The sequence below is a fragment of the Eucalyptus grandis genome, chromosome 5 (assembly GCF_016545825.1).
Source record: "Eucalyptus grandis isolate ANBG69807.140 chromosome 5, ASM1654582v1, whole genome shotgun sequence".
In the NCBI taxonomy this organism is placed as follows: domain Eukaryota; kingdom Viridiplantae; phylum Streptophyta; class Magnoliopsida; order Myrtales; family Myrtaceae; genus Eucalyptus; species Eucalyptus grandis.
Genome location: NC_052616.1, coordinates 28,549,529 through 28,621,617, shown reverse-complemented (window position 1 = coordinate 28,621,617; position 72,089 = coordinate 28,549,529). Strand labels below are relative to the sequence as shown.

General features: G+C 38.7%; 2 protein-coding genes, 3 long non-coding RNA genes and 2 pseudogenes across 5 annotated transcripts; 6 read left to right on the top strand and 1 right to left on the bottom strand.

The window, feature by feature from the left end:
• Positions 1–15,764: 15,764 nt before the first annotated feature.
• On the top strand, positions 15,765–29,881 carry LOC104441581 (twinkle homolog protein, chloroplastic/mitochondrial). The gene is made up of 21 exons (XM_010054731.3): positions 15,765–16,288; positions 16,571–16,701; positions 16,831–16,886; positions 16,967–17,024; positions 17,107–17,217; positions 18,194–18,277; positions 18,658–18,738; positions 19,329–19,394; positions 19,474–19,590; positions 20,978–21,025; positions 21,113–21,198; positions 21,281–21,341; positions 22,780–22,962; positions 24,291–24,422; positions 24,542–24,603; positions 26,496–26,579; positions 28,037–28,168; positions 28,523–28,619; positions 28,687–28,821; positions 28,908–28,975; positions 29,560–29,881. The coding sequence occupies exons 1-21, from the start codon at positions 16,222–16,224 to the stop codon at positions 29,606–29,608; spliced, it is 1,908 nt and encodes a 635-aa protein (XP_010053033.2). The 5' UTR covers positions 15,765–16,221; the 3' UTR covers positions 29,609–29,881.
• Positions 29,882–34,362: 4,481 nt separating this feature from the next.
• Positions 34,363–35,877, top strand: LOC120293808 (annotated as a pseudogene).
• An 851-nt stretch (positions 35,878–36,728) lies between these two features.
• On the top strand, positions 36,729–47,763 carry LOC120293807 (annotated as a pseudogene).
• A 3,547-nt stretch (positions 47,764–51,310) lies between these two features.
• On the top strand, positions 51,311–51,802 carry LOC120293263. Its single transcript, XR_005551011.1, has 3 exons — positions 51,311–51,450; positions 51,557–51,644; positions 51,717–51,802. It is a non-coding gene; the product is annotated as an uncharacterized LOC120293263 (long non-coding RNA).
• A 4,769-nt stretch (positions 51,803–56,571) lies between these two features.
• On the top strand, positions 56,572–58,266 carry LOC120293806 (serine-aspartate repeat-containing protein I-like). Its single transcript, XM_039313563.1, has 2 exons — positions 56,572–56,930; positions 58,182–58,266. Exons 1-2 carry the CDS (start codon positions 56,572–56,574, stop codon positions 58,264–58,266), a joined length of 444 nt encoding a protein of 147 aa, XP_039169497.1.
• A 1,154-nt stretch (positions 58,267–59,420) lies between these two features.
• Positions 59,421–62,708, top strand: LOC108954121. The gene is made up of 4 exons (XR_005551164.1): positions 59,421–59,551; positions 60,275–60,750; positions 61,862–62,418; positions 62,657–62,708. It is a non-coding gene; the product is annotated as an uncharacterized LOC108954121 (long non-coding RNA).
• A 3,839-nt stretch (positions 62,709–66,547) lies between these two features.
• Positions 66,548–67,481, bottom strand: LOC120293142. The gene is made up of 3 exons (XR_005550834.1): positions 67,378–67,481; positions 67,085–67,177; positions 66,548–66,614 (listed from the first exon to the last, which is right to left on the bottom strand). It is a non-coding gene; the product is annotated as an uncharacterized LOC120293142 (long non-coding RNA).
• Between the last annotated feature and the right edge of the window lie 4,608 nt (positions 67,482–72,089).

The following is a 72,089-nucleotide window of genomic DNA, read 5'->3' as shown; positions in this document are numbered from 1 at the left end:
TTGAATTTCAGTTTTTCTCATGTGCTTCAATTGCTATTCCTAATAGTGGACAAATCGTATAAGGAATTATGTCTTCTTCGAAATATGCTGTAAAACATTATTAGTGCTCTTACTCCTTTGACTTGACCTTATATCACATGATAAATATCACGATCAAAAGTTGAACTCCATTTATGTTTAAGGCCATATAATCTCTTAAACCAATTATTGTTCTTAGTACCCCACTCCTCTTCCATTTCCATCCAAGTATATTCAAATTTATCATCTAATTTACATCTATACATAAGTTTTAAAAATACTTCTCTCTAAAATTCGGCTTATGGTAAAACTATTGAATGTTTTTATTGGCATTTTTTATTATGTGCAAAATGTATAAATGATGCTATGTATTTGGAAATATCATTTTAATAGCTTTTGCCATGACTCGATCTTGATTAATGAATATGATTTTAAGAGTTTTATTTCCCATAGACTCAAAAAACAAATTAAATAACCAAATGAACAACTCGTCTCGTCCAACAAAAATACACAACCAAATAGAGTATTTTTCCAATTGTGATTAACAAACAAATTATATTTATTAACAAAAGTGCTTGTGACAAATTTACCCCGACCGACTATAAAAACCCTAAACAAATCAAATAATTTGATATATCTATCAGTATACCAATTTGGAGTAAATTTGTCAAAGGTATACTAGTTTGGGGTTTTTTGTGGTCAAAAAAATAGTTTTGGGTAAATCAAACAGCTTGGAGTTTTTTTAGAGTATTAACCAACACATCACCAAAATAATTGTAATAGAATTTAAACAAACTATTTCTCTAAAATAAACTTTTTAATTTACCATCTTAATCTATTTGTATAGCATAGAAAAACTTTGGGTTTTGTATTTGCATGCAATGGAAATAATTCAAAAGATTTTGACAATCTCCCACATCTATACTCATATTACCTTATTTTTATAAATTTTTTTGACAATCACGTAAAATAAAACCCAAGTTTTTACTTCACCTGCTTCATTTGCTATTTCGTAATCTCACTAATGTCTGTTTTAATTATGTCACCTAAAACACATTTGCAAGTATCGGATATCATCATTCCATATATAATCAAATGCTTTTGATCTTCCGGTACAAATGCATGATAATGCTCACAAACATACTCTATAACCTTATAGACATTATTATCAACACATGTAATACATGGTGACACAACCACTCTTTTGATTTATATAATTTACATTTATAATAAATTGATAACTCTACATGGTTAAATCTGAGAAAGTGTTCACGTCGATTTCCCATACACCTTATGGTATATAAATAAACCAATCCATCAAATATAGTATCTAAAATATGTTCGGAGAGACATTCCAAAAATTCTTCATTAAACTTCTGAAAAATAGTATGGGAATAGACTGAAGCAACATGTGTTGAAATACGATTATATGAAACCTGCAATTTAAGCTTCCCACGAGCACTGTAATCATTTGAATTTCAGTTTCTTACATGTGCTTCAATTGCTTTTCATAATAGTTGACAAATCGTACAATGGAGGATTTCTTCGAAATATGCTGGAAGACATTATTAGTGCTCTCACTCTTTTGACTTGACCTTATATCACATGAAAAATATCACGACCAAATACTGAACTCCATTTATGTCTAAGGCCGTATAATCTATGAAACCAGTTATTGTTTTGAGTACCCCACTTCTCTTCCATTTCCATCTAAGTAAATTCAAATTCGTCCTTCAATTTGCATTTATACATAAATCTTAAAAAATACTTCTCTTTAAAATTTGGCTTATGGTAAAGTTGTGAATATTTTTATTGGCATTTTTTATGATATGCTAAGTGCATAAATGATGCTATGTATTCGAAAACACCATTCTAATGACTTTTGCAATGACTTGATCTTAATTAATAAATAAAATTTTAGGAGCTTTACTCAAAGACTCCAAAAAGACTAAAAACAGATTAAATATATCCAACTGAATTATTCCGCCCTCTCATTCAACAAAAATGCACAACCAAACATAGTATTTTTCCAATAGTGATTAACCCCAACAAAAGGTGCACAAATCAAATTATATATATTAGTTCGATACGTGAAATCAAATACCAACATATCACAAAAATAATTGTAACAGAATTTGGACAAACTATCTCTCCAAAATAAATTTGTTAATCTACCATCTTGATCTACTTATACAGCATAAAAAAAACATTATGTTTTACATTTGCATACAATGGAAATAATTTAAAAGATTTTGACAATCTCCTCAATCTATACTCTTATTGCTTAATGTCTGTAAAAAATTTTTGACAATCACGTAGAATGAAACCCAAGTTTTTACTTCCACCTACTTCATTTGCTAAGAACTTATATGCCGTAGTCCGACAAATGTCTGCTTTAATTATATCACCTAAAACACATTTGCAAATATCGGATATCATCCTTCCACATCTAATCAAATGCTTTTGATCTTCTGATACAAATGCATGATAATACTCACAAATATACTCTATAACCATATAGACATTATTATCAACACGTGCAATGCATTGCAACACAACCGTCCTTTTTAATTCAAATAATTTGCTTTCACAAGAAATTGATAACTCTAGAGGGTTAAATTTGGTAAGGTGTTCACGTCAATTTCCCACACACCTTGTGGTATATAAATAAACCGATCCATCAAATATAGCACCTGAAATATGTTCGGAGAGATATTTCAAAAATTCTTCATTAAACTTATGAAAAATAGTATTGAAATATACTGAATTAACATGTATCGAAATCTCATTATATGAAACCTGCAATTTAAGCTTTCCATGAGAACTGTAATTATATTGAATTTTAGTTTATCTCATGTACTTCAATTATTCTTCATAATAGTGGATAAATCGTATATTAAATGATATCCTCTTCAAAATATACTGTAATACATTATTAGTGCTATCACTCTTTGACTTGACATTATATCACATGAAAAATATCACAACAAAAAACTGAACTACATTTATGTTTATGGCCGTATAATCTCTTAAACCAATTGTTATTCTGAGTACCTCATTCATCTTCTATTTCCATCCAAATAGATTCAATCTGATTTGCATTTATACATAAGTCTTAAAAAAATACTTTTCTTTAAAATTCGACTTATGGTAAAGCTGTGGAATGCTTTTTATTGGCATTTTTTATTATGTGCCTAAGTGTATAAACGATGCTATATATTCAGAAACACCATTCTAATTGCTTTTGCCATGACTTGATCTTGATTAATGAATATGATTTTAGGAGCTTTATTTTCCATGGACTCCAAAAACACATTAAATAGCCATATGAATGATTCCGTCGTCACGTCCAATAAAAATGTACAACCAAATATAGTATTTTTCAATTGTGATTAACCCCAACAAAAGGCGCACAAATCAAATTATATCTACTAGTTCGATACATGGAATCAAACACCAACACATCACCAAAATAATTGTAATAGAATTTGGACAAACTATCTCTGAAAAATAAATTTTTTAATCTACCATCTTGATCTACTTGTATAACATAGAAAAATATTGGGTTTTGCATTTACATGCAATAGAAATAATTCAAAAGATTTTGAAAATCTCCTCTATTTATACTCTTATTATTTTATGCTTGTAAAAAGTTTTGACAATCATATAAAATAAAACCCAAGTTTTTACTTCCACCTGCTTTATTTATTTTTTATTTTTGGTAAAATCCACCTGCTTTATTTGTTAAGAACTTATATGCCGTAATTCCACCAATGTCTACTTTAATTATGTCACCTAAAATACATTTACAAGTATCGGATATCATCCTTCCACATCTAATCAAATGATTTTGATTTTCCGGTACAAATGCATGATAATGCTCACAAAACATACTCTATAACCTTATAGATACTATTATTAACACGTGCAATGCATGGTGACACAACCACCATTTTGATTCAAATAATTTACATTTACAAGAATTTGATAACTCTATAAGGTTAAATTTAACAAGGTGTTCACGTCGATTTCCCATACAACTTATGGTATATAAATAAACCGATTCATCAAATGTAGTACCTAAAATATGTTTTGAGAAACATTCCAAAAATTCTTCATTAAATTTCTAAAAAATAGTCAATATGTGTCGAAATCCCATTATATAAAACCTGCAAAGGGCTTCCCACGAGAACTATAATCATCTTGAATTTCAATTTCTCTTATGTGTTTTAATTGCTTTTCATAATAGTAAACAAATCGTACAAGGGAAGATGTTTTCTTCGAAATATGCTGGAAGACATTATTAGTGCTCTCACTCCTGAAGCCAATTGTTAGTCCGAATACCCCACTCATCTTCTATTTCCATCTAAGTAGATTCAAATTCGTCATCCGATTTGCATTTACTAAAGTCTGACTTATTATGAAGCTGTAGAATGTTTTTATTGGCATTTTTTTTATGACCTGAGGAAGCCCCGTACACCGACAAAGTAAACCCTGAAGGCACGTGAGTCATTACCAGTCTTAAAAAATACCTTACTCTGAGAATTGAACTCCTCCCCTTGTATTCGGGGGAGAAGCTCACCGCCAACAATGCCACCCAGGTGGGTGGTGGCATTTTTTATGATATGCCAAGTGCATAAATGATGCTATATATTCGGAAACATCATTCTAATGACTTTTGTCATGACTTGATCTTGAGTAGTGAATATGGTTTTAAGAGCTTTATTTCTCATAAACTCCAAAAAAAATACATTAAATAACCAAATTAATGATTTCGTCATCTCGTTCAATAAAAATGCACAATCAAATAGAGCATTTTTTCAATGGTGATTAATCCCAACAAAAGGTGCACAAATCAAATTATATTTATTAGTTTGATACGTAGAATCAAACACCAACACATCACCAAAATAATTGTAATCGAATTTGGACAAACTATCTCTTGTAAATAAATTTGTCTTCTACCATTTTGATCTACTTGTATAGCACAGAAAAATATTGGGTTTTATATTTGCATACAATGGAAATAATTCAAAAGATTATGACAATCTCCCCCAACTATACTCTTATTGCTTTATGTCTATAAATAATTTTAACAATCACGTAAAATGAAACTTAAATTTTACTTCCACCTGCTTCATTTGCTAAAAACTTATATGACGTAGTCTCACCAATGCCTATTTTAATTATGTCACCTAAAACACTTTTACAAGTATCGGATATTATCATTCCACATCTAATCAAATGCTTTTGATCTTCCGGTACAAATACATGATAATACTCACAAACATACTCTATAACCTTATAAACACCATTATCAACTTTAAATTTGATGAGTAAGACACCCACATCTAATTCCAAGCCTCTCAAATTTCTTTTTTTGATCAAATGGGGTGACAGAATGGCCCTCACAATTGCACAAAAAAGTTCGATGGGTTATTTCCCATTTTTATCTTTAACAGTATGACACTTCCTTACTTCATATCATTTGCCAATTGCATAAGCCACATACTTATGATATGCTTCAAATTCATTAAAAAAAACAAACCATCCCGATGGCAAACTCAAAATCATTTTCCAAATCACGCATTACATGTGCAAGATGAGAAGTTTCATACTACAATCAAATGAACAATAAATAATCAATAAGAAAAATAACATCAAAGAAAACAAAATATATTTCACATTGTATGAGTAAAGAATTACCTCTGATTCAGCCATTCGATAACTTTACACATGCAAATTAATTATGGTGATGTTTTCAAAATAGAAATAATTCTTTAAGAGTTCCCTTCTAATAAAATACAAACCAAACATTTTTAGAACATAATCACTTACACTTGTACATATCAACCAATTAATTATAAATTATGTTTAAACCTCAAATGCAAATGTCATATCAACCAATTTTAGAATATGTGATCAAAGATTTTTTTTTTTTTAGACATTCACTTATGCAATTCTTCCTATTGTTTTAAAGCATGACAAAAAAATATATTTATTTATAAGCATTCAAAAGAACTCATATAGTTTTGCATGACCTAAATGTGTATCAATGTGTAACTCTCATAAGAATACACATTTGCAATTTATAAGAAATTTTTAATTTGTATAAGTTGATAATTATGGTAAAGTTAAACTTGCTTTCATCTATAACAACTTGCAAAATCATGAAAAATCGATTAATCTTCATCTCAAATGCTCCTTTCTCTATCCTCACTAATAAAAAAAAGCCAAATATACGTAGTCTATTGCATACATGCTACAAGATTATACCTACCGGCAATACCAAATGGTTGTCTATGAATGCAGTATATTGAAGCTTAGGTATAGATACAGCATCACTGGGTTATAGTAGAAATTCGGAAAATGTAGGTAGGTGGTCTTTGTCATTGATCATTGGCATATAAATGATAAAAAAAAAAAAGATAATCAAATACCACCGCATAATATGAGCAATAATCATCCAACAATTTTAATGTTCTCTCTAATGCTTGGTAATTGATCATTTGATGCTCCAAACAATGCTCATAATAGTAACATAAACATGGTAAATATGGATATATTACCTGCCAAAGCATGTTAAGAGAAGGATCCACACAAATGCACTAAGTCAACTCGATTTCTTATAAGCAACCCAAACCTAAAAGACCATGAGATCAAAATAGAAATGAGTTACACAGGGTAAAACAAGACAAATGTCTCATCCGCAAGCTGTAGCCATCAAACAAGAACTCCTAATTATGGGCATCTAAAACCAAATGTGTTGCTCTCAAATCTAATAAGCATGATTGTAGGCAATGGTTCCATAAGCTTATGAAGGATAAACTTTGAAGTTGATGAAACCATATGATATCGCTTCACAATCGTCCTATCCATTCCTAACATATATAAAGAGTCATTTTTATGCGTGTCCTTTGTTCTATCAGATGAGTCAAAAAAATTGCATGCACCAAAGTTAGCCAACAGAAGCATTAAAGACATACAAAAGAGCAACGACGTTGATGTATAAGTCAATTAGAATCGCTATCATCCACTTGCAAATTGATATCACCATTCAGTACATTCATAGGATAGAGAATAATATGCTTACATGTTAAAAAATTGACTTGAATGCAAATGAGTCTTCATATACCTCTAGCACCTTTGTAAACATACAGATTAAACCCATCCAACTTATATTAACTTCCAATTTTTGAGAAATTGATCTTATATTAAAATGCAGCATGACACATCATTCGAGGAAAATTGAGTTATTGTATCTAGAAAATCATCACCAACTGCCTAGTCTTATGCATATTCTAATCACAAAAATAGCATGCATCTACAACAGCATGAACATTTTCTTTTATACAATTATTGCGATTGGACAAAGTCTGTTCGTTAGTTCAACATGGGTATCTACCATGGCCTATTTTGGATTGAAAATTTTTCCGATTGGTTAATCCAAGAAGAATGGACATGAATGTTGATTGTATAGAACATGCTTTGGAAAAACTGGGTCATCTAAAAGATTGATGTTACTTATTGATGGGGCTTGGGGAGGCAACGATAGGGGGTGACGGCGTCGATGGCATCACGTTCAAGAGGAGGACGTTTCGTGGAGGAAAGAGAAAGAGCGAGCAGAGCAACCTTCGCTCATAGAGAGGGAGGCCAAAACACAAGTAGGGGGTCATCGGCGTCGAGGATGGCCAGTAAGGGCGCTCTACATAGAGGAAAGAGATAGTTGATCAAGAGCCTTTATGATCATATCTAGAGCAGAAATGCCATTAACATTCACATCGTGTAGGCAAACAACAATTATTCCCAATGCAGTGGGAACGGTAAAAGCGATGAGGGTTTTTACCCACACTGGGTATTCAATAGCTAGGGATAACAGCTTCTTCCCCCAAAAACAAGAGCATGAGTACTCAAGCAGCGGCAACATTCATAGCAGATGAAACAGCTTCATATTATTTCACAAGAACCATGGAGCGGAGGTCGTGACAGGGAGGCGAAGGGGCATCGGCATTGGCATATGGGCGAAGGTGGAGGCAGAAGCGTCAAGGGCAAAGGCGTCGGCATCAGCGTTAGAGTCGGGGGCAACGGAGGCAACCAATAGAGGGGCATCGGCATCGCAGTTCATTGGAAGAGAGGTGCAACTTCAAGAGAGAGAGAGAGAGAGAGAGAGAGAGAGTGTGTGTGTGTGTGTGTGTGTGTGGATTGGAGGTCACGAGAGGGAGGTAGGAGCGTCAGCGTCAGCGTCGGGTTCGGGAGCATAGGAGGAGGCGAAGGCGGAGGTGGAGGCGTTGACATTGGCGTCGGAGTTGGGGGCAACGAAGGCAACCTGTGGAGGCGGAGGGGAGTCGGGATGGCATTACGGAGGAGCGTTGGCAAAGCATCGGCGTCAAGGTGTGGGGAGATGGAAGCAACTAGTAGAGGAGAGAGAGCATAGGAGGGGGAAAAGCATATGGAAGCAGATTTGCGATTTTTGTTCTCACCGCAACGGAATGGAGAACGGGGAGAGAGAGAGAGAGAGAGAGAGAGAGAGTGTGTGTGTGTGTGTGTGTGTCAGGGTGTGCAGAGAGATGGGCTAAGTCTACAGGAGAGAGAGTAAAGGAGGGGGAAGAGCAAATTTTGAATCGCTGACCCCATTTACACGTGGCTCCACGTGTTGACTTCTGAATGATGATACATTTCACCTATGTAGAGTGTAAAATCCACCAAATATTTTCTCATTACCCAACACCTCGAGATCATGATTGAGCCTTCGAAATGGATTTTTGACCGTTGGATCGAGATTTCAACCATTAGGTTGAACCGATGGCCAAAATCGCTTAATGTGGGAGTATATGAATGAAATCTCTTCTATTTTTAGGGGGTTCATTTTGCACGAAAATTTTCTCTCTCCTCAACCTCTCTCTCTCTCTCTCTCTCTCTTTTATCCCTCTAAATTTCCATCCAAACATATCGCACGCTTTCTCTCTCTAGGTTCGGTTCATTTTTGGACCGGTCTCATTCTAGGCTCAAATCGGCGGTCACTAGAGCTCCCAAGCCTTCAAGTTGCTAATGATCTACAATAGCAAAGGTCTTTGACCTTGATGTGGACAAATAAGGTTAGATTGGTGGCCGGATTTTCACTAGCGGTCCGATCTTCACCGGCGAGTCAAGGTCGGTCCATTTTGGACCGGTTCTTCCTTTTTTTCCTTGAGCCGATGGTTCGATTGATCCCGATTTGAGCCGTGGTGGCTGATCTACATTCTTGGAATCCTTATCGTGATCTGGCGGCTTTATTCAATTGATCGCAATAAAAATTGACAAAAATCGCGACAAAAAGTAATAATTCGAAACTCGAATCCGATGAAGTGAGACCGAGTTAGTCGATCAAGGCTATGATTCAAAATTGTGAGCTTTTATATGCTTAAGATTGATGAGTATGAATGCCACAATGATTTGTTGATGATTATGATTTTGAGTCTAATCTGTGATTTTCATAGGCCTGTACATAGGTCACTGTTTTAGCCAATATGAGGTCCGAAACAATCTCGTTTCAGCTCGCGCCTTTAGGATTAGATAATAGACATCCCAAGCTTCGAAACAATAGGTTGACGCTCTAATCGAGCATCGTTTGATTCTCTAAAAAATCTCCGAAGATTAATGATTATGCAATAGTTTAGGTCTTTTTTGGTTATGATTTTGTTCCGCCTTCTGACTTTGTTATTTTTGTGCCTACTTTCATGATTGTTTTTTGATAAAATTGTCTTCATGAGTTTTGTTCTAAATTGTCTTATACATCTCATGATTTTTGGATATGTTCAACTCGGTCGGATCTACTTAGATTTAGGCTTAGGTTTAATCTATTCCATATCGATATCTGATTTTGTTATTTTTGTGCTGATTTTTGTGTTAAGTTTTGGAACAACTTTCCTTCAAAGTTACTTCTACAGGTGTTGTGCATGTTTTGTATGTTTTTCAAAAATTTTAGATATGTTTAGTTAGGCCAAAATCTCTTAGATATGAAGATAGGTCAATCTGTTCTACATTAGTCCAAGATTTGTTTTGATGAAATTGAGTCCATAAATGCACCTATTTGGCATCAAACCATTCATGAGAGTTGAAATACATGATATATATGTTCAATTGATGCATGCTTTGCAAGGTTTTAAATTAGAAAAGTGAGTCAATTGCATGCATTAGAGTAAAAGCAATTGTAGCAATATGTGCTGAACATATAGATTGGTTTGTTTTGCCATTTTTGTCATGACTCTTGTGATCTTAATTGAGTTTTGATCTCTTATTGAGAAATCTTCATCATTGTATGCTCTGTTTGTGAGATTTTTGTAGCATTTTTTTTGAATAGCATTTATGCATGTCTGAAATGAGATTTCCATATTTGTTTAAGTCATCTAAAGATCAAATCTTACGATCATGCATTCTTGATGATTGAACCACATGTTGCAAGGTTTGCATACGTGTTTAGGTCATGTCATTTGAGTTTCATCTTACACATTAAATTGTCTCCCAAAAAGTGTTCATCACATTTAGAATTCCCAAGCATATTATTAGGAATCATGAATCATCTCATAATGTCATTTAAATTGTATGATATTTTGCATGCCGACTTAGGATTAGATGACTATCCAAACTTTTCATCCCATCCAATCCTAAGTTCCGTGTGATTTCTTTATACAATTTGGGTATTCTTTAAGTGTTTTTAAGGTTTTCTAATGAATGCTTATGTTATGTTTTCTTAATTACTAATGCGCACACTTTTAAAGATCTCGATCTTAAGATACCAAATTGATCTAGTTTGAACTCAAGCTCTTTTAGGAAGACGTAAGGCATGCTTAAAAGTTTCTAATGCCATTGATTTCATGTCAAACTCATTGTTTGAACCAATTTTCCATTTTTTCAAAGTCAAACTACAATCTAGACAAATGATCAAATTCGGACCCCTGTTCTAACCCCCGTTTTGACAAACCTTTGATATTTTTGTTTTATTTTTTCTATTTAGAATCTAAACTTGGCCTTTGAATTAAACTTGTTTTTCATCATGTTGGTTATGTTGTGTGTAAATTTGATGATTTTTAGACATGTTTTGATGGGAAAAATCCTTGTGACATTAGTTGAATGTCTAGTTGTTTTGGCAAATTTCTAATGTGTTGTTACTTGTTATTTGATTTTTTAAAAATCATGTGTACATTATTTGAGAAAACTTTCTTCACGAAATTTGTTCATCATTATGTCATGCATGTTAAGAAATTTTTTCATTGCCAAATTGTCATTAGATATTGTCCAATTTTGATGTCCTTACACGTTTGTTCTGAAATTTCCCAATATAAACATGATTGTGATTGTTTAGTTATACATTTTAGATTAGTTTGTGCATAAAATTAGGCCATGCCATCTCCATGAAAATCGTTTAAATGCTTTGATCTTTGTTGTTAAACAATCGACATTTTCAAATTGTATCTTTCAAAAAAAAAAATATTTTGGTACATGTGATGTTTTCCCAAAAAATAACAATTTCTAAAAAAGTTTTTCTCTAAAACTCGATTTGGCTTAAGGAAAAATTGTGACTTGGAAGATATTCAAAATGCCTACAATGCTTGTGAGTGCATTCATGTGAATGTGTTATATAGTCTAGATATTCCTTAACCTTAAACATTTTCAAACATTTTTAAAATCATGTTTTGATATCGTGAAAGTCATAGTTTGAATTGTATTCAAAATGCCTGCGATACTTATGAGTGCATTTATGTGAGCCTCGGGCTAGCATTGGCACTTGAATGCATTCTCAAAACTTTTCATGAATAATTTCGAGATATGTTTTTGAAATATCACATGTGTAATTCATACATATAATTTCATCATGCATTAGAAATTACCTGTGTTTGTGATTGACACATGCCCTTGGTAATAAGTGATCTATTGACGGTTCACTTTCTTACTTGATTGGTTGAGAAATAAGGTTCAAAAATCTGCATGCATGTTTAAATTTTTGCAATGCATGTCACTTTTAGATGAATGGTAAGGTTAATGCATAATATCGAGGGGATTATATAGATCACTTGATTATGAGACTTATAAGCGTTATTGGCCATGTGAGAATATAATTGGTCAACAATTGCTATAAGTCATAAAAAAAAAAATGGATTGGATAGGTGTCTTAGTGGGACCATCATATGAAAGACAAAGGCCAACCCCGAGGCCCCAAAATTTGACTTTCGTATTACACTACCTTTAAATGATTGATCTTGACATGATGTCTTGTTTGTTATTGTTTTGATGTATATGATTGTTTCTTTCCATTGTATACACCTAGTTATAAGTTTCTTAGATTAAGTTTAGATTAGGACCCCGAAGATGGAGAAAGTATGAAGACAGTGAAGGTCGATGTCCATTCCGATCATTATTATATACTATTCATTTTCCCAACATATATCTCGGGTTCCATTTGTTGTATAAAACCCGATGAGTTGCGGGTTTTCCCTCTTTTTCTCATCTTTTTCAATTGTGTTTATCTTTTATATTTTCTAGAATTGTGTGGTAGATTTATTGCTATCCTTAATTGTTTACTTATTGTCTTGTAATTTCAATTCCATTGATTTTTTTTTTTTTTTTTTTTTAGAAATAGAATTGAATGAAAATAACTAACCACGCATGATCGCTTAGTTTAAGACTAATGATCCCGAAAAAAAAAGAAAAAAAAGAATAGACATGTTAGGAAAACACAACATACTGTTTAGATACCGAAATGACGCTAATAGAAATATTAGCGTAACCTAAGTCCTCGAACCTAGATATTTGGTTGCGTAGGAATCAATGGAACATTCCCGATCCTCGATTGGGTTTTCTAGCTGACCCCCAAAATGAGACTATTGGTGACTCTTGTCTTATTTTTAGGTTATCATAAACAACTAAACTGTATAAATAAACCCGTCGCGTGGGATATGAGTTTCGATGAAACTCACAACGGTTTAGCATACTCAATATGTGAGTACCCCAAAGGATGAAGTGATGTCATCCCTATGGCGATGCGTACCAAGATGGCTACCATGGTAAAGGTACCCTTAAATCCAATATCCACACTCAACCACTTCTTCTAAGTTGTGTCACTCGTGTGGGTATTGATTGTGACACTCTGTTGTCACGCAAAGGACTAGCTTAGGAGAGCTCGCGATCTCGTGGAGGAAACTTATGAGAGGCTTGACCCAAAGGCGAGATGATAACATCTTTTGGAACGTGAGCCATGAGGGGTGATCAGTATCCCTAAACCCAACCTTTCCCCCTTTTCTCTCCTCGTGATGATGAGGGATTCGAGGGTGGCGAGATCGGGTTGTGACAAGCTCGAATGATGATAACCAAACTATAGGTATGACATATGAAGCAGTCTAAAGCATCTCTAGGGAAAGAAGACTAAAGCACCAAAGAAAAAAGAAGTCTAAACGTGAAGAGAAAGAAAATTTAGCCTAAAAACACTATTTGGTACTATTTGGAACCATTTGACACTATTTAGCATTGCTCATATACTATTGGTTACTAGTTGACACTATTTGGTACTATTTGGCACTATAGCAGAATAAAAAAATGTAAGATAAGAATATGCCAGAAGCAAGATCTTTCGATATGAGGGTCAAATAATTGACCATTGTTGGTCAAAAGAGCATAAAATTGTCTTTAGTGCTTGCTTATATAAGGTAAGGCCTCTAAATGCTAAGAGGTAGAGCACACTCTCCTTATAAATAATATTGTGTAGTTTGCTATGAATCCTTAAAAATTCTCTCATCTCTTCCTTTCTACCTGATATTATTATTTTAAAATTAGGGATGTTCATATTAACGCTGGTAATATACCAACACCTAAGCAGTACCAACACTAACATGCGATCAGTGATATGACACGGCATGACAAGCCGATACGTTGTTTCTTAAAAAATAGATAATTTCGACACGTTGGAACATGTTACATATTAAATGTATAATTTTATATATACATAATAAATTATCAATTTTGTGATAATTAATCAAATTAATTTGATTTAAATTCACAAATAAATTCATAATGAAAAAGAGTCTAGAATGAATTTTCATAAAAATATTAATCCACTATTTGTTAATATCATTTAATTTTTTTATTTGACAAATTCAACTCTACTCCAATAATCCATAAAACTTGGAGAAAACAATAAGCAATCCACATTCTGGACTCAAGTGTTAGAGCGTGTTGGAAGAGAATAGAGAAAAACCAACTCGAGTGTGATTTGTTGTCATGGAAAGTAAAAATTGGAAGAGGAGAAGATTAAGTTTTTTTTTTTTTCTCCTTTTGTTATTTTTATTATTTTTATTTTCTTACATATTTATATTATGACTCCTTATTTATTAAAAAATTTTAAATTGACCTTGTGCTTATCAGAATCACGTGTCAGAATTCCCAACTTACATGTCGGAATTCTTGACTCTCATGTCAAAGAGTGTCGGACACATATCGAGGTGTTCAACAAGATACAAAAACTCCCGGAGAGTGTTGATGCTTCTTAACTTGCCACAAATTCTATTTTCGTTTTCTCTAGAATGTATCATAGGCAAATTTTTTGGTATCTAGGTCACATTATGAACTTGATTGAGCCATTTTGTCAAGAGTACTACTAGAGCTACTAAAAGCATCACTAAAGAGTTCTTGTAAAATGGAATTCACAATTTCCACAGCCTTAAATAAAGATGAAAATGAAAGACTTGATGAAGAGTAAGACAAGAAATTTAATAGTAAAATTTGATAGAAATTAACATAGCGTAAATGCATCACGCGTGTAATAATTTGGGGTTCTGGGTAATCCAAATATTAGTTTGAAGTAAAATTATTATAAGGGTATTGGTTTGGGGTAAATTTGTTACATGTATATAAGTTTTGAATTTTTCGTGATATTAACCTATTAATTGATCCACATTAAGTGCACATGAAGTTCAAGTTAGCAATTCAATAGTAATATTTGATGAAAGTTATGTCACACATATATCAGTTTGGGGTTTTTGATGGTTAAAAATTAAATTTGGGTAAATTTGTCATTAGTGTGCTAGCTTTAGGTTAACTTAAACTTCTATAGTAAGCATTCAACTAATTTAAAAAAGGAAAACATGAAATATAAAATCGGATTAATACCACATAAAACCCTAAAATATGCCTATTATAACACAAATATGCCAAACTTCTTTTTTGGACCACTCAAAACCCTAAATTTACCCATAATGACCCAAATACCGCAAATATTTGTCGTGTCATAAAAAATCATGAACCTATGAAATTGAAATAGAGGGAATATATATCACACATATGTATGTTTGGATTTTTTTATGACACATAAAAAAGTGGGGCATTTTTGTTCACATTAGCTAAGTTTAGGTTTTTTGTGACACAAAAAAAATTTGTGATATAATTTATATCACAATGGATACAATTTGAGGTTTTCTTAGTACATTCTTTGTTAAAGAGATTCAATGATACTTTTCATCCAAGGGAAAATTTTAAATGAAAATCCAATCCAAAAGTGTGGTTATCTTTTTAAAGAGGGCCATGGTAAACATCGTCTCAATAAGAATTTGAAGTGGCAAGTCCATTTCAAATAATGGCCGGAGCTCGTCGGCCGGCGGGCATATCATATTTCCGATGGGCGGAACGGGGACATTATCGGGTCCCCAAAATCCGGGCCGGGTCAAACCCAGACCCTGAAAACCCCGAAAGTCGGGTCTCCTCCCTTCCTCTTAAACCCCTAAAACTCCGCTGCTCAGCACCCACCGTCGCCAGCCGCTCTTCCTTCAGCGTCCGCCATGGCCCGACCTCGTCGCGACTGCGCGAGGAACGAAACGAGCAACATCACCACCGCCACCGCCACCGCCACCGCCGACGCCTTCCCGGAGAAGAAGAAGAAGAGCAAGGACGCCCGCCGCCCGTAGAACCCTCCGACGCCGGCACCGACATGCCCCTCCTCCCGCCGCGCTCTCCCCTCAGGCCGGCCCACGTAGCCTCCCTCCTGTCCTCCGACGCCGCCGCCGCTCTCATGGGCTGCAAGCACTTGCTGCTGAGAGCCAGGACTCTTGCTCCGCCGCCGTCCCTTCACCGTCGTCATCATCATCTTCTTCTTATTCTTCTGCATCCTCGTCTCGGGTTCGCTTTCGCGGGGCGTATGGGCTCCACTTCTCTTGCGCCCGTTCGAGGGCCGGTTCCCGGATGAACCCTTCTTGCCTCAAAGCCAATGGGGTCCCGCACAGGCCTCACTCGAGCATTCCCAGACCAGGTACTGTTGATTTTCGGTGGATGCAGTCATTTTGTAGTTTGTCTGCTGGGAAATGGTTTATGGTACAGCTGGTGGGAGATTGTTGGAGTGTTTTGAGTGAATGGCATTGGGTTTGGTGTTTTTTGTTTTCGTTGCTGGGGTGAGTTCATCTGGGACGTAGTTTTTTTTTTTTTTTTTTTTTTTTGAATTCTGCATTTGACTGTGGCTGAGTTTAGGTGGAGTGAAGACAGATTGTACTTGAATTTGTGTATGATGTTATGTGATTTTTTTTTGCTCTCTCAGTTCAACTGGAGGGGCCAGTAGGGAGAGGGATAGAGACTCCATTGAAGGTTTTGAAAATGAGACTGGAGGAACTTGGTATCGATATGCAAACATGTCTCCCGGGCCAGTACCATAGCCTGCTTTGTCCCATGGTAAGTACTTTCTGCTTCAGAGACTTCTTTTACTTCCTGTCTTTGTCTCTGTATTCCATGCCATTCCACTTAATTGATGCTTTCTACTAACTTCTGTATACTTTTTGACAATTTTCTCTTTTGTACTAGTGCAAAGGGGGTCGTTCAATGGAAAGAAGCTTATCTATTTTCGTCAGCCCTGATGGGTACGTTGATGATGCTTTGGTTTAGGTGTATCTGTTTTATTCAGTTGAGCTAACTTAGTTGTGTTCTTTTGATTCTATAGGGGTTCTGCAGTGTGGACATGTTTCAGGGGATCATGTGGATGGAAAGGCAGTACACGAGTAAGATACATGCTTGTTTTAGGGGGTTGTTCCAAGTTGTGTCTACCCAGAGCTCTTAGCCTACTGTACCCCTTGGTTGCAGGCAGCTGCGAAACCTAGGTCTTCATATGCAACCTCTAACCAAACAAGCAAAGTCAAGACAATCAAGGAAATCTCGGAGGAGAGTTTGGGGTTGGAGCCACTCTGCAATGAGGTTGTTATGTTCTCTAAGTCCCCTATATTTGAAGTTTCAATTTCAAGTCCACTTGGTCTTCCCTTATTAGCCCTTTGTGCCGACTGATTCTGTGCATAAATGTTGATACTGTGTGTGAGGGAAAATTTCTTCCTTTATTCTGCACTCTAGACTTCCAAAATCTTAGGAATGAGAATCATGCCAGGTTTTCTTTTAGATTCCCTCCCCATTCACGTTATTGCAATTTGGACCCCAAAACTGTTGCTTTCTTCCACTTAACTTATGGAGGTACATGCCAATAGGGTATCCTGCCACAAAATTCTGATAGTTTAGATAGTAAATTGCTGTATCTAAGATTTTTTGCTTATATAACAGACAGGCGAAAGCGAGGTTGATTGCCATTTTTCTATACCCTTTTTTCCCTCCAATTTGACTAGTTTCTTTGATTTTCTTTGCACTTGAGTTTTGTAGTTTCCTTGGTTGAGCACAATCCATTCAGGGCTTTTGCTCCTTGTGCTCCTCCATTACAATTTCTTGGGTGTTGCAATGGCTAACAATTTGGTGCATTTCTTGGCACTAGATGCTTCTTGAAGAGGAGATTAATACCATAATGTTGCTTTGTGCGTAAATAGTTGTGTCACCAGAAAGTGTGAAAAAGATGTGGACATTAGTGGGAGTTTTTCCATTTAGCATCTCACTGGTCCCAAATGGTCTCTTGCAAGCATAAGTGTCTATGATGTTTCATTTCAAAGAATGATTTTCATCTTCTTCCTTTGAATCACAAATTCAATATTATAAACTTGATGCAGGATGCTTTTCACTTCTGATTGGTGCTATTAGGCAATTTCCAATTTAAAGAGTAACTACACTTGTTTACACTTGTTTAAGTCAAATCTATCCTTTTGATATCAACTCTTGTCTGGGAGTACATTGTGGAATATTGCTTCTTAGTAGCCTTATGCTGCATGATTGATTCCATTGATGCTACCTTTCGCAGTTGGTTGCCTACTTTGCAGAGCGTCTAATCTCTGCTGAGACGTTGAGGAGAAATGCAGTCATGCAGAAAAAGTGCGAGAATCAGGTGTTTTTCTTTATTTGGAAAATGTCAAATTTTAATGCTTCTAGTATGATGATTACTTGAATTATTACTGCTCGGGGGTCTGGTCTCTGAAATTCAGATTCTTGTAATGCATGACTCTATTAATAATGATCCTGCATTTGACATTTACACTAATTTTCAGAAGGCTGAACTTAATAGTGTAGATTTGTTATGAAATGATTCACCGTTATCTAGACAAGGATAGGAGTATGCATGAAGCTTTAACTGATGACATCCAGTGAATGATATGACCAACAACTTTGTTTACAGTTTTGCTTTGCTTTGAGTTTTGATAATAGACAATGGTCATTCTTTTTTTTCCTTTTTCTCTTCTCGTGATTGTGTTTGAATCTTGTTGGCAGATTGTTATTGCATTTACTTATCGGCGTGAAGGAAAGCTTGTCAGTTGCAAGTATCGGGACGTGAAGAAAAAATTTTGGCAGGTTGAGTTTTGTAATTTATTAGATGGTCTGAAAGGAACTTTTATGATTTATATGATCTTATCCTTCCAGGACCTTGTTAATTGCGTGTGCATAGCTGACCCAGTTCTGTCTACATAAAAATATTTTCTGTGCCTCACTTTAGATTCTGAATAGAGAGATTTCTTCTTCTTTTTTTTCCTCTTTATTTTTTTTGAATTTCCATGCAAAAACTTTACTTTAGGACGCCAATTTATTGCAAAGCTATGTAGGAAAGGAGCAATAAGCGTTAATATAGATATAAAGCATCTCCTATGTGTATCAATGCATTTAAATGTGTATCAAAGCATATCGACCTGTAGTTTTCCTCCATAGCAAAAAACATAAGATTTTAAACCTATTTCACTATTTACAATATAGAAGACTCCTCTTCTCCAAAGGCTCTTTAAGGCTTTTGCCAATCAATGAAAAATACAAAAGACAGAAGAGTAATTGTTAACCATCATTTGTTGCTGAGTAGAAAATCTTTGATTCTGCAGTTTGTTTAAATTCAGATATTGTTCTAAGAATTTCATATTAATTAATTGTTCTGTTCTCTTTATATTTTGTTTTAGGAAGCTCATACAGAGAAAATCTTTTACGGGCTGGATGATATCAAAGGAAAAAGCGAGATCATCATTGTATGTACACTTTTTTGTAAGATAAGATTTGTCCTGCATTAAATAGTATGATAAATTGGCACCGACATTTATTTTATAGGTGGAAGGCGAGATGGACAAGCTTGCAATGGAAGAAGCTGGCTTCCGCAACTGTGTGTCCGTTCCTGATGGTGCGCCTCCATCAACTTCTGATAAAGATTTGCCACCTGAAGGGCAGGTCTGTATTTACTTTTGAAGATTTTTGATTTAGAAGGGGCTTACACTTTGCTTGATCGTAGAACTGATTAACTTTGTTTATAATATTTTTGCCCCTTAATTTCTTGAACTATAATCAAAGTCCCTTTCTTTATCTGCTCTGAATGAGTTCTGTAGGGTTCTTAAAAGAAATGAAAAGAGCCTCTCTCTACTATCCAGGGTCTTTAAATTCTCTTTTTCTGCTTGAAAGGGTATCTTGATTCCATCTTTATGTAGGAATTATCTTATGTCTAGGAGTACTGATTATGATTTTAATTGCTCAAACTACTCTTTGACTGGCTATTTGAATTGTGAGAAAAGATATCCATTTACCCTCTGAAACTCTGGAGGAAAAAAATATAATTTCTTGCCCAATTTTAAGTGAGTTCTTGTACTTGTTGAAGCCAGTTAAGAACATGTGGCCAAACTAAGTCATAATACCAAGTGATTGCAATTACTAAAGAATAATGTGATGGGAAGTGAAAGCATATTTTGCCTTCTGACCAACAACCCTTGTATGAAGTCATTCATGCCGATTTTGGGCAGACTTAGGTTGGTCTCTGCAAAATTTTTATGCCATTCGATGTGGTTGGACAAGCCTGATTATGGTTGTCTCTCGCACAGTCATGTCATTATACCTAATTATGGTTGTCAATCAAATTATTTGGCTTGGCTCTCAGATAGTCAATCAAGTCATTTTGCCAACATCCAATAGCCAGGCCTAAGAATTTCGGCAAGCCTGACTAAGCCTGCCCAAGCTCTCCATGTGGGTATTTGACTTAGTAAATCAATTCATCTTGCTACTTGATTGACTGTTTGATGCTTTTAGTTGAGCAGTTCCAACATTTAAATTTGGCTTCATGATTATCAGTATTTTTGCCACCGCACTGAACAGTGCTGTCTTAATAAAAGTTATTTTGGAATTTTATCATTTGGATTTTCTTCCTGTGTCTCTGATATTATCACAGGATACATCTGTGAGGTCTTGCAAAATTGACAAACTCTGTTGTTTGTCCTGAGTACTCTTTGTGCTAGGTCTCTGCAAATTAACGAACTATGTTGTTTGTCCTGATGATGTGCATCACTTTTTTTTTTTTTTGGATATTTGGCTTACATGCATGTCACATTTGGAGCTCCTCATCTATATGCATGTTTTGGTCGGATTGGCTTTTTGTTTCAGTTACTTCTTGTACCATTGCTACTCTTATGCATGCAAGAAAGGCATATATTTGGTGTTAAATAATAGAGAACTAAAGCATCTATATGTTGACATCTTTGTCTCTTAAGAAATTTATTTTCTGCTCTATTTCCTTATTCTTTTCGTTGTGTGATAAAATTTTCACTGATGCTTTTGGCATTTGTAAAGCTAGGACATTAAGTATCAATACTTGTGGAACTGCAAAGACTACCTTAAGGAGGTTGGTAGTGATGGGCTCTTTCTAGTTAAACATTGCCATGGCAAGTTTCCTTCTTTACTATATTTAATCAAATAAATCTTTTCTCAGGCATCACGTATTATTCTTGCCACTGATGGGGATAAACCTGGTCAAGCGTTGGCTGAAGAGCTTGCACGCCGCCTCGGAAGAGAAAGGTTTATGCAATGCCATCTGATGTTCTCCATTTTGTGGATAAAGTGTTACATATACACTTGACAATTATATTGTATATGACAGATGTTGGCGAGTTAAATGGCCTAAGAAGAACGATAGTGAATACTTCAAAGATGCAAATGAGGTATACGTTTATATTCATCAAGATAGATATTTTTTTCTCCCAATTGGGGCTGAACCTCCTTTGCATTTTCTATTTAATGAGCTCAGCAAGCCACTGCTACATCCCTTTTAGTAGGGTTATTCTGCAAGATATGTATGCAGTCACACACAAAGTTGGTAGTCACTCATTGGTTTTCCATGTGAGGGAACGTGACAGAGCTGATAAAGAGCCTACTTTTTTTTTTTTTTGGGAGGACAGGGAGGCTCCTCAAACCTGTTGTCGATTTGTAATTTATCTATTATTTCCAAGAAAGTAGAAAGCAAAAAAGAGGACATTTTCTGTTTGCAGTCAAACACCAGCTTATTGAACTAAAACTAGAAGGTAGAATGAAAAGTTGCTGTCTCCAGTTTTTACCTAGTCCTTTTTCCTTTTGCAAGATTGTACATGTCAAAACGGCTTTCTTTGAAGTGTGAAAAAAGGGGCTATCTGTTGTAAAATGGAAATTTTGAAAGTTGTACCTTCCAAATGCTACATTTGACAAAACAAAGTCAGGGCTAAAGCTAGAGCCTCAAACCAAAAGCCTAAGCTGCCTGTGTAGGCTCGCATTTTTTGTTCTTCAATGTCTAGCGAAACTGTCAATTATGAACATGTGGGTCATTTTCTCTCACATTGAAAGGGTAAGTTTGCTGGCTGTGAGAGATGCCTAATTAAGTTGTTAGGGATGGAAAAATGGGTGAAGGGAAGGATCCTGATGGATGTTGACCAAATTAAATGTACTTTCTGCTTAATATTGTCAATAATTTTTGAGTTCGATTTATTTTGTAGCACTCTCTCTAACTTTTGTGCATTCATCAATATCTGGCCTAGTTGGGGGGTGTTGCACACCTATTGTTTTACTGAGCACATCTTGATTTTGGCCTTTGCATTTTACATCACATGTGGCATCTTCTAACTAAATCTTTAGTGCATTTAATTTGATCAGAGTGGGTGTCATTTGAGCAAATAAAAGATTCAATAGTGTACACAGAAAATGATCAAATTAAATGGGCTTTAACTTTCAATTGTACATGGCTATATTGTGTGTAACTAGCTTTTCTACAATGGCCATCTTATTGACAACACTATTAAGGGGATGCACCCCTTTACTGTCATCATGAATGGCATCATGTTGCTTTATTAAAAGGGTGTTCCTTTTACACAAGGCTTCTTGATATCCAAGGGTTGGGGAAGGATCTTCTAATGTATGCAGCTTTCTTCTACTTTTTCTGCCAACAGGCTGGTTCCATGATTCAGACCCATGGCCTTCTAGTTACAAGTGTGTAATATTAGATTTGCACCGAGGCCTCCCCTTAAAACATAGCGTTAAAGATAAATAGCAAGAACAAGCTTATTGACCTCTTAAACTATTTTTCTCGACGAGGAATTATATGCTGGCTTATATTATTTACTATTTTTGCAGGTGCTCATGTACGTGGGACCAGGTGTCCTCCGGGAAGTAATTGATGATGCAGAGTTGTACCCTATACGTGGACTGTTTACCTTTAAAGACTTTTTTGATGAAATAAATGGTTATTATCATCGGACTTTAGGTTATGAGTTTGGTGTTTCGACAGGGTGGAAGTCCTTGAATCACTTGTACAATGTAAGTTGATATTATTCACTCTTCTTCCTGGTTTTTAATTTCCTTGCAAATTTTAGGTGGTTATGACGGTCAGTTTCACAAATTCTTTGTGTGTTAAATGAATCTTCCTTAACGGTTTATGTTGTTAGTATTCATTTAGGTCTGATATCATTAGTGGATTCCTTTTCTGTTTTTGATTCTTAAACAAAAGATGGAAGTACTTTCTGTACTGCTGCCCATATGAAAGGGAAAGAAAGAGAATCCTCTATTTAAGTGAAGAGCTGTGTAGATTGGTCTCTTATGGTTATTGGTTCTCGTGTGTTCATACAGATTTGCTCTGATGCTTTCTGTTGACATCTTAAATAAATCATGGTACATCAAATTATGCTATTTTTTTACCATTATTCAATGATACAGGCATGCTGGCTTATTTAAATCTAGATCATTTTGTAAGGGTTGGCATGAGTGATTATTTTGGCGGCCATCCTTTGACTGGTTCACATAATGGCTGAAAAACAGATGTCAGCATAGCTGCATAGTAGTCTTTACTGAGTTAGATTGGTGAGAATTTTTTTTTGCAAATAGTTCCTAGTGCTTGTCGCATCAAGAGCAGCTTCATTTAGCCTTTCTTGTCCCTCATAAGGTGTCTCCAAAGCTGTCATCAGTGAAATGAAGTGGATTTATAAGACCACAAATGATAGCTATGGTGCATTGCGTTTGGCACATCCAATGTTGGCCATATTGGATAAAGGAGATTTAGCAAACATACCGGTTATAGGTGGAAGAAAAAGAATGTAGATAACCAAACAAACGATGGCCAACTAATACGAGTGACTTTGTTGCTGGGCCTGTCAGACTGAGATGCTGCTGATTTGATTTACTATATCCATCATAGTTGTTCCAGTACGACTAGAATACATTTCTGGCTTTGTTTCACCAGAAGCACTAAATTCGTGCTCTATTAGAATATACTTCTTCTGCATTAGTAATAAATTCATCACTACCAAAGCTGCGTAGATTTTCTGTCATTGGTCCTGTTACAGCCTGTTGTTTTGACCTTTCTTCGTTATGGATAACTTTACCTCTTCCTTTTTGCTGATAAAATATCTTAGCTCCTTTGAGATGGGTTTTAGTAAGAGACATAACAGCACCTCTTATGATCAGTATCTTTTTTTTCTAATAATCAAGCCTATACATTATTTGCACATTCTGAAACAATCTAATATAGATTCTTTTCTCAAAAAGTTGCCTATTCCTTTAAAAAGATCTGCCTATGCTTTCTTTTATGACCCAAAAAAGGAACTTTGTTTCAGTTTGGACTGATTTCTCTTCTTTACTATTTTGGTCAGGTTGTACCTGGAGAGTTGACTATTGTAACTGGGGTCCCTAATTCTGGTAAGAGTGAATGGATTGATGCTCTTTTATGCAATATAAATGAGAGTGTTGGCTGGAAATTTGCACTTTGTTCAATGGAAAACAGGGTAAGATTTTATCACAATCTTATTTTAGAGACTTTTGTTGCACTTATATTAGTTCTTTTTCTGCCAGCTGCCCATTCTATGCAGTATTCTTGACATCTGCCAATTTTATTAATCTGTAGGTTCGTGAGCATGCGAGGAAACTTTTAGAGAAACACATCAAAAAGCCATTTTTTGATTCAAAGTAAGTTTTGGGGAACTCTTTCCGGCTATATGTGGCACACTGGCTTTATTTTATTTTCCTGGTCTATCATCTACTTGTAGCGTAGCCTATATCATGGTTGTACTTGCTTTTTCATTGTGTTTGGACAATGTGGAAATGGTTTGCTTTGTGATACATGAAATAAGCTGTGTGTGAACCTGTTCTGTAGCTTTTGCTGCACTGGTTTTGTTGTAATAGTGCATCAGAAACCTAATCTCACTCCAATTCTATCATATCCTTCTTTGAAACTTAACATCACTGGAAATTTGAGTTCAGTCTCTAAGAAACCAATTTACCCATGAGAACATGTAATTTCTCTGTCTTGTCAATCTAATCATACAGAAAGCAACTAATAGGAGTACTTGCCAACACTCCGTGGAGCAGGTCTTTCTTTGCCCCCATATTCTGGGAAAACTGTTATAGCTATGACATTTTGGGGATATCACTGAATACAAGTTTGAATTAATAAAATGGTTTAAAAGTTTCACAGAATGAGTTGTGGATTGTCGTCATTGATTAGCAGATGGTGCTTGTTCACTGCCAGTCATTGGCTAATGAAATTCAAATGGTGAAATCCATGTGCATGTGTGCACACGTGCCCACACCCACGCGCGCGCGCTCGCTCGCACACGCACACACACACGCACACACAAATTACTGGCAGAAAAAGTGACTGGTCTGGTAGTTATTTCATTGTGTGGGCCACTGTGACTTTGTCTGTAGTTTAAGTTGCAATTGCAGCTTGTTTGCTCTAACTGATTGTTGCCTCAATTTGATGTCTTAATTTGGCCTAGTAGACCAAATTGTAGCCCGGTTCTTGATGGTGAAGTTCACAAAAGATATTTAACTAGAGGGACGTGGACCCCAGGGCAAACCTTGTTTGCTCTTTTTTTATTCTACTTTGTTTTTATCTGTTATTTTTTAATTTTGGCCTGATATGCTGCAACCTACCCAATCTTATTCATCCCTTTGGAGAAAGATTCATTACACAGGCCATATCCTGGTATATCTAGTTCTACTCAATTAAGTTATATTTTTTAACAGATCTAAAATCTGCAGTTGCTTAAGTTTCCCAAGTATCGACTGATTGTTTTTGGAGAAGCAACTCTCAATTGCTTCACCTTTAATCATTTGTGAGCACATAACATTTTGTCAAATGCTCTATTAAAGTCGTTGTAGTTCTTTAAAAGCATAAATTGCTAGAACAAGCTCACAAAATGTTGGTAGTTAGAGCAAATTTGGTTGTATATGGGTTTGTAGCAGGTGTGGTTTCCCAAGTTGTTCATATTTTCAATAAACTCACCCCAAAAGAACCCAAAAAAGAAGAAAAAGGATGATGTATATAGCTTGATCTTTAGAAACATTTCCGCATTACAGTCATTGGCGGTGACAAATAGAAAGTTTTAGCGCCTCCGGTAGAGTTCCTGGAGGATGTAGTGGCACTACAGTCCCTACAACCTTTGTTGGTATTACTGCTGTTGCTGTTGTCACAATTATCTCGTAAATAAGTATCTACAACAGTATTAGCACCTCAATTGATCAGCCATGCTGGCCATCATGTAACATTGTTAAAGCCATGGTATCTGTTGACTTGGTGCTATTGGTTCTCCTGATCGCACGCTGTATGTTCTGTTTCTGACCCCTTGTTAACTATAGTAGATTCTCACTTTTTATCAGGTTCAATTCTTCAGTAGTCATAATTAGGTTTCAAGTTACATAAGCATTTCTCACCCCTCATATTTTGGATCGTTTAGTTTTGTTGTCTTATGCTGTCTTATTTGTGTGGCTAATTATCCTGTAGGAAATGGTATGTCTTAAGTCAATCTTCTCATACTCTTTTTAACATGGTAATTGGTGACTCTTGGAAATTACAGATATGGAGAACCTGCTGAACGAATGAGTGTTGAAGACTTCGAGCGAGGGAAGCGATGGTTGAGTGATACGTTTTATCTCATAAGGTGAGAAATTCAAATCATATTTTTTTTTTTTTTTGGTGATAAAGTAATGCAAAACAAATCAAGTGTTTGCATATTTTAACTTGAGGGTGATGCAATGCATTCAAAGAAGTTATACTGTGTTGTGGGGTGTATATATATGGAGAATAATGCATTTTAATCATTTCTTTTCCTAAGAAATATTATGTGGCTATTGAAAGTGTCTGTCTTGCTTGGTAAATGAATCTGCATTTCTTTTCCTAAGAAATATTTTGTGGCTATTGAAAGTGTGTCTGTCTTGCTTGGTAAATGAATCTGATTTGCGTATGGAGTTACCGCAGTTCAGGCATTTCCAGATTTCAGTGTTCTTAGTGCTACATTCAGTCCTTGCTGGCAGGATGCTGTTTTCGACATTGGTATAGTTTTTCTCCATATGTTAATAGGCTCCACTTCACCATAGAGACGGGGAAAAAGAGGGACTTAAAGATTAGCCTCTATCAGGCATACGCCACTGCTTGAGTTCCTAGATTTTCTTGTCACTGGCTTCACTGCTGCTGTAACCGTTCTTTCACTTTTAGTTGGCATGCATCTACCAGTCATTTCTTTCATATCAAGGAGGTATCAATTATTACATGGAAATGCTGCTCCACATATTGGCTCAGTTTACCTTCCACATTCTTGTCATCTTGCACTTTAGTTCATGGATGAGAGGTGGACAGAGATAGCATCCTAAAATTAACAATTCTTGATTATGGCTTATGGGAACAAAATTTTTTTCTTAAAATTCAAAATATTTTCAAAGTGAAGCTGTATAGGCTTATGAATTCGTGGGATTTATTCATGAATGGCTCTTGCTGTGAAGTTTCTCCTACCAGTAATTCTGCTTCTTGGTATCAACATAGTAGCTTGATCTGAGAGAACTTGCTTTTATGAAAAATCTTATTCTGACATGCTACAAGTCAAATTTCTGGAAAGTTACAATGCAGTTGATTTGCTGTGTCATGTAAATTTTTTGTGCCCAAATAAATTGATGGAGTATTGATGACTACAGTTGTCAAAGAAGAAAGTCAGGGGGCATGAATTTTATTTCATGAATTATTAACATGATTTTCTGGCTAATGTACCTGAATGAGAGTCTCTTTGTTACTGTTAGGGCTTGACAATGGATGTTCGTGGTAGATTTCCTGATATATCTAATGCTAGTGTAAGTAGACATTTGCAAAGTAGTCATGATTTGTTGTAAATAAGAAGCTTGCTGTCAGATTTATTGATTTTGTGACAAGCTGAGGTCGGTTGCTGTCAGAATAGTCTGTAAGATCACTTGCAAATAGTAGTTGTATTTGTTTAGATGTTTGACTGAAGCAAATCTTTCATGGGAATAGATATTGACGGATCCTGATAGTCTTTAAGTGTTCATTCTCCAGACTTCTCCTGGAATTGGAAAGTATGTAATATATTTGGCTGTTCTGGCTATTGAACAGGTGTGAGGATGACTCACTTCCAAGTATAAAGTGGGTTCTTGATCTTGCCAAGTCTGCGGTGCTAAGACATGGGGTGCGGGGACTGGTAATTGATCCTTACAACGAGCTTGACCACCAGCGTCCTTCTGGCCAGTGCGTCTCTTGAGTCTTATGACTTGAAATATCTCTATTGTATGCAGCTGCTCTAAATGTCCATATTGAACTGGCGATTCTGCTATTGTTGGTCTGTTGTGGTTTTTCTCTCTCATGAGGAAAGCTGAAAAGACAGTGACACAGTGCTGCCAAAGCAAAACCACTTGTCATTAAAACTCCAATTTCGAAGATTATCTTGTACTAAAGTTGCAATTTCTTTGCACATTAACATTCCATTTCATCCCTGTTTAGTGCTATAATCTTAGGGATACTGTCAGATCCTTTTACCACATACTATTTGAGAGTATTTATGTTATTTAATATTTAGATGTCATCTGTATGAATCCTTTGCAGGACTGAAACAGAGTATGTGAGTCAGATGCTTACGTTGATCAGGCGTTTTGCTCAGCATCATTCTTGCCATGTGTGGTTCGTAGCGCATCCTAGACAGGTTGGTCTCAGTTCAGCATTGTTAATTATGTCTCTTTTGTCAATTCTAAGTTAACTCTTCAAAACAGTTGCACAACTGGGTTGGTGAGCCACCTAACCTCTACGATATAAGTGGGAGTGCACATTTCATAAACAAATGCGATAATGGGATAGTCATACATCGAAATCGGGATCCAGAGGCCGGACCTGTTGATCAAGTACAGGTAAAGTTGCTCTCTGCACTAATTGATCGTCAGCATTGGGACATTTCTTTTGGCAAATCTGTCCCAAATTTATTTTATACTTGTAGGTTTGTGTACGGAAAGTGAGGAACAAGGTTGCGGGGACCATTGGTGATGCCTTTTTAAATTACAACAGGTTAGTGTAAACTATTTTGTCTTTTGTAGCATCTTATAGTCTGTTTTCCGGTGTTTTAAAAACTGAAGCACAGATGGTCAACTGGCCAGCGGTGCTTTGGCCATGGCAACTGGTTGAACAGCTGGTTTTTATATCGGTGTGATAAATGTTTTTGGTGCGTATGTGGACATGTTCACTATTGTGGATTGTCAAAAATGTCGAAAACTTTTGCCATATTTATGGGAGGGTATGCATAGTTTGGTGGTTTACAGGGACTGGGGGTTGCCAAGGATTCCTGGGTCCCTGGTTCAGGTCCGTCTGGCTTTACTCTTTTCTTAAACAGACTTTATAGACAATTATTTTATGACTCGACTTTATTTGCCAAGCTGTGATGATCAACATAGGATTTTTGTGCTGTTCTTGGTTTAAAAGGTTGATCACACCTGTGCCAAATACTTTTGACTGCTCCTCAGTTGAGCCCGGCTGGCTAGTGCATACGGGTTTTATGTCTGCGGTCTAAGTGTCGCATATGCATCTAATGAGCTGAAATGAGGCAATGTTTTTGTAGCCTTTCTTATCCTTTTTCTTCCCCTTTTTCCTCTCAGGGTAACCGGTGAATTCATCGATCTCGACGCCGCACCAAAGAAAAAATAGGATGATGGTATTCTTTCGCTCGCGCTTGTACAGTTTGCGAGTCCAACAGCAATCCGACTCTTGTAATTTTGTAGTTTCCCTATTCTTCTCTCCTCTGTTCTCACTGACTTGGTTCCTCTAGGCGTTTTCTTTCTTTCTTAAATCTCTGAGGGGTTGAAATTGTGAAGTGGCGGGCATTGATTCTTGTTGTGTTTTTCGAAGGTTAGCTCTTGCGGTTCCCTTTCAATGAATGTCCAACGCATATAGTAATCATCAATGTGAATCTTTCTGTCACATGGCTCTTGGCGGTTCTATGATTCGTCCGCGCCGTCCTGATTCAACTGATGACCCAAAATCGAGATGAGTTGTATTTCGTGACATGACAGTGAAATCAATTAATTAGATGAAGATTGCCCAAGAACTTGCTGTCTCCAGCTCGTTTAATGATTGGCCGATCCAAGGCCTCAATCATTTTGCAGAAATTAAATTGAAATTGGGTCCGATCGAAAGGTGCACCGAAAGGACTTCCTAATTAAAGACATGGAATTGCGAGTAGGACAAAAGAGGAAGAAGGGAGGGGGGGATGGGATTGGAAAAGAAAAATAACTTGGGGTGAGAGAAAATTCTTCAACTTTAAGTCCCTTTGCCTGCCGGCCAATTTTCAGATTTTGTCGGTGGGATCTCTGCTCTAGTGAAGACATTATTAAAACGTCGTGATATTTACATCCTCCCCATCTTTACTTTCTTTTCGGAAAGCTAAATTGAGCACTCCTTTTGGACTTTTTCCTATTTCTAAATGCTACGTTGGAATGATAGAAAGTATGCATTTAACCCTCGTTGCAAAAACATTTGTTTACTTAAATTTCGGATACCTATATCTGACAATAGGACCAAAGCTTTTAATTAAAGATTAGGAGACATGTGAAATGATTCTGTCATGGTTTGACTTCTGACCGGATGAATATTTTGGTTTCACAAATTAGGTTGGCTGCTTGAATTCCGTAATCTAGGGCAAGTCGTATTCGTATAATGAAAGCCCTGAAGGAATCTTCTCAAGGTAAATCTTATAATTTAATATAGAAGTTAGACTATGAAAGTAAATATGAATAATTTCGGATCTATTTAGTGGGTATTAATACGACTGCTTAAATTATTATAATATGCATGATAGACTAAAAATGATTTTCCTAGGTTTTATGTTGGATTGAATTTTCCAAGATTTTCCATTTTTCTCATAAAAGTCTTGCAGAGAGATACTCCCTGCAGACAGGAGATGACAGCTTTGACACCTGCTCTTTTTAACTTTAATTGTTTTTCCCCCTCACAGCGTATAATAATATCCTTAAAATCGTTGTTGGGTCAACTCGATGTTGTGGACCTGTATAAGCTGTCTGGTTTGTCGCTAAGCTGTCAGTATTAGTTAATCTTTACTGGTTTGTTTCAAGTGATGTGATGCTTACAAGTTTGCCCATCCCAGCAAGAATATTCCCTTTGAAAAAAAAAAATTATTAAAATGGCTCACTAAATTTGTTTAAGGAAAAGGAAAAGGTGGCCCCCTAAAATTGCGTGAAAGGTAAACGATGTTTTTATCTTTAATAAGATAAAGAACTGCTCTTGTTTTCTCTTTTTTTGGCTACTTTTTCAATGGGAATGGAGTTTCACGCCAATGCAGTACAATACAATTACCGAGGCTGCATTTCAAAATTTCAATTGCCAATTTGAAAGGCAGATGATCCTTTGTCCAAAGAAGACTGGAATTGGCTATAAATATAGTACTAAGGGCAGCACTATGTACTTAACTAATTCCCAGCAATATGCTGGTATCACACTTTACAAATTCCAAGAACTGAACGCTTCATCAATTTTTTCCTACATATATATCAATTTTTCCTTAAGTAGCAGAAATTTCATCAATTTACATGAAATTCAATTGGCAGAATTTGGAATCTAGCTATACTTTTAAAAGAATAGACATGGGATTGCTTGCTAGAGACTTGAGTTTGATTGTTAGGACACAGATTGGGCAATAGGTGATTAGGTTCAACCTTTGAGAAATGGGGTAGGCAACTAGGGACTCGACTCGACCATCAAGTGGTCAATCCTGGTTAGGTCTAATTTTTGGCAGCTAAAGATTGGCAATTGAGAAGCTAGTTTGATTAGGGATGACCTAGGTCAAATCACCATAAACTCATTAATTCATTCCCTTGAGTGCTTGTAATTCATCACTAAATGGATAATGACGTAGTTTTAAAGATTGAATTGTCATATTTGCATAGATGATGCTCTAACCTCTGAGCTAAGTGGGCTAAAAAATAATAGAAATTGTTCATGTGCATGCACAAGAACTTTGTAAACGCTGGGATCTTTTACATTGATATGAACTATTCATTGTTAACTATTCGTAATGAATATGGATTCATATCATTTGAATATTGAATATAGAAAATAGAATTTCCAATAAATATTGGATATTATAGAAGATACGTAAACATAGTGATGTAGAGGTTTGGTCTGTTTCTCAATTATATGTTTGTTGCTACTTAACATCTTCAAAATAATTGGATATTTTAATGTTGATTAGATAATAAGAAACAAGGTTCTTTTTTTCATTTTGAATTAATCAAATGACCATTTTTTTCTTTTACTAATTGAATCTATACTTTTTATATTATCCCTACTATATTTTAACATAATTCAGCCTCAACTCCTAACATAAGGCCCTATTAATAGCAACATTTGAGGGCTAGAGCCGAAGACTTTAGCAATAATCTTGGATCCCAAATCTCGACCCCATGAGAAGGAAGTCGAAGCAATCCCGTTAAGCCGAAAGAAAATGGAGGTAATGGAAGATGATTTCTTTTGTTGGATCGAACGCAAAATAAAATAATCACCTATTATCCTCATTTCTCAATAGTAAAAAATTAGAAATTGCAATCGGGTGAATTTGAGATGGCTAAACTAAACTAGTTTGAAATAAGGACTCCACGTATGGTAACATATCTCGACCCCGCTCCAAACCTGAGACTGATCTTAAATAATATCACGCACGTGGAGATCCAAAAGACCACCTAAAGTTGACGAAATAAGTTAAACAACATAATGTGTTTGACAGTCAGGATACAGACATTTCAGATTTTATATTCCCACTAAATAAATCTCAAACTTGTTCCGACCCTCTAAGAATTAAGATATTGTAAGTAAAACCTAAAATTATCTTGCAACTTGGTTATAACTATAAAGGTTGCGTTTAATAGTTAAGATACATTTCAGGATAGGATCCCGGGTTTAATGCTTGCTCAAAAAGGATAAAATTGGATATAATAGGGATATAAAATAAAATTGTCCCATAAGAGATGTGAGATAAAGGTGATATGATTTCTAATATTTATAATAGGATAGTTATTTTTCTTGAATAAAAAAATTTCTTAAATCAATAAAATTAAAATTATATTTCAATATAAATAATATTTGAATTCTAATATGAGAAATTCAAAATATTAAAAAAATTATTTTTTAATTTAATCTTATTTTTTTATTTTTATAGTTGAATTTAATTCTATCTTATAAAATAAATTCAATAGGTAATTATAAATTTATGTTTATTAGATATTAGGTATATTAGTTCAATTTACTACTTAATAATTTTTATTAGAGAATGATGATGGGGAAAAAGGAAATAAAAAAGAAGGAAACATTTAAAAATAAATAAATAAATAAATAAATAAAAAATAGGCGAAAGTATTATAAGAGATTTTTACCATTTTCGTTTATGAACTTTTACTTTCATTTATCGATATATTGCTTATACCATATAATATATATGATTGTAAAAATATTTGACTTTATTACTGTGATTCACTAAACAGTTGATACATTTCCTATTATATCAAATCCTATCATAATTAGAAATCCGTGTATATATTGATATGCTACTTATACCATATAATATATATGATATATTGTGAATATATTCGATTTTATTACGGCGATTCACTAAATAGTGGATACATTTCTTAATTCTTATCTCAGTCCTATCATAATTAAATCCATATAAATATATACGACTTTATTATTGTGATCTACAAAATAGTATATATGATATAACAAAATTTTTAATCTTATTAAGATCCTGGTTAGAAATCTAGACGACCAAATATAGTTAAAGGGTGTAATGAATTAAGATTTGGATTCAACCTGACTTTCTATCGTCTTTCCATGGAAAATGCATTCAATTTTTAAATGTCATTGGTAATTTGTTTTTGTGAACGAGAGATCATAAATGCTTATTAAGTAACTAAACAAGAAAAAGGTGTACATTTTCCGATGTATGAATTTTTTCATCAAAATGGTAAAAAGGAGAAGGAAAGACAAAGGTTATCAAGCGTGGTCCCATGGAAATGATTGTTATTCACGCTTTGCTGCTTTGCTTGCTTTTGCTGTCCTCCAGACAACATCGGGAGAGGAGAGAGAGAGAGAATCCCAAGCCCAACGGCTCCTATGAACGTGAGGTGGATCCAGGTATGTGACCGTTGCCCTAGGGTTTCCCCCATTTCCCCTCTCTACTTATTTTCACACCATTCTTGCTTAACTCTATACCTCTCTAAGACTATATAACTGCCAATCTCAGACAGCAAGCCCAACACATACCCAACAGGGAACAGCAGAGAGAGAGAGAGAGAGAGAGAGAGAGAGAGAGAGAGAGTGTTCTTTCATTTCCTCTCTTTCCATTTGAGCTTTCCTTTTGATATTCCAGTTTCAAGAATTATTCATCCACCATGACTGTTGAGCCTGTAGCTACCCAGATGGCCCATGATGTTGCTGCAGCCCCTCCTCGGGAAGAGGCCAAGAAGGTGGCCGAAGAGACCAAGGAGGTCGTGATCGATCAAGGCGGCGAGGCGGAGGCGCCGGACGAGGCGGTCAAGGCCGTCGAAAAAGAGCGCTTCGTACAGGGAGGAGAGCAATTTCCTCTCCGATCTCAAGGAGTTCGAGAGGAAGGCCCTGAACGAGCTCCGGTCCAAGCTCGGGACGCCATCCTCGGGGACGCTCTCTTCGAAGCCCGAGGAGAAGAAGAAGGCCAAAAGGAGGAAGCGGCGCCCTGCGACGAGAGCGCCGCCGAGAAGGAAAAGCCCGAGGAGGCCGAGAAGGTGGAGGAGGGCGGCGGCGACGCCGAGGAGGCGAGGAGGAGGAGGAGAAGAAGGAGGAGGAGAAGAAGGAAGAGAGGAGGAGGGACAATGCGTGGAAGTGGACAGGGAGATCGCTCTATGGGAGTCCCGCTGCTTCCGAGCAAGGTGCAGAGGAGACCAACGTGGTCCTGCTGAAGTTCTTGAGGGCCAGAGAGTTCAAGGTGAACGAGGCCTTCGAGATGCTCAAGAAGACCCTCCGGTGGAGGAAGGAGTCCGGCGTGGACTCGGCCCTCGGCGAGGCCGTCGACTCCGGATTGAGCGCGGCCGCGTACTGGGACGGCACCGACCGCGAGGGCCACCCCGTGTGCTACAACGTCTACGGCGTGTTCAGGGACGCGGGGCTCTACCGGCGCTCGGCACCGAGGAGAACCGCGAACGGTTCCTGAGGTGGAGGGTGCAGCTGATGGAGCAGGGCATCAAGAAGCTCGACCTGAAGCCCGGCGGCGTCTCGTCGCTGCTCCAGATCAACGATCTGAAGAACTCGCCGGGGCCGGCGAAGAAGAGCTCGGGTCACGACCAGCGCGCCATCCACCTCTTCCAGGACAATTATCCAGAGCTGGTGGCGAGGAATGTAAGTTTTTCCCCATCTTCACCTGCTCATTAGGCCTTTTTCGATGTGGAATTCCTGCTGAGATGTGTAATGCGTTTCATGTCATGGCAGATTTTCATCAATGCTCCTTTCTGGTACTATGCACTCAATGCCCTCATCTCCCCGTTCCTTACCCAAAGAACCAAGAGCAAATTCCTCGTCGCTCGCCCCGGCAAGGTCACCAAAACCTTGCTCAAGTAAGTATTTACTGTCCACCCTTACCAATTTGAATGACATTTCGTTAGAGAATTAGTTTACCTGAGCGTGGGCCTCAGATGTTTTCTGAATTGTTTCAAAAAAGAAGCTACAAGATCCTGATCCTAAACCTCGAAATCGCATACAAGACTTCTAACCTCTGCTCTGTCTCCAGGTACATCCCGGCCGAGGAGATACCGGTTCAGTACGGCGGGTTCAAGAGGGAGAAGGATTTCGAGTTCTCGAGTGAGGATGGCTCTGTGTCTGAGCTCACCGTTAAGGCCGGATCGACCGAAACCATCGAGCTACCGATCGAAGGGTAATCTTTTTGCTTTCTGTTCTAATGATCTTACATGGCAAATCAAATCCACCAAAAACAACTCCTCGTTTTATCAGAGTGGCCTGCTTATTGATGTATTTGATTGATATGCTGCAACAGACCGGAAACACATTGCTGTGGGACATCACGGTGCTGGGCTGGGAGGTGAACTACAAGGAAGAGTTCGTGCCGATTGACGAGGGGTCGTACACGATCATTGTCCAGAAGGAAAGAAGATGGCGCCGAGCGAGGAGCCGATCCGCAACACCTTCAGGAACAACGAGCTCAGGAAGATTGTCCTCACGATCGAGAACGTCTCCGCCAAGCAGAAGCAGGTCCTGTACCGGTACAAGACCAAGAAGTGCTCCAGCTTTTGAGGATGGAAAGACTATAGGTGGAGATTGTCACATGTTTTGGCTTCAGTGAGAATTTGTTATGTACTTAATTCTTTTTGGTTTGGAATTTGAGGGGAGTGATTCTTACAGTGAGATTAGAGAACAAAAGGGTGGTCCTCTAAGCTTTTTGATTTTCTTTGCTCTTTTAGAGTTGCCAGATTCGAGTTTGCAAAATTATTGGGTGTGTATAGCTATTGAAGTTTCCATTCTTTTTGCTAGACAATAACTGTGATTTGCATTTTCTTGAAGATGAAGATCACTTATTTGGATAGAGTTTTTCCTGCTTGTAGTCCTATAAACTCCTAATTATTTTCTTCGTCCTCGGTGAGAGGGCGGTGACGGATGGGTGTATAACCCTCGCCTAGAACATTGGTGACCGGAGCATCTCGTTACCAACTTTGCAATTGCCATCGTCTGTGTTTTGTGTCTCCATAGCGAAACAAATGAACTACGATCGACAATGGCGATCATGCCAGTCATCTTGATCGCGGCGACAACGCGCGCCACCTCTGGTTTTCTGTCGAGGAGGTCGTTTTCACTGAAGCAAGCTTGTGCTCTGTTTCGTCAAGAGCTGAATGTCATCTTTGATCATGCACATGTTTTGGTTGAGGAAACGATCTTTAACTTTAAGGACAACCAGGTATGGCGGTGACTTAGCGGTTTAGCTTTAAATGGACATTTAACATTTGCTGAAGTTGCGGTGTCAAAAGAAGCTCTTTGTTCAAAATATGACCAGAGGTTCATTTAAGCTCAGTAAGGGAGGACTAAAGTAATTCGAATGTATGGCTATATTTGTTAGAAAAATATTGGAAAATATGAAAAATAACTATAATTGTTGGAAATCTATCGAAAAAGATGCACAAATAAGATAAATTGGCTGAAGTGTGCGAACACTATCTTTAAAGATAATTTTGCTTCTCAGAGTAAAGTTTTAGTGGCTATCCACCAAAGATATAACATATGTTCTTTTATATTCCGCACTAAATATTAGAAGGAACATGAGCAACATTATATATATAACCTAGCGAAATGAAAAGGAAAGATATGAGAATTCGATGTTTATTCAAAGATCGTGGTTTGAAGTTTAATTTATATTCAAACAAGAAAAGAGCTGTTAAGAAACCGTTACAAAAACATTATTAAATAATGGAGGTTTTATGAAGAAATAAATCAAATGTTACATAGCCCTATAAGTCATGACATTACCGTTTTATAATTATTATAAAATGTTACAAAACCGTTTTATAGTAATGACAGACAAAAACCCTTATAAATTGATGACAATTTAAACCGTTTAAAACTATTGAAATATCCAACAATATTTACACGGTTTAGATCACTCATTCGATGATAAACCAAGTTGATGATGGACCAAGTTGCAGCTCCACTGATGGTGTATAGGAACAAAGAAGAAGAATCAGCTCAGGAAGCGAAGAAGGTTGACCTTTTCAGCATTTTATAGGATTATTCTGTCGAATAAACCATGCTACCGGCTTGAATCGAGAGAATTTACTTTGCAAGAATGAAATTACGTTTGGCGAGAGTGCTATGGAAAACTTTTAACGTAAATGATAAAGTCAACAAAAATCTCTATGCAATGAGGGGCCTCGGCTGTATAATATTATGCCGCTTTTGACAATTTGAGTTACCGTCTTTAAAACGTGTTATGCGGGGGCGAGGGCCATCCCTCACCTAAGCCATAATATTGTCCCGCTTTGGAGGCACGCCACCGGCCCGTCCTCCCTCATGGCTTTGTTTTTAGTGCAGCGAAGCGTACGTGAAAAACAGCATTATCTGATTAAAAGGACCCTGGCCTTTTATAAACAAGCCTAGGACTCCCCCTAAGCAACGTGGGACGGGAGACATGCTCTTGGCCTCACTCGCGTACTGCCAAGGCAATTTCAGTCCATCCCTCTATGCCTTGGAGTCAGGTTGTCACAATCTCTATGAATAGTCGATCATATTTAAGAGGATGCGAAGATTATTCGCGCTAATATCCATTTAATTCAGTTGGGAATCGATGGAACCGGTTCCTTGTTGAACCGGGTTATTTTCCAGTACAACCAATTTCGAATTATTCCCATGTCTTATGTTTCAAAGATAGGAGTTACTAAAGATGCTGAGGGAGACCAATCTAGGTATCCAACCTGGCTTGTTAATGACCAAACCACTCCACCTCCTCAATCTTGATAGGTGATGTGGCCCCAAAAACTATTATTAGACGCGATCAGATCTTTTATAACATAGCAAAACCCTAAAAATCTGTTCATTCATTTCATCATACACTCCCCTCCTCTCTCCTCTCTCATCTCATGCTAGGTGAATTACATTATGTCCCTCAGATTTCGATATTTGTCTCTAAACTACGCCTTGACTTTTCAATTTTAGCAATGTTACCCATAAAGTCTTGAAATCGGTTGCAATGCCTATAACCATTTTTTCTGCTGGTGCTCCTTGCACGTGCTTATCAAGTGACTGATTTGCTCTTTTATGGAGAACACATCTGTGCAACCAAAATGGTGAATACAATTTACTCCCCAAATTTTTGGCACTTGTGCAAGTAGCTCCCTAATTTTTCATTGTTCCCCTTGGAATATTTAAATAAGTTTCAAAGCCACCTTTATGTTAATATTGACCAATTTTTACAAAATATTTATCATATTGTTGAAATTTTTGGGAAAAGTATCAAAAAAAAGTTTCGAACTTATTGTATATGTACAAAGTAAGTTTTAAAATTTTCAATTGTACTGGTTTTGTGGTAAACCTTTTCATTTTTGCAAGTAGAGTTTATCTAGCCAATTTAGACTGGAAGCTATTAATGTGCGCTTGAACATCTTACAAGGTATGACTAGCATTATTGTGGATTTTTTTAAAATAATTATATATTTTTATGTTTTAATTTTTTTTTTTCTGCTAGTGGTCAATTGTTGGCCATTGGCTACAAGCCATGGCTAGTGAGGGTTGGTTTCACCTAGGTAGGAGTGAGAGCGTTAAATTTGGTGAGGAGGGCCCTTGCTTTTGCCGGTCATGGCTAGTGGTCGGTAAACAACGATTGGCCACAGGCGAGAGAAGGGAAAGAGAGAGAGAGAGAGAGAAAAAAGGCAAAAAAAAAAAAAATTAAAAAGCCCGATTATGTAATGTAGGATGACGACATTCATGTCGGTAATTTTGGCTTAAATTAAGTTGGATGGATTCAATTGGAAAATTGTGAACATGCTTAGTACTAAAATTGACACTATTGAAAGGTTAATAACTGAATTGATAATGCAATAAGTTTAGGACTTTATTTTTTTTTTGGGGTACTTTTTCCTCAATTTTTTCTTTGGTCGATTGGGTCTATGAACTCCTAATTATTTCTTGGTCCTTTTAACTGTAATAGAGATACCGATTCCAATATAGATTATACCCACCTAGTGCTAACTAGACAATTGGCCAGCGAAGCATAAAAATATCAGAACATTATAGAGAGAGAGAGAGAGAGAGAGAGAGAGAGAGAGAGAGAGTTGGGCCAATGCCAGCCACTGTGCAACCCACACCAAATCAGACGACGGTTTGACGACCCATGTCTGGTAGCACTGAAAAAGTCTTTGGGCAAAATACAAATGTGTTTTGCTAGTGTTTTGGGGAGCCCATTTGAAGTTTCTATAAGGACCTTTAGCTCAAGGCATCCCTTGGATCAACTTTGGCATTCTGGCTTTATAATCTCCGATTAGACATGGCGATCACTTTGAGTCATCTTGAGAGGGACGACAAATGCCACCTCCTGCTTGCTGTCTAGATGTCATTTTCTAAGCAAGGTTCTCCACTTAAAATGCTCTCTCTCTCTAGGTAAAAGATAGGATCAACTGAGTATAAGAAATAGTGAAGAGTTATAGAGATGGGTTAGGCCCAGTAAATTGTGAATCCACTTAGTACCCATATTATTTTGAATTTTACTATTCTAAACTCATTTATGATCCATTTATTGAATAAAACCAACAAGTTAGCCCACCAAAAATAGGTTGAGAGATGGGTTTATAACTCATCTTAATAGGTCTACTTTATACTTCTAGTACAATATTAACCAATTCGTCCAATCACCAATGGCGAGCAGATTCATAGTTAGCTATTACAATAACTTATTAAAATGAAAAAAAATTAGACAAACAAAAATGTTGTGAGGATAAAAAAGTTGAAGACTTTGATTGAACATTTTCGCTTTATGAAAACAAGAACCAAACATACTTTATTTTGAATGAGGAAATAATCTCTCGATACAATGAGGAAAAAATGTTCAAAAGTTTTAAACTTATTGTATTTTTACTAGTATTCTCTTGAAATCTTGGAAATAGTTGCAATGTCACGCTGGCATTGAGTACAATCAATTTACAATTGGAGCTCTGAATAAGTGCTTTTCACGTGATTACTTTGCTCTCATATGGAGGGCTAGTCCGCCCATCAATAAACCGCGAATTAAAAATTTTCCCCCAGGTTTTGACGAGTAAACCCTAATCTTTCAATGGTTTTCCACTTTCTCCATATAATATTTTAATGAGTTTCAGAACCACATTGACGCTAATCTCGACCAATTTTTTGATCTAATCTCTCCGACATCGACCTAGGCTACATAAGCGAGTTGTCCAGCCGTTGCTCGATACATGCGTGTGGTCTAGTGTAGTCTCTACTAGCGGTGGGGCCACCATGCTGGCGCGTAGGGTGGCGTGGTCAGGGTTGGTGGCCTCCCCATGTCACCAGGGCCAACCCGCACATGTGATGTTGGCCATCAATTTTGAGACCAGGGACCGACCCTGTGAGCTTGGGGCGAGGATCGGACCAAGCCCAATGGGTTTGTGCAGTTTCGAGATCAACAGGACCAACTAATAATTTTTTATTTCATTTTTCATACTCCTTAAAAAACGATTGAGGGGGGATTGACCCAATATGCTCGGTTGAGTTTCAAAGTCAACCTAGGACTAACCAATAATTTTTTATTTTATTTTTTTGTACTCCTTGAAATGGAAATCGAGGACCGTATCAACTCAATGGGTTCGATGATGAGTAAGGTCAGCTAAGAAAGGGAAGCAGTGAGGGTCAAGTGGGGTAGCGTCAAACATAATGAGTATCGAATGTCGGCGAGGGAGCAACAAGCCAGCGAGTATCGGCGCGAGTGGTACGAGTGACCCAAAGCGAGCGAGGTGAGTGTCAAGTGGTGAGCGGAGAAGTTATTTTTTTCAATTTTAGCAAATTTAAGACTAAGATGACAAAAAGATAGAAGAAAACGAATTTTAAAGGAGGATACCATAAGGTGCCTTTTTGGACGCGTGAAGACTCGTCACAAAAATATTTTCCTCTTTCATAAATTATGATTATTGACACTTGTAAAAAATATTAAAACCTAAGTTATTAAAAACAATATACAATTACTTGAACTCCTCACTAAAGAGCCGTTTAATGTTGTTGACGCCATTTATTTTAAGGTTTCTCTATATAAAAAAATTATAATAGATATATAGTCGGGTTGGTTGGGTTGGAACGACCGGAACTCTAGGACGAGGATCGAGCACATAGTCTTTGGTCCGGGGAATTTAAGGATCAAGAACCGGCCAGTCTCCCTAAGAATCGGACCAAGACCGATAGGGTTGGGCTGGTCAAGGTCGGTTCGGGGTTGACCCTGGACCAATGCTCACCCCCTGGCCGCTCCTTTCATCTCTCTCTCTCTCTCTCTCTCTCTCTCTCTCTCTCTCTTTCACGTGTGTCTTTTTTATCTTTTTTAATTTAAATATTTTTTTCTAGTTTTTAGTAATAAAAATTTTAAGATCATTTCTACTGATTTAGAAATAGTTTGCTTACACAAGAATTCTTAGAAGTTACGTAATTAGAATGATTTGGTCACACTGCATCAGCATTTGATACTTAAATTAAATTTCTTATAAAGTGATGTTAGTATCAAAGTACCATATCTTTTTTTAACTAGTGAAACTCACAGAGAAAACTTGGTTTGTTGCTAATAAATAGTGTATATGGTATTTTATCTTGTAATGTTAAGATTTTTCTCTGCATTTCTTCATTTGCTTAATGTCTTTCCCTATATTGCAAGCCGCAAGTGGTCATTTCTTGAAGATGATATGCAATTTTTGGTTGACTACATGATTACTTTTCAAGTCCAGAGAAGTTTGAGGGGCCATAATTGAAACGAAATATAATATTTGGTTATTTGACTGATTATTTTTATTTTACGGGCTAGATTAGAGCATTATTAAAATTGAAGACCTTTAATGAAAATTGGCCAGAGTTAACACTAAGAGGATATTGCAATTGGTTTCAAGACTATAGTAAATTGCAAATATTAAAAGGTGAGAGGGCAACTTACGACAAGGGCCAAACGTGAGGGACAAATTGCAATTCAATTTAATTGTTGGACGGGCTGCCTTCAATGAAAGAACTAATTAATCATGTAACAAGCACGTGGTTGGAGTTTCGTTCGAGAAATGACTAGAGTCAATGTCGAAGGGGACACTTGCAATAGATTTCAAAACTTCATTCATTTTACTTAAGGATGGCTGCATTATCTTGGTGAGCAACCTGGAGACTGAATAGGCCTTATCCTCTTTGCTTGTCGAGGAAATTTAATCGAATGAAGGCGAAGAGCGACCAGGGAGCCATAGTACTTCATTATTTAGACTATTTGAAGGTGAATAAAGGACGTTGCAGTATAATTGTACGGTTATTTAATCTGGTACTGGTGCAAGGGCAGCCACACATTTCTCTATAGATGGAAAGAGCAACCGGCATTTTACTGAAAACGGAAACTAATTATGCTTTGCAGAGAGAGTAGATTGTGGACTTTCACTTCTTTTTTTTAAGTGTATGTAACAACAACAAAGGTTGTTTTACTTACACAGTACATTCAAATTAATCTTTCTTTCTGAAAGATAGTACCAATCTCTCTTAATTTTCTCGAACAAAAATAAGAGGTATTTTATGTAGAATTTCAATTGTAACCTGCCAATATATTTATTTCATCTTGAAATAAAGATGGTTAAACGATCATTTCTAACATGATTCGAATGAAGGAATTTGCCTAACAATAGTTTAATCATGACAGTTGTGTTCTCTCAAACGTAGAGATAAGTTATTCAATCGTAAATAGTAGTAATTCGATGAAAATGATTGTGATATTAGGACATATCAAATATGCGTCCACTTTACATGTGTTATAAAGTCCATTAACTTATATAATGAGATTAAAAAAAAAAATTATCAGAGTAATTTCTAAAGTGGTTTGAGAATTTTGAACTTAGAAAGAAAAAATAACTAATAAATTTGTTGTATAGTTTTTGTGGTCAACAGGTATAAAATCACAATAAATTAGTTTTATACACACCAAAAAAGTCAAATATAGCTTTCGATCATGTTAATTTTACAATTTCTCATAATGTAGATTTAAATTTAATTGGAAGATTGATAGTAAAACAAAGTAATTGAGTTAATTTATGACACTGAATCGGAATAAATAAATCATCTCGTATTTCTAAGTATCTAAATTGTGATCGTTATTCTTTCGTTTCTTTTTCCTTATTGTCATTGTGGCCTGTGAAGATGAAGAACTAGATGGCAATACGAGGATGAGCAGAAGTAGAAGAAAATGAAGAACTCAATCAAGATCGAATGATTGATTCTGGAAGTTACTTGTATCTCATTATGTCGATTGTATCATTGTAACACAATGTATTTGAGATAGTAAAGAGTACAGATTCTCTGTTCTACCTCCTCTGTTCTATCTTACTTGTTTAGCTTCTGCATCACGATCCTCTGCCATTGATCCTTCTTCGAAGCTTTTCCTCTAATACAGAAAATGCTGAGCATTCGTAGAAGATGATAATTTCCCTCTTTCATACTCTCTCTTTCTCTCTCTATCTTCCTCCTTCCTTTCTTATATAAAAATGAGAAAGTACATTCAATGAAGAACTAACAAAACTCAGTTACAAGGAGAAACAGAATACAGCAACTTCTTAACAGAATATACCTAACCGATTACATCTTATGACTTGGCGATCCAGGTCATTCACTATTTTAAGCATCTCCTTCATTGATGTCAATCCAGGCTGGTCTTTCTTATAAGATCTTTACCGTTGATTATTATTTCTTGTAGTTTTGCTGTATCGCCAAGTCCTCTGCTTCCTTTTTGTTTATTGCTTTCCAACACGTGCCGTTTCCATTCTTCTCCATCAACTTTGTTCCTTTATATTTAACATGGCCAACCTTTTCTAAATAAAAAAAGTTTAAGACATACAACTCAATGGGAATTGCCAACAAGAAATATCGCATCACGTGAGATTCTAAATTTCATAAGGAAACCCAGTAAATTGAGCAATCATGTAACTTCCAAGCATCGAGATTTCAAGCCTAGCACTAAGGCTGCTAGCCGAGCTTCACCTAGTTAGGGTGAGGGTGTTGTGAACCTCGCTAGCCATGGGTGAGATTTCAAGCTTGGCACTAAGGTCCAAAGTTCTGAAATCTAGAGGTGTTGATGAAGGTTGAAGACACAGGAAAACAATTTCTTTAAAATAGTACTTTCTAGCAATGTCCAATATATGATGAAACAAAGCGACTCAAAGTGAGAAAATAAGATTTGTAGATTAAGCTGGGTGATATGTGTTCCTTCTTTTCCGATCTTCTGCCCTGACGCTTGGGAACCAATTAAACTCGTTAGCCAGTTGGCTCAAGGGAAAATTGGTGATGCGGAAGGCACCGTCATTCTTTAAAAAGTAAATGCCTTTCTTCTTGGACATCTAAAGCAAGATTCTGATTCTCCTCCCCAAAGGAACTCTGTTGAGTTGCTTAAGATTCTGTAAACTAGTATAGACCTCTGTACAGACATGCTGACCGGGTAGGCAATTCGATTCATTTGATTTTTCAAGATCTCGACGGTGACATTTCCCTCCATTCGAAAAACCCGGATGAGGATGTCGTCTCGCCGGCGCGACCGTGGATCCACCGACACCTCCGTGCCACGACCGACAACTGACACTGTATCGCCGAGCGGGACTCAACCCAGCACGCCAGCAGCAGCTAGCCATGATGACGCCACCGTCGCCATCGACCCCTGTCTCTCCCCTGCTTCTCCTCCTCCTGTTCGTCCTCGTCTCGTCCTCCTCTGCTTCGCTCTACGACACCTTCCTCCAATGCCTCCTCAACCACACCCAGGTGCTCCAGCAGCAGCAGCAGCAGCGGCAGCAAAGAACCCTCCCAGATCCTCCACGCGCCGACCAACTCGTCGTTCCCGACCCTCCTCGGGTCCCTCATCCGCAACCGCCGCTTCGGCACCTCCTCGACCCCGAAGCCCCTCCTCATCCTCACTCCTCCCAGCCGTCCCACGTCCAGTCCGCCGTCCTCTCTGCGCCAGGAGGACCGGCACGGAGGTCCGTATCCGGAGCAGCGGGCACGACTTCGAAGGTACCTCCTACGTCTCCCGCGCCCCTTTCTTGATTCTCGACATGTTTAATTTTCGGTCCGTCGATGTGGATGTCGAACAAGAGACTGCTTGGGTCGGAAGCGGAGCGACTATTGGGGAATTGTACTAAGGATCTGGGAAAGAGTGGGCTTTATGGGTTTAATGCTGGGGTTTGCCCGACCGTCGGCGTCGGTGGGCATTTGAGCGGTGGCGGATACGGGAACATGTTGCGGAAATATGGGTTGGCGAGCGATAATGTGGTCGACGCGCAGATTGTGGATGTCGAGGGTAGAGTTCTTGATAGGAGCTCGATGGGCGAGGATTTGTTTTGGGCTATTAGAGGAGGAGGTGGGGCGAGTTTCGGAGTGATATTGGGTTATAAGTGAAAGCTTGTCCTGTTCGAACGTGGTTACTGTTTTAGAGTGGCGAAGACGATTCCAGGAAAACGCGACTGAGCTTGTCTATCAGTGGCAGAACATTGCGCCAAGGACTGATAATGATTTGTTCATGAGGCTCTTGCTTCAGCCTGTTAGTTCCAAGATACAAAAAGGAGCTAAAACAGTTAATGCCTCTGTTTTGGCTCTGTTTTCTTGGAAATGCGGATAGTTGGTTTCACTGATTAATGAGGAGTTTCCGGAATTGGGTTTGAAGAAGAGGATTGTGCAGAGATGAGCTGGATTGAGTCGGCTCTCTGGTGGGGGACTTCGATAGTGGTGGCCGTGGAAGCTCTGCTCGACAGAATGCCTAAGTGGGGTGAATTTCTTGAAAAGAAATCAGATTATGTGCAGCAACCGATGTCGAGGGGAGGAACTGGAGTTGCTTTGGGATAGGATGATTGAATTGGGAAAGGTCGGATTCGTGTTCAATCCGTATGGAGGAAAAATGGGCGAAATCCCTGTGTCAGACGCTCCATTTCCTCATCGAGCTGGGAATCTGTTTAAAATACAGTACTCGATCAGTTGGAGTGAAGATGGAATTGAAGCAGAGGCAAAGTTTATCTGGCTAAAATAAGAGAGCTTTATAATTTTATGACTCCTGTCAAAAAAGCCACGAAGGGCTTTTTGATAACTGAAATGGTGAAAATAGCTACAAGCAGGCACTGTACGGGGTGAAGTACTTTGCTGAAAACTTCAAGAGATTGGTGAAAGTTAAGACAGCAGTTGATCCACAGAACTTCTTCAGGAATGAGCAAAGTATTCCTGTTCTTCCAAGTAAGGTCGAACATGAGTTTACTGTTAAACTAATGAGTTTGTTTGGTTAGTGGTACTTTTGAAATTGCTTACCCGTAAGAGGTACATTGATTACATTTATTTTGTGATTTTATTCCTGTTCTTCCAAGTAAAAAGATTTAATATGGAACTTAAACTAATAAGTTTGGTTGGATTACTGGCGCCAGTTTAGTGGTAATTGCTTGTCCTCTAGAGGTACATTACGTGCATTTATTTTCTACTATGTGGAGTTGATTTTGTCGTATGATGGGAAGTTTGCGGTGAGTAGACAGGCTTGTCCCATGATTCATTGCCAATGGCTAATTCTAAAGTTCTTTGTCTTGCTTGTTCACAAATAAATGATCAAATGAAACAACAGCTAATTTTCAGAACTTTTTTTAAAATTCTAACTGTCTGTTCGAGCATTCTCACTTTTGCTTTAGCAAATTATGCTGAACATGCATAATGTTTGAAATTTTGTCTTTTTGCCATCAAATCTTTTTGGTTCTTGACTACATTATTTCAATAGTTGCTATACCGTTCTGCTTTAATCATTAACAAACATACCAATATGAAGATTTTCAGTGGTTCACTCATTCAATTTTCCTGCAGGATCCTCCTCGGCCATGAGTGAGTATTCAGGGTCAACAGAGACAACTGGAAAAATGACTGTCTTGGTTATCTTCTTCCTCTTTCTGAAGGATCTCATGACCATCTTTTCCTAGAAACGAGGGCCAACATCTTCTTGAGGGAAGTTAGACTTGCTCAGCTGCCTCTTTGAAAGGAAGGAGAAAAACGATAATGCTCCATCCTGTGCTGTCAGTTGGAATTGATTAGTTGGCTACTGACACATGCAAGGAAAGAGGTAATCATGTCTTCTTTCATGTAATGTCAAACTTACTGCTACTCGATGACACACGTAATTTTCCAAAACACAGGTAATTTTGCAAATGTCTGTGAAATCAAAAAACTAGCATACTACTTTCTGTCCCCTGCCAAATAAGAAAGTCGTGTATTGCAATTTTAGGTACTGTATATTGAAAATGACTTGATTGTGCCTTTTGAAAAAGATCTATGGGACTTAATTAAACCAATTGAAAAGTTTAAGACTTGATTACATTCTGCATAAAAGGTTTAGGACTTCTGGTTCGCTTTACCATAAATTCTGAAGTGACTGATTGTGTTGGATGTAGGATACATCTGCTGCTCAACTTAGCTGCTATCATTGATTGCTTTTGGTGGGGAACTCCAGTAGGGTGGTTTCCCAGGAGGACCAGGAGGGTGAAGTCTGTGGCAGAATGTTGCTTAGTGGCACTTGTTGATTGCTGCCTGTGGAAACTCTGTAATATTGATACGCCAGGAGGACAAAGGGTTCGAGGTTTGTGGCCAAATATTTTGCTCAGTATGGTCAGTATAGAAAAGAGGGAAAAGGATTCTGTTATCGATCATTATTAGTCGATTGTTGTCAGTTTACCTAGAGAATAAACCAATAATAAAGAAGACACAATTATGAATTGGATTTAAGGATATATATGTGGACAAACTCATGTGATTTTCAAAGTCCAACCTGTTACAGCCAATAACACAAAGCGTTATTCAGATATTCAACCTATATCTCTGAGTTCAATGAGCATCCTCTCATCCCATTTAGACATTGTCGTATCATGGGTGAAGTGCATCCAGTTGACCTTTTACAGCAGACATCTCTCCATATCATGCTTCGCTTGTAGAAAGGATAATGCTGCTTGATAGATTCTCTCGTTCTCCTCCACCTTTCTTTCATTGTCTTCTAACTTCTGTAGGGTGTGGCACACTTCATCATCGTTTTCTGGAGTGCCTGTACCTTTGTGACATTGAAGTCATACTGAAACAACACCAAGTCCATACGGATGTTCTTGATCTAGTCCTGTAGAAGCTATTTTGGATGGAAGAGAAGGAGCAAGGAGAGCAGATTGAATTCATTCTTGTATAAAAGCAGTTGCTTTATTGATTAAATATTATAAGCCTTGATAGAATTTGAAAGCTAGAAAAATGATGATTACATATATCAAAGAGAACAAACAGAAAAGTTACTTTTTATCTAGAACATGGACTGGTCTGCGGTGGATTAATCATGGAGATCCAGTCCACAAAACTGGATCGATCTATATAGACCAGTCCTGTTTTGACTGGTTTTGAACTGATTTGTAAGATCAAGTGCAGTTTATGGCAATGCCAACCAGTCCATGCGTGCGGATAAAATAATTGCTTGTCTGGTGTTCTCTTTGATGTCTGTAACTTTGACATTCTAGCCTTCAGATTTCATATTTTCACAATGGCTTACAATATGTTTTAGAAGATAAAGCAGCTGCTTTTAAAATATACAAACGACTTCAATCAAAGGGACTCTTCGGATTTAATCTCTGTCAATTAGTGTCGTCTCTGCAAATTGTTGATGGGAGGATTAGTATGGAAGAGTGGCAGATTATGGGCTTGGTGTCATATACATGACTCTCAACATCACAAACGTATAGATGATCTAGAAATGATGATGAAGGCGCCACACTGGGAGAAGTCAGAGGAGAATGAGAGAAAGTTGGAGAAAGAATGAGAGAAACCATCAAGTGACGTTCTTAGCTCTGCTGTGAAGTCAATTGAATGCGTCATTCTGTAACACAACACCTGAATGGGATGCGAGGATGGTCATTGGACTTATAGGTATGGAAGTTAAATTTCTAAGTAAAGTTACATATTTCCTGTAATTGATACATAATTGTCTTCTTGATAATTATCTGTTGCCCCATTCACGTTAAACTATTGTCTCTGGTTTATATACTAGTTCCTGACACAAATTTTAACTATTTGGAAGAAAAGTCAGTGGTGAATAAGAAGATAGTGCAGTCTTGGTGCTTTGTGTCTGTCTGATGTGTCATTTCAGTTCTATCAACGCTATTGCTTACACTAGATTTCCTTCAGTTGATGTCATTATGTAGTCAAATGTTAATGCTGTGGACAATGTTATATTTGATAACTTTAAAAATCTAATTGGTTATATTTGCGCTTGAATACATTCGGGATCTTTCTTAGCTCTATTGTACCGTCACTTGTTAATTATTCATGTCGTTGGGACTATAATTATTTCTTTTATGGATTGGTGTTGGAATATATCTCAATTTCACTGCGACGACGGGGGAGTGGTAGAGAAATGTCCCGTTAGATATCCCTATCGGGGATGTTTATGGAAGTATCTCGTGAAAGCACGTCGATGATGAAATTCCAAGAGCCATGATCTAATTTCTTGGTTTGAAATTAGAATCACGAAAGTACCCTTTTTTCTTCGAGAACATATCAGGCTCTTGTAGGCTTTTTGCTCCATATGCCCAGGACCACTAAAACCCAAAAAGAATCCGGAACAACTTCTTTGTCAGCGTTGAAGTCCTTGACAGAATGAGCAAGGCAACCTACCCTAACCAGGTACTTTTCTGATTAAGCTTCATTCAAATGAGAGATGTAGTTTGCGACGGCGCCGGTTCTCCTCACGATCATTAAACCAAAAAAAGAAGAAAAATTACAGTGGTACATCAACATTTTCCTAGGAAAGGCTTATCAACAGCAAAATTTTGGAAGCTATTTATTGAAATATTGTCGTACATTACTTAACAAGTATGTCCTGGATACTCTTTATATTCATGTGGTATTTATTTACTTACCACAATTTCTTTCAATTCCCTTTAGAATTTGGTAATTTTGGCTAGTAATAAGCATTTGACATGTAAAGCTTAAGTTATAGGTGGAGGATGCCACATGATTATGGGTGTATTTAAGACAAGTCGTTAAGTGATGTAGGACATTATTTCAATAAAATGAACCTAGACATCAAAAAAGAGTAGTTGGTGTATGGCGAGACTTTGGTTGCTCGTGGTCGTGTCTAAGGACAGGATCAGGCCGTGCGAAATATGAAGTCCGGGATAATTTGGAGGGCAAGATCTATGCCGGAGTGTGGTATTACAGTCGATTGTAAATTAGCTTTTTTTTTTTGGACAAAAAGAGTTATATTATTTATATTATAAAGCAGAAACAGCATACCCCACAGTTGGGGCATCATAACATAACCCAGGGCCCAAAGTTCAGGAGGAGGAAGCCCGCCAGTTTGGAGGAAGGTCTTCAGTCTCTGTTGTCGTGCGGCCCAATCCGCCACCGCATTGGCATATCGTGGGCAGAAAGTCAAGCCCACTAGTGGCAGTTGCTGAAGAGACTTGCATTCCATCAGAGCTGCACGTGCCTGCCGTTCACTTCGTCCGCACTCTTTAAGAGTTCACAGGACTTCTGTTTCAGACTCCACTAAAGCCTCCCCAGTTGTTTATGTTTTAAGTACTTCAAAAGCTTCGAGCACTCCTGGTTTCAGCTGAAGAACCATTTCTGCCCGGACAGGCTTCGTGAATCCATCAATGAGGCTACTGGAGGAGTCCTGGATGACATAAGACACTACTCCTTCCATCGATCCCTTGCACAATGACCCATCAACATTAAGCTTAAAGGAACCGGCTTTCGGAGCTTGCTAGGTATGCCCGAAATCTGCAGTTCTTTTTTTTTCTTCTAGAAAATGTATAAGTCCCCATTTTTGGTAGCTAGCTTGCTGAAATCATACAAAGATCTACCACTTTGCAGGCATCCGGTTTAGTACCAGAAAAATAAAGTTGTTGCTCTCTTTCCATACTTGCCAAAGGAGGTTTCTGATCGTTTCCAAAGACGAGAGGTTCGTGTTTTTTCTTATAAATTGTACCGGCCACTCATCCATTCGTTTAACCTCTTATGCGTCTACTCGTAGGTTGATTTCCGAGTGGTTCCATACCCTTGCAGTCCAAGGATAGAGGAGATGAGTGTGTATGACCATTTCCACCTTATCTCGGCAAAATGCCTCGTGTGGTATAGGTATTAAATTGAATTCAGATCAGAAAAATGATGAGCCTCATGTGTATTTCATGTGTAACCAGTTAAAAACTGGTGGCTCAAATTTAGTTAATAGATGTACTAAATGCACTAAATAATTTCCACCAAGGCCTTCGCCACATATATAATCTTCTTTTTTTCCCCACCTACTAAATGACAAAGTCCCTCTTGATGTTCAGGCAATTTGTTCAGCAAAATGTGACAACTTTGGGTGCACTACTTTTTGGACTAGAAGAGCTCTGCGTTGCTGACTGATCTTTGGTGCACTTTACAAATCCTAAAGTCTTATCTTTCTGCGGTTGATGCATCTGACTTTTGCAGCAATTTTTACCACTTTGGCATACGATAGGTGCTAAGCATCAGCTATAGCCAATAAACTAAACGAAAATCAAACAAAAAGATATGAAAAAAAAAAAAACCAGTGGGGCATTTTGGGACCCTTTCCTTGCACTCTACCATGCACAGCGAGCCCGTACGTGAAGTCAGTGAGGACTTGCGTGCCATCACTCTATTTGGGCGTGACTGGCGCAAGCCCTCAAAACTGTCTTAGGCAAGCTCCTGCGCATTGACATCGAGCAAAACCCCATGAGATTTAGGAACTTTTTTTCATACAATTATCTTCAAGAAAAAGTGTATATTCATTCTTATTTAATGCTATGATGTAATTTTCAGAGTATGGCATCAGACACCAAGTTTCTACACTTGGGGATGCATACAGTTACAGCATTCTATTATTGGAGATGTTCATTGAAAGAGACCCACTAAAAGAGGCCTTTGGGTATTGTCTTAACCTTCATAGCTTTGTCCAAATGGCTCTTCTTGATTGAGTGATGGACATTGTAGACTCAAGGCTTTGGAGTGAAGCCGGTGATCGACAGCAGGGGATGAGGATCAAAGATTGCATAATCTCCATTTTGAAGTTGGAGTCGCATGCTCGATAGAATCACCACTGGATCGAATGGACATGACTGAGGCGATTAGGAAATTATACTCGATCAAGGCAAGTTATGAAATCAAAGAGGACAGGTATGTAGCTAAGTTAATTTTCTTGTTGCACCTTGGAATTTTTTCACTAGCAGAGAAAATCATGTAAAGGCAATGCTAGCAAATTCACATGAATGTCTCCTAACTAGGCTGCCTACCCATACCCTTTATGTATATTTTAATAATTACACCCATACTTATATTTAAAATTGTAGAAAGTGGATCAATGGAGTTGGAGTCTACCTATTTCCATTAAGTAACCACGTAAAAATTGATGAATTTGCTTATTTGCATGATTCTCTTGATATCTAATGCCGTTGTTTACCAAAGCATCGATGCATTGCTTAATTACTTGAATTATCTGATTAATTCATTTTATGCACTTTAACCCAGGTTACCATTTCAATTATATGAATAAATGATGGATTAATAATTTTGAGAGGTTTTCAAGTTGGTCGAGACTGAATATCAAACTATACAGATCCTTTAGCTTGTGATATTAAATCCTAGAGTGTAATAGATGTGTGGAGAAACTAGCAAATCTGGATTCCATAAAATTGACAAAAATAAATTTGGAACCAAAAATCCTATTCGATAGACTATATGTGATAGGTGTCGGACTCCAATAAACCTACATTATTTTTATTTTTTAAAAGGCACTCAACTTTACAAATGCTTAGACATAAATTATAAATAGAGCAGACTCGTTAAACTCAGCCAGACCTATTTATTATATAATGTCTCTATATTCAGTCGAACCCTCAAAAACAATACCGAGCCTCAAAATCCATACCCAACTATGTAACCAACTTAAATATGTTCATAAGAATATGTGTTGGTCAAGTTAAATTTATTATCAAATTAAAAATGAAAAATTACAAAAATTATCAATATGATGGAAAAAAAAATGAAAAAACCAATATGAACTCTATCAAATAGACAAGCTAAAAATTGAAAAACAAATTTCATCTTGTTTGCAAGTATGCAACAACTCTAACGTTTAGGAGTGAGCTGTCATCTTCCGCGAATCAAACCTTTCGTCGAGCCGTAGCCATGGCTGGGCCATTGCCCTCGCGCCTCCCCACGGTCCTCTCTCTGCAAGCTTGACCCGAATGATTACGGGGCTATGTCAATCAAATCCCAAAGAGGACGAAGAGGGGGCAGCTCACGTGTTGAGCGCGATGTCACTATCAATTGGAAAAAAAATGCTTGATCGAATTTGAGCGATGTTACCAACGGAATTCTGCTGTGGCCATGTTGCTGACACCGGCGGCCACCGTGTGTGACCCCTACCTCCTATGCAGGCGACGAAGTCTCAATGGACAGGCCAGATATGGAGGAGGCATCATCAGATCTAGAGACGACTTGTGACCTCAGCAGTGTCGGCAATTTAATTGTAGATGACGAGAGGAGCTCCATGCGAGGTTTTGAGACCTGCCAAAGGCATGAACTTCACGTTCAGTCGAGCTCTGCACCCATAAAGGAGAGAGGGAGAGTGACAGCTGCGAAAGCAGGAACGACAAAACGACATTGAAGCGACTATTCAGCAGATATAGCAGACAGATGCCTTGAAATCCTTCTAATAGAACTGGTTCATAGTCTTGAAGTCCCTGGATGCCTCATGGTATCTTTCTGTGCTAAGATGAATTGCAATACGTTGGTAAATTTGGTTGTAGCCTTCAAGTCGCTTCATGTCTGGAAGTTGTCTTGTTCTTATATTTACTACAAGGTAAATAGATTGCAAGGTGTTAAAATAATGTGGGATCTTAGTTTGCCATGTTTTTAGAAAAATTTTCATCATCATGAATGGCTCTCAGTGTTCATTTTTTTGGTCTGCTTATACCCATGCACTTCTGTTGTGCCTTGACTTTGAACTCTTTTCAACCAATAATTTTGTTGCTTGGATATCTCTTTTATCTTGGAGTTCAGGCAGATATTGGCCTTGCAATGGTATTCAAGGGATGGTAGTTGCAAAGAGTTTTCAAACATTATAATGGGTAGTCTGCCTGAATTTCTAAAGCGGAATTCAGCATCCTCATGACAGACTTTATTGTTTGATTGAATTTTTTCTGGAAAGTGGTGTCAACTAATGGTAATGAGTTATAGTGGAGCTTCAGTACATTAGTTACTTGGAGAGTTCTCTCTCTGGAAAGTTGTCTACTTTTTTACTAGATGGTACTGTGCATATTTACTTGACTCAGATACGTAGTCCAGATTCCTCAAACAAGTACTTCACAATACTAAAACTTCACCTGCAAATTTGGAAAATATTCAGATTTGGAAAATAGAATTGGGCAGTGGCAAATCTTTTTTGACTTGCTAATTAGTTGATTATTTGATTTCACATTGTCAACTTTAATTGTGGGTTACGATTTTGAATCTGGGTGCGTTTGGTTGATTAATCCTTAGAAAGTGTAGAGATGGTTGACAGACCTCAATTTATCTGGTGGGGAACATTTGTATATGCAAATATTCAGAAATTTATTCAGTGTCAGCTACACTTAAAGTTGCAGCTCTTATCTTTAACGTTGTTGCTGCATGCAGGTACTCGTTCTCTCTCTCTAGCATGGGTGTGCGTGCGCCCACGTGTGGGTGCCCTACCCATTTCTGCTTCTCTTTGCTCACTCTACTTCTCAACCTTTCTCTTTGCTTGCAGCTTCTATGGGTTAATCTTATCATTTCGAACACCCCTGGTGCAGTAGCACTGGCTACCGAGACTCCAACTGACCACCTTATGCATAGGCCTCCGGTTGGTAGGAGGTAAGAGTTCCTGGATGTTATTATTGGGTGCAACATATGTGAAAAATTTTGGTCACAAGCTTCGAGATCCTGTTTTTTTTTCTTGTCAACTCAAATCCTCGGTTTCTTTAGATGTGTATTGGGATTTCTTCACTTGCCGAAACCTGTCGTTTATCCTTACCCTTCGAGCATGCACTGGTAGGGTGATTTTCTCAATTGCAGAGAACCTCTCATCACAAGTATCATGTGGAAGAATTTATTGATACAGGCATAGCCACTAACACTTTATACGAAAGGGTTTTTGCTGGCTTCTTGCTCCTAACAGTGGAGTTTTGGGTCTTTAGCCTGCCTATCAAATGAGTGTCCTGCCCGTTCTCAATTTCCGTGGTATAGCTTTTACTGAAATTGGAGTATGGTAAGAACGGTCATGCTCACAAAGTGAAGGATACCCTCATCTTTGTCTTTTGCCAAGTAAGTTTGGTTCCTTACAGTCAAACAAGACTGCGATAATATTGGGTGGGTCTTACCCTCCACGTAAGCTTAGGGTAAGACCATTCAGCGATCAACACGTGGCTCCACATAGGCGACAGCGTCAGAGGTTTAAAATTTGGGCGCGCCGCTCTTGGGGCCCACCACTCTGACGCTCTCTCTCCTCTACGACCTCTATGACCTGTCGACTCCTCTCTCTCTCTCTCTCTCTCTCTTTCCCCGTTCTCCACGTTCTCCGTTTCGTTTTGCGGGAGAACAAAAGTCGCAGGTGCTTCTCTCCGAATGCTCTTCCCCCTCCTCTACTCTCTCTCCTCCGCTGGTTGCTGCGGCGTCGATGCCCGACGCCCTTTCCACCTCCACCGCGCCTCTCTGCTCTCCTCCGCTGGTTGCCCGCGACGCGGACGCGGATGCCTCTGCTCTCTCTCCTCCGCTAGTTGCACTGCGATGTCAATGCCGACGCCCTTTCCACCTCCGCTGATGCCTCTGCTCTCCTTCGCTGGTTGCCCACAACATCGACGCCGATGCCTCTGCTCTCTCCTCCGCTGGTTGCCTGCGATGCCGATGCCAACACCCTTTCCACCTCCACCGACGCCTCTGCTCTCTCTCCTCTGCTGGTTGCCCGCGATGCGGACGCCGACGCTCTCTCTCCTCCGCTGGTTGCCCGTGACACTAACGCCGACACCCTTTCCCCCTCCGCCGACGCCTCTACTCTCTCTCCTCCGCTGGTTGCCCGCGACGCCGACGCCCTTCTGCCGGTTGCCTCCATCGCCCCCGACTCCGACTCCGACGCCGATGCCAACGCAGCCTCCGCCTCCGCCCTTGAACCCGATTCTGACGCCGACGCCTCTTCGCCTCTGCCTCCGCCGCCCCCGACGCCGACGCCCCTCCGCCGGTTGCCTCCGTCGCCCCCGACTCCGACGCCCCTCAAGCCGGTTGCCTCCGTTGCCCCCGACTCCGACGCCGACGCCCCTCCACCTCCGCCCTCAGGCCCCTTCCCTTCCTCTCCCCCGTCGCCAATTCCATCGCGTCTCGCTGTTCTAGGTGAGCGCCGCTTCTGATTCCTTTCCCCACTCGCTTGCTCGCGATCGACCGGCCTGAAAGTGAATGTGCTTTTTCGGGAGATTCGAACTGTCTATCGAGTGAACGTACCTCTAGGTGTCAGCGGAGGTTGGTGCTGCTCGGTGCGCAATGTTTGACGAGCGGCGGCGGCTTTAGGTTCGAGACTATGCCGCGATATGCATTTTGTTTTTTGAAAATTTAGTGTGGACTTAGGAATGCTTGTGAAATTTGAATACGTGACGGCAGCTGTAATGTATGATGGCTTGTGCCGACTTGATTGGGCTTGAATGACGGTTTCGATATTAAGCCTATGTTAGCATCGGGCAGTGATTGAAATCGTACATGAGCTTGTCTATTGTAGTTGCTGCCAAAATGTTCGCGTGAGATTGTGAGGAACCTATCTGTTGTTCACGCTTGCTTGATGTTTAAGGCATTTAATTGATGGTTTCGCTCACGAGATGGCGATGAGAAGTGTCGCATGGCGAGTGTTAAGTCATCTGTCCCTTTGCCTTCGGTCTTTTATTTAGTGGTGATTAAACAATGATGAACTTGGAGAAGATGAAAGATGTTCAGGGAATCAGTCAGCTGTTTCTGATGTGCACATGCATGTGCGGACGTGAGTGTTTCCATGTGTTTTGGGCAAGCAGTCAGCAGCTTCTTGCTTTTTTTTTTTTTTTTTTTTTTTATGGTTTTGGGCAAATATTCTGGAGAGAGAAGTGGTTTTTGATAGGGTGCGGGAGTACATACTGTTACTTTAGTATTGTTTCAGATATGGAGCTTTAACTTAATCCTAGAAAGTTGCTCGAATGGAAAATTTGATATTCCTCAATGCTTAGAATATGCCACTGCTTATCTTTGACTCTACTTGAGTGGGGACCTGAATGATGAGTCCAGGTGGGCTTCAGGAGTTTAGATAAAAAGTGGTATTGGCATTCAAAATGAAAATGGCACTTTTAGGATTGTAGTCTTGCACTCGTGTAGCTACCTCGATCTAACTATTAGCTTTGATTGGGTGATTTTTCTTGTATTTCTTATAAATTGATTTGATTTATCTACTTGCTTATATATTCAGGATCCTTAAAGTTTCACTGAAGAAGCTGTGCCATCGTTTTGATGAAGAGATACTTGAAAGTGCTAGGCAACCTTGGTCTACCTAGGAATTTTGTAGAGTTTTGCTCATACAAGGCAATGAATGCGGCAACAAAAGCTCCTGATTCCTCTTCGCCTGATGTAGCATGAGTAATAGGTAGAGATGGTTGGTGACAAAGCTGGAGGCATTTGTTCATCTAGTTTTATTAAGTGACTGTTTTTCACGTGGAATTTAGTACCAATGTCTCTCATTATTAGCCCATGCATATTAGTAGTAGGATTATGTCATTTTACTCATAAACGATAATGATTGGGATATTTTATTCCCTTAGAATATATAGTTAATTAAGATACTTAACTCTATCATTGATGGGAAGGTGAATATGTGAAATCAAACTCCATTGCAGCTTATATTCATTCATAATCTGTTTTTGTTCCGTGGTTTCTATAGCTAGTTTTGTCATGCAAATATATGTCAAAACTAAAAGAACACGGTTGATCAAGAAACTTGCAAAAATATAGGAAGATCATGGTCTTGTAGTAGAAGTTACTGATTTGATGCAAGAAATTGGGGTTAACTAGAAGTCGACTTCTATTGTTAACGTTCTTGTGATTAGTTTTTCCTTGTCCAGCATTCCTATTTTGCTGGTTCGTTTGTGCTTAGATCGCCAGGATTATGTCTGTGCACAGCACATATCCTTTTCAGGAAGATCAGCCCCAGAATGTTTGATGCAATTCCTTCCAAAGAGAAAAAAAAGTGTAAAGAAGGTGGAAGCATTGTGGAAGAAGCTCCAGCTGATATTTTGTCACTTGTCGAGTTGATAAGCTTTCCTGGCAATTGCCTCCGGTGCTGAAACAAATATGGTAGTGAAGTGCCCCTTATTAATACCCCATGTCTTAGGTAAACAAACAGAAACATATAAATCTGTGGTGATTATTCTCCACACAAAACTGTTGCTGGCACTCTTACTGAAACTCTGGCTGCCACCTCTCGGTGGGGGAATGAAATAAGTAGCAAAGATGTTGAGCAAATGTGTAGAGATGAATCACTCAATAAGCACGCTGCACTCTTGCAATATCTTGAGAAGAAACTTGCTCTTGTAAGTTATGAGATTGAACAAACTTATGCTATAAAATTCTGCTCCATTTCCTTAATTATTTATCACATTTTCCATTTATTTTTTCCTCTTCTTTCCAGGCTAAAGGGAAGGTCAAAAGGGCTGAAAGCTCTAGCAAAAGTGCAGGAGAATCTTAGACCAGCAGACCTTCCAGTTGATCTGGAAACCATAAGTGATGAGGAGAGATCTTTACTACGTAAGATTGGTCTGAGTATGAAGCCCTTCCTGCTTATCGGTAAGAATAGCAGACCTTCCACTTGATGCCTGAATTTGGATGATTTCTGTCCGAATTCAGCAATTATATCTCTGCCATCAAAGAACTATACTCGTGTCTCATCCGTGCCCAATGGGAAATCTGAATACTAAGAAGCATGCGGTAGATGTAATGATTTTCATAGGTGTTCAAGAGCGTATGAGAATTACTAAATCAAATTTTTATTCTTTCTGTGGGTAGGTCAAACTCTTTCGGGTGCAAGGCATTCATGTTTTTGCAGGGCTTGTGATTATTATGCCCTTGACAATAGTCTATCGAGCTTCTCTGTGAGTAGTAGATAGTGGATGCCCAGGTTGGACTTTTATCTTGCATATGCAATTTAGATGACTCTGAGTTTGCAAGATCAAGGAGTACCCGGAAGCCTGCAAGAAGGATGGCAAAAATTTTTATGGCGACAAAGTTAGTTCGTAGGTGTTCCCTGGCTTCGGCGTAGATAAATTTGAAGTAATCTTTTTGATACATGTCGATCTGATATCATTTTCTTGACTTTCGGTTAGGTAATGTTTCTGAAGTGTCGTTACCTCTGGCCTCCATTGGCATTAGCTAGCACATGCTGGCAAGTTGTTATGTATCTTTGGTGGCTGAATGACTCCATATGCTCAGTTAGACCTAGCATTGAGTAAATTTTATATTTTTGCCATCTTTCTTCTAACGCATTTGTAGTTCTTGAAAATTGACTTGCAGGAGAAGTCATCTACGATGGAGTTAAAGCCTCACAATATAAAATTCAAGATAAGACTTGATAAAGGGACATCATTGCCACCCCCCGAGTTTGGAAAGGGTAAAACTGTGGAGGTCAGCAGTGATGAAAAAGTTTATGAGGGTTCTTGGTTTTCTGCAATTGTCATCAACTATATAGGAAATGACAAGTATCTGGTCGAATACCTAACCTTGAAAACAGATGACGAAACTTAACCTTTGAGGGAAGAAAAATATTCACGGTATATCAGGCCCTACCCTCCTCATCTTCCAGCCAGGCGTTTCAAGCCTCAGTATGTTGGTACAATTACGGATGGTGGGTCGGTGTAATTTCCAAAGTTCTAAAAGGCTCTCAGTATGTTGTCCACTTCAGCACATCCAATGAAGAACTAATTTTCAATGAGTCTAATCTGAGGCTTCACCAGGACTGGAATGACGGCAAGTGGGTCATTGCTTCCCGGGTAAGAACTACGGTAGCTTCTAATTTTGTGATGAATTGTTTTGGTGGAGTTCTGTCATTTAGGTTCATGCTTTTGTTTCATTCCTGGCCGAACTTCCCCCATGCCTTGTTGTGATTTTGATTGGTTGCATGGAGAATGCTATACATAAGGAGTTCTTGATGGTGTCAAATTTGTGATTTTGAAAGTTTAGAGGAACACTTAATCAGTCAAACCATATTTCAATTACTTTGATGCAAATTGGTGCCAGTCAATGATGTCTGATGAACTAGAGATTATTTCACATGGCAGTTATACTATGTTTTACCGATCTGAGTTTATAACTCTTTGAATTCAAATACCATATTCCTTTATTTAATTGTAACACTTAATCGGTTGACTTGCTTCTCTAGGACAATCATGTAGCTAATGGGTTCTTGAAAAGAGACTCGTTGCAAATGCAGTGCCATCCCATGTTATCGGTTAATTTTCTTGCTTTCCCTATGTTGAAGTGATCAAATATTTTTTTTTTGCTGGAAGAGTGAACTATGAAGCTTATATGTATGGACTCCGGGTCATGCAGTAGAAAGTCACACCTGTCAATAAGCATCATGCTCGATAAATGCTTTATCATAATGTTATCCACAGAAACTCTAGCTTTCTTCTTGTGCATACAATAAATTATGGTGTATTTGTTTGGTGGATATGAGAAATTATTTAACATCTAAACCTCCATGATCCTATGCAATCAAGCCTTCTTAATGAGTCTTTAGAGGATAAAAATCTCTCAGAAAATTCCCAATTCAGGTACCATCTCTGAATTGTTGTGGGTAATTGGCTGTGCATCTTGAAATATCACAATAATGTGCTATAGAATTGGTTGACCATGCCTTCGATATTTGAACGTAGGCTGCTTCTAAAACAATTGGTCAGGTTGGAAGTTATCTAGTGACCTGCTTCTTGGAGTACTTTAAATATGAATTCGAGAATGAGAAAAACATGCTAGAAGGTGCACCTGTTGAGAAGGCAGCAGAAGTTCTTACACAGAGAATCATTAAACTTGTACTTGCAGAACTTTGTCATTTTTCTTCTTTTCGGATCATCATTCAGATGTGACTCGATCTATTTTCTGCAGAATATTATCTTCATTCCAAAGCATTACTCAAGGATTACCTCAAAAGGACTTGCAGAGCTGTCATGCCTCAGCATTCAGGCCTGATTGTGTTGAACATTTTTTTTTTTTAATATTCTATATCAATGTCAATCTTTATGAATTGTTGCCTAGACCTCTCATTTAACCTGAGCAGCCTCCCTGCCTTCAATTCCTGATTGGGGTATGGTTGCTGGACTAGGATACAAGTTCCAAATTAGTGGAAAAGAGTTTTTGGTGCATTGAAAGCCAAAGGCTTGTCATGAATTGGTGGAGATCCATGCTTACTCTATACTCAAAACATAGAGAAATTTAATGAATTTATTAGTTGCTTTTTACTAGATAAGCACTAAGTTATCCCTGCTGACATGTTTACAGGGGCTCCATTTCCGAGCAATTTCAAAGATGTTGTCAAAACCATTTTCAAGTGCTTGTTCCGTGTCTACGCCCATATCTACCATTCACATTTTCAGAAAATCGTGAACTTGAAGGAAGAAGTTCATCTAAATACTTGCTTCAAACATTTCGTTCTCTTCACATGGGTAAGTAAGCATAGCTACTAAGCTTTGCAGATATGACTTACCCAATGATTCTATCATACTTTTTAGATTGGCTTTGATATGTTCTTAGTCTTATTAAGTTTGGGTCAAGGAAATACTTTCAATTACTATATTAATGAGTCACAAGCAGTAGTTTAGTTAGGTTATTAGCTTTACAACGAGAGTCTAGTACAAAAAAGACTTGTGATGGCAAGTATTGATTGTCTTTAATTTGATGTAGGAATTTCGGTTGATTAACAAAGAGGAGCTTGCGCCGCTTAATGAACTCGTTCAATTGTGGTGGTGGGGGGGGCGTGTTTGTTTATCCTTTGTTTTTCTTGTTTCCCTTTTCCCCCTTCTTTTGGATAACTAGATTGAGATTTTTGGCGAACTTTTTTTCGTCGTTTGTGAATGAGATATCTTGATTCAGTTCATCGCCTTATCTTTAGTGTGTTTATATATGTTGATTTGGTGTAAATTCTGTACATCAAACAAGAAAACTCTTGGTCTCCCAATGTCATTTAGTGCAATTTTAGAGCATGCAATGAATCTTGTGATCCTTCTGTAGAAAGAAGTTCGTCCATTCAAGACGTTTGAGGGACTTGCAAGAGAAGCCCTTGCTTGTTTGTTGATAGAAAATGCTTGAAACAACATGTCAGTTTGCAATTCTCTGCAGCATAATAAGAATTGATTTCTACAGATTTGGTACTCCTGTACTTTGAAAATTTTCCATCTGAATCATCTCTCAAAACTTGTAACGTTCGGTAACATAATCACAAGTTGGCATTGAATACGAAAAGTATTTGCTGACCGCAATCTCGTTCTAAGACCAGAATTCCCCGGGATTTGATGCTAGTGGTCATTGAGACTGTAGCAAAGACAAAAAACTGTTAGTCTCGTAAGAAACTACTCCGGCTATTCAAGTCATTTCTCGCGCCCTATAGATCTATGCTTGAAAGTATGCATCGCATTTGCCTGTTTCATGCCGACTTCATATATATATAACCTGAAACCTGATGTTGTTGATAAGCATGGTACAGGAACTATGAGTGAAATAACAGCCTTGCATTCGAATATGGGATGTAACTAAACCGGATTTTGACAACCCAAAGTGAAAAATTACAAATAAAGATACAGAAGGGAGATCTTTCATTGTGTAATTTGAAGTATTACAAGGTCTTCTGTGCCACACAATCGAATTCACTATAATTTAACTTCATGAGATTTCTCCAATCCCCTAAATAGAAAAGTCTCCTATCATTTTGTTTCTTTTTTTGCCACCATGGGCTCATAATCTTTCTTTCAATGGTATTCTGTAAATTTTCTTCTGAATAAATTATTCACCAGAATCCCTTGAGCGCCTTAAATTCAGTAGCTCAGTGACGCTAATGTAATACCAGCCAGCCTGAGCACTAGGCCAAGGAACTTTCTGATTTAGCCGTGGCATCTTTGGCTGACGAGATTTCTTGAACCTTGACAGCATGCGTTCATCTCTCTTATGCACCCAAAATTGCATCACGGAGAAAGGAGACACTTCACCTTTTAGCCTTACTTCCTTCATCTCCATTTTAAATCCAACATATCATGCATCAATTAAGGGTTCTGCATGGAAGCAGTAAATTGCTTACCGCAACAGAACCTGATACTAAGCCACCTCCAGGATCATTTTCCAACAAAACCCAGCATTTAATAGGAGATGCTTTAAAGTGACCAAGGCTGCGAGTACGGGCAAACAAGTAACCAATTAGAATGATAATCTTAGTATCAAGGAAAGAAATAATTGGCATGGGATACCAAGAGGGTACCAGCCATGGACTTTGCAGACTCAAAGCATAACAAGAATGTGGCTAAACGCTTTATGAATGCTGTAGCCTTCTGCATGTCAAGTGAGTGCCTATCATTGCACAGCATCATCTTTAGAGCTTCAGCTAGCACCTCACCCTGATCTCTGCTTGAGACATCAGATATCAATGAGTAACCATACAAAGGGAGAAAGACACTATTGCCAATCTGGTTTGTTCATTATAACAAAGTCAATAATTCTTGCATGACTTTTTCTGTCATTGCCAAACATCTAGGACTGCGGTTATAAAGAAAATCATGTGAACAAAAGTGCATGAGCAGATGAGTCCAGAAAACCAGCTTGACAGCAAGGATATGATCTCTGCTTCAGACATCAGATATTAATTACAATTAAAAGTGTTGTGGTCATGAGAAATAGATCACTATTTCATCTCCGAACAAAGTCATCTGCATTTAGAGCTATGGTTTATAATAAAATCTGGTAACTAAAAGTGCATGAGCACATGACCTCAAAAAACAAACTTGACAGCAAGGTACTGAGCACCCAACATAGAAGTGCTAACCTTCCAGGCCTCTATTCAAGTATGAGGTTGTATAGCTGAACAAAAAAATCTTGCAAATCAACGTTCAAAGCATCGAGATTGTTCCTCATTACTTTAAAAGCAATGATGCAACAGCAAAGTCTTTCCGAGAGTACGCATTTTCCTGAACTGTCTGATTTTCCACAAGAACATGCAAGCTTTTTAAGGTAATTCATGAGATCTCCAATATAATCCAAGTCAATCAGGTGAGAAAATTTTCCTAGACCATGGTCTAAGGAGTGGGTGAGCCTTAGTCACATGAGTTGTACCAGTATCTCCATTAGGTCTGTAAAACAAACAGAAATAATGAAGTGATCACAGTATCCCGTTAGATACCATTCACAAAGACAATTTCTAACTCAACTTTATGCACATATTTTAGGTTGATTATAGAGAAAGATTAAATCAACACAGCAAATGGACAGCATCACTTATAATTAAGAACCACACCTTAAATTGGTCCTATGAATTTTTTCAAGTCAATCTGAAGACCTGACCAATATTGAAACCCCAGTTTCAGTGTCTAATAAAACATTTGCTTTGACACGGTACTACGCACCAAGACCAATATGCCCTACCATGTTCAAATATTTCACTATAGTGTCAAAACCATACAAAATGACACATGAAATCACCTGGACACAATTGACTGCATAGTATGCTTCAGAATACGAAAATATATCTCAAATACGGCAGAAAGTGTCTCTGACTGCATCCTTCGGCGCTCCATAATATCTGGATCGAAGCTAGCTGCTTTATAATCAGCAGCAACCTGTTTACACCACCAAGCACCTCAATTTTATGATATGAAATTAAAAAATCAGAGAAAGTAGGCAGTTGTTGCATAAGAATCCCTACCTCTTCCCTCACTATCACAATATTAGTAGTCAACTATGAGAAGAATGTGAAATCGACTTAACAAGAGAACGTTGCAGGAAGAAATGCTGATTTTCTAATTTAGTACACCTATGCCTTTTTCTATAAGGGCCCTCGGAAGTGGAGATCCTCAAGTAACAGAACCGTAGTAATATTGCAACAGCAAGCACAGCTGCAGTTTTCGATTTTACCAGTGTGAATTAGGTGTTAAGGAAGACGAGGGCAATCTTAACTCCTATTTCCACCAAAGAACAATTCATCTTCTTGTCGTGGAATATGCCTTGAGTTTTGCTCAACTGCAGGTAAATAAAATCTGGAATAGTGGGCTGAACAAGAAGGTGAAGTATGTACAAGGATCAGTTTCTACTGATCCTCAACATGGCAATACTTATTAAGCATGGCTGTAATTGAGTTCACTTGGGGTAATACCCGTAAGCAATTTTGTAACATCCAGTACAGTAAGACAAAGTAAAACATCAATCAAGGCTTATTTACAAGTGACTTGGCAATGATGAGCTTCCTAGGTGAAGGCTTGGTTTGAAGCACGGCGCTTTCATGATTCTGATCTGGAAGTACAAAGACCATGATAAGACCGGATAACCTGAAATAGCAGATAGCATTCTTTATTAAAATGTGTTTAACTAATTGAACACAGTGCTTCATATTTGATGAGGAGATAGATTCACAACCTTATTCTGGTCAAGATCCCAGCATTTAACTTGTTTGTCATCACCAGCAGAGACATATAAGTATGCTTACTACTCACTGCAAGGCCTGTAATTTGAATAAGGTATAGAGTTGGAGCTGTCAGAATCTGAAAAGTAGCTAGCCAAAACAAGTTCAAACTGCTAATCATTTATTATGTCAAGCACTCACCCTAATCTGTTCAATATGTCCTGTCAGCGTTAGCTTCAGCCTTCCGCTTGCTAGATCCCATATCTAGGAAAAGAATATCAATATAGAATGCTTAAATGGGCAGATTTCACAAAAAAGGGAAGTTGATGAAGAAAGCATATGGTCAACCAGAATGCATGCAAAGAAGAGAAAAAGAGTCAACTTAAGACCCCTCTGGTTGGGGGCATTTAAAATTCATCTCTACAATGTCAACGCTCATCTATTTCAAAACTTTTAATAGCAATTTCCATCTCAAATTGTACTTTATACAATTAAATCACAGAGATCATGCAATTCGAAATAACATTAGAATTAAGGATACAACTTCAAAAAAGTTTTAGAACAAAATGCTGCCATAGAAAAGAGTGATCAACTTTCTGGCGACTCAATGATTCTAACAATCATCTTGTTCAACTAACCAAAAGAACTAGAAAGTGAGCATCTATGATTAGCAAATTTTACCAACAAAAGAAGACCAGGAATCATCAAAAAGCACAATTGTAAAAGCTTAATACCTTAATTGTCCGATCTGCAGAGCCAGTGCAGAATCATTGATTGCTAGGATCAAATGCAATAGATCTCACCCATCCCAAATGCCCACTTATGACCTTGCACATACAAAAAGGAGAAAACAAAAACACATAACAATCCAAAAAAGCGAGCAAATAACTGCAGATACGATAACATGGACAAGACACAGCTGTATGATAAATTCAAATGTATAATTATCACATGACACCATAACTATTACTGAAACAAAACAAGAACTTTCTTCTAGCTGCCAGAAAAATTAGGCCACAATTCTCACCCTGTAGTTCTTCCATGGAGGATGCCACACAGGACGTGGCCACCTGCTTGGAATTCTTTCCATAATGGCTGAGGTAGACAAATTCCAAAAACAGAGTGAGAGCATGAGGCCAAACCAGATTAAGTACCTTAGAGCAGAACTTAAGATGACTCGGTGATCCTTGAATGCATGAGTCGAATTATGAGAATCCATGAAACAGCTTTTTAGAAACCATTAAGAAATGTTCTGATGTTACTTCAGTGGACTGTGCAAATAGATGCATGTCAACGTATTAAAAAAGTAATAGTAATATAAAAGTCCTATTTTGACCAAAAATATAGGATACATAGCCTATCATTGCCAATAGCATACATTACTCAAGAAACTCAGAAATGGGGATTCCGCCCTATAGCCATAAGAGATAATCACGTGAAAACAGGAGCGACTCTGGCATCCCCTTAACATGTAGCAAGAGCACGGTCCTCAATCAAGCAATATAGGTCAAGACAAATAATTGATGAATATGTCGTTGTGTAATAAAACACTTGCAGCTTTCTTATATGGTGTTATAGTTAAGATGGTTTTCAAACTTATCAATTGATGAAGTTGCATAAAGAGGTGTGATCTGTAATAGCCAAGACAAATAATTTGTTCATACCGCAATAGGAACAACGTTGATGTAGTAGTCAACCAAGGTCGTTGCCATCGACCTGCAATGTAGTGGGCAAAAATTTATCAGTAATCCACGTTTTGCATAAGCATGTTCTAGTAAAGAAAGAACCTTCGGACATACGGGAGTCGCCAATGGGGTGCCTATCAGTGGGGCTTGGGAAGGCTACGGCAGGAGACGACGGCGTTGGCGGCCTCCATGTTCAGGAGCGGGGGGCGCTTCGCAGAGGAAAGAGAGAGGGAGAGAGCGAGCAGAGTGACCTTCGTTCGCGGAGAGGGAGGCCAAAACGCGAGCAGGGGTTCGTTGGCGTCGGGGTTGCCGGCAAGGGCACTCCACAGAGGAAAGAGGACAGAGCAGAGTAGAGGTTGTGAGAGGGAGGTGAAGGGGCGTCGGTGACGGTGTCGGAGTCGGGGGTGACGGCGGAGGCAGAAGAGTCGAGGGCAACCAGCGGAGGAGAGAGAGCGTCGGCATCGGGGAGGTGGAAAGGGCATCGGCGTCGCGAGAAACCGGTGAAGGAGAGAGAACGAGGCGTTGGCATCGGCATCGCGAGCAACCACGAGAGGAGAGAGAGTAGATGCGTCGGCGGAGGTGGAAAGGGCGTCGGCGTTGGCGTCGCGGGCAGCAGGTGGAGGAGAGCGAGGCGGGCGGAGGTGGAAAGGGCGTTGGCGTTGCGTCCGAGTAACCGGCGGAGAGAGAGAGGCGGGCGTCGGCGTCGGCGTCGCGGTCAACCAGCGGAGGAGAGTAGAGGTGTCGGCAGAGGTGGAAAGGGCGTCGGCATTGCAGGCAACCAGCGAAAGAGAGAGCAAGAGGTGTTGGCGGAGGGGGAAAGGCGTCGGCGTCGGTGTCACGGGCAACCGGCGGAGAGAGAGCGTCGGCGTCGGCATCGCGGGCAGCCAGCGGAGGAGAGAGAGCGGAGGCGTCGGCGAGAGGTGGAAAGGCGTCGGCATCGGCGTCGCGAGCAGCCGGCGGAGGAGAGAGCGAGGCGTCGGCATCGGCGTCGAGGGCACCGGCGGAGGAGAGTATAGGCGTTGGCAAGGTGGAAAGGCGTCGGCATCGGCGTCGCGAGGCAACCAGCGGAGAGAGAGAGAGCGAGAGGTGTCGACGTCGGCATCGCGGGCAACCGATGTGGAGGAGAGCGAGAGGCGTCGGCGGAGGTGGAAAGGGCGTCGGCATCGGCGTCACGGGTAACCGGCGGAGGAGCGTTGCGGGCAACCGGCGGAGAGAGAGCGAGAGGAGAGGAAGTGCATTCGGAGAGAAGCAGCTGTGACTTTTGTTCTCCCGCAAAACGGAACGGAGAACAGGGAGAACGGGGAAAGAGAGAGAGGAGAGAGAGGACGAGTCACAGGTCGCGGGGTTGTAGAGGAGAGATCGTCGAGTGGTGGGCCCCGGGAGCGGCGCGCGCAAATTTTAAACCACTGACGCAAGTCGCCTAACGTGAGCCACGTGTTGATGTTGAATGGTCTTACCTAAGCCTACGTGGAGGGTAAGACCCACCCAATATTTTTTCAGAGAGTTTCTCCCAAACAATTAGTCTTTTTGGGCTGCCATTGTTGAGATTACTTGTACGGAATTGAATGGGTCGAATCTCTAGTAAGAACATTTGGCAATAGAATTGTTTCACTAGCTGAGAAGACCGAATGAAACGCGAACCGTACTTCAACGTCGAATCTTTTTCTGGGGCAAGGAAACAAACTGACACTTGTCCTCCAAAGAGAACGCCTCCTTAGGCAGTGTGCCATCTAGCACACTCGTCCATCGACCCACGGCCGCGCCTGCTTTCAACCGCCGAAGCTCCGGTAGGCCCCAGCCCCGTTCTTGTGCCCTGTTTTGGCCGCGCCGGGCCGGAGCTCACGGTCGTCCAGCTCACTCGAGCTCCGGCCCCGACCTTCCTTTGTTTGCTGGGTGCGTCCTGGATTGTTTGTCGAGGGTTGCGGCTCGGGTTTGAGCCTCGGTTGAGTGGCATGTTCCATGGCGCATTCCACCCGCTCGACGAAACGCCTGAACTAGATCTAGCTTTCGCGTCTTTGTTTCGGGCCAGCGTTGATTTGTCCGGGCATTGTCTCGTCCGATCGAGGCATCCCGGCGAAGCAGGGCTTCTGGGCGTCGGCCCGTCTGGTTGGTTCGATGCGTACGCTCCGTCCCCTCCGCCATCGTCGAACAAAGCAAAGGAGGAGGGGCCCGTTTCGGTTATCCCATGAGATCCCGCCACGGCCACACCCTCGCACCCTCGGCCACCGTCTCGATGTGCCGGGACGTATTTTGGCTGGCCGCCCAGACTCGGAGCCCCGGCACGCCCTCGGCTGAGCCGAGACGAGCGGCGACGCTCGGCGCCGTGGCGTTTGTTGCGGCCAAGGAGGCCCAGTCGGGTCGGAACGCGGATCCTGTTGACCCGGTTGGCCCTGGTTCTACGCTAGGGTTTGTTTGGTCCCGGGTTGGGCTATATTTTATTATTTGCGTTTCTTTGCAGGTGGGCATGTTGGGCCTCTTCGCTAAAGCCCAGTTCAGCAGAAGACCTGGGCTGCGCGCTCAGGCTAGCCTCGATCGGGTCAAACGCGGGGTCCGATCTGGATCCGTTTTAGATGATATAATATAATGTTATATTATTATTTTAATATAATAATAATAATAATCAAAATTCAAAAATATAAAATAATAAAAAATGAATTGCATTTTCTGAAAAATCAGAAAAAGCCTAAAAGATGGTTTTATTCACCATGTTAGCATATAAGCGTAGTTACTTAAAATCTCGTTTTTTTTTTTTTTTTTTTTTTTTTGGTCGATCTCTCTATTCCAACTCTACACTTACTCTCGGACTTTGCCCTACCTCTCTTGCGGGCGTGGAGTCGAAACCCACTCCTGAAAACATGCGTCCCCACCCCATCCCATCCCCGAGAAGGTGGGGATTTGAACTCTCACCCCCCCTTCCATGTTGGAAGGGTGGCCCTTTGGGGTGAATCCCGGTGGTTTTCGACAACGTTGGTACTTGTGTTATTTTTACCAATGTGTTGGGTCTATAAAAATGCATAAATACTATTAAAAAAAAAGCACTTATGACTTACGACCCTTAAAAACCGAGCTTCGAAGGAAGAAATTGAATCTAGTTCTTCATGATACAAGTCAGCAACACACACCTATATCCAGCACATATTGAGCAGCAATTCTCCATGAAACAAGCTTAAATCAAGCTGGAACTTGTTGATTCTCACCTCAATTGATGAACTAATTCGTCATACCAAAAGCATCATCTTCTTGCATAAACATGACAAAATCAAGCCTCATCTCCATGGAAACCCCAAAATCATCTTCTCGATTTGTCCATCTTTCCTCCGTCCCCTTCTTTCTATTTTTCTTTTTTCCTTTTTCTTCTCTCCCTTGTCTTGCTTGTCTCCACTACAACAAGGAGACACCTTAACGAGTCAGTAAATCCAATTTTTTATCCAGGTGCCCAAGATAGACTTTAAAACCAAGATATAATGGACTAACGTATTTAGATGCTTCATTCGCTACTTTCTAGAAATCAAAGAAACCATGTAAAATTGTTATTCAATATTCAATTTATGGATCCATTTTTATTTCTTGAGCATTTACATAATTTACATAAATATGAGGTACTTTTCAAATGTTCGCTAAACATTATATTTACATGGAATCATTGAATCAACCCGTCTTATCCCAAGTTGCAAAAAATATTCCTTATTGACATAACCTCATAATGTCTCATATCAATGTCGACATGTCACTAGGTGTCAAAATTTCACCCTGCAAACACTATTAGTGAGTTACCCTCAATGTTGAGCAAACAATCGACTGAACAAGTAATTGCCCACCTCTTCTTGGTCGGCCACTTTTTTGGAATCAAAGAAAGCATATACAGTATTAGTTATTAATTTTATAGGTACACTTTTAATTCTCGGTCACTTACTTGATTTTCATAATTATGAGCTATTTATCAAGATTCAAGAGATGACTATCATGATGTAGCACTTTTTCCATTGTGGCATTTAATTTTAGGTGTAAGCAATAAAGACTGAAAGCCCAAATTGGACAGGCTAGAATAGGCCAC

What these genes read in the sequence shown, in the direction of transcription:
- LOC104441581 (XM_010054731.3), top strand. Translation starts at nt 16,222, where the DNA reads ATGAACCCTTCTTGCCTCAAAGCCAATGGGGTCCCGCACAGGCCTCAC. An exon ending in ATTTGCCACCTGAAGGGCAG is followed by an intron (nt 19,591 to 20,977) that starts GTCTGTATTTAC and finishes TTGTAAAGCTAG; the next exon opens with GACATTAAGTATCAATACTT. An exon ending in CCTTGAATCACTTGTACAAT is followed by an intron (nt 22,963 to 24,290) that starts GTAAGTTGATAT and finishes TATTTTGGTCAG; the next exon opens with GTTGTACCTGGAGAGTTGAC.
- LOC120293806 (XM_039313563.1), top strand. Translation starts at nt 56,572, where the DNA reads ATGCCTCTGCTCTCTCCTCCGCTGGTTGCCTGCGATGCCGATGCCAAC. An exon ending in CCGCCGCCCCCGACGCCGAC is followed by an intron (nt 56,931 to 58,181) that starts GCCCCTCCGCCG and finishes TTATATATTCAG; the next exon opens with GATCCTTAAAGTTTCACTGA.